The sequence below is a fragment of the Tasmannia lanceolata genome, unplaced genomic scaffold (genome assembly GCF_043159265.1).
Source record: "Tasmannia lanceolata isolate RefF3 unplaced genomic scaffold, GAP_Taslan_0.1 ptg000004l, whole genome shotgun sequence".
Classification (NCBI taxonomy): domain Eukaryota; kingdom Viridiplantae; phylum Streptophyta; class Magnoliopsida; order Canellales; family Winteraceae; genus Tasmannia; species Tasmannia lanceolata.
This window is the reverse complement of record NW_027518681.1, coordinates 7,457,056-7,527,144: the sequence shown is the minus strand read 5'-3', so window position 1 is coordinate 7,527,144 and position 70,089 is coordinate 7,457,056. Positions and strand designations below refer to the sequence as shown.

The window sequence follows — 70,089 nt, the reverse complement described above, 5'->3', positions numbered from 1 at the left end:
GAAGTTCTTACACACTATATTTGTACACTATTTCAAATATTCCTTTCGCAGCGTCTCTGAGGTTCTAGGCAATTTCTAAATGTGATTGTATCAGATTCTGAATGTGCTCATGTTTTGTATTGATCAAGTTGGCTGTGCAGCGTGGTAACTTCCAAGGCACTTGATGCTCTTCCAAACATTTTCTTTATTGTATCAGCTCCATCTTCTGGTGCAGATTCTGAGTTTAGTTCTAGACTCTGATACTAAACTTTGGTTGGTTCTAGACTGATACTAAATTTGTTTAGTTCTGGGGCTTGGTTTTCTTATATTGACGTCTGTCTTTTTTGGGCCAAATCACATCCTTCTATTGCTAGATGTTATTATGTAAAGTTCCTTGGATCTTTTTATTCGAAGTTCATGGTTTGAGACTTTGAGTTAATCTATTTCGTACATTATTTCTCGTAAATCTCCTCTGCTAGAAACCACGTCATCAACAACGTAAAAGGTGATACACATATGGCAATAGATATATTTTTTTTCTCGATAAAAGAACTGTTGGTATTTCCTGGTGTGTTGAATTCAGCTGCAAGGGCATCAATAAGACTTTTGGTGCCCGGCTACTGGTACTGACTATTCAATGAAGGGCATTTTCTACTTGCATAGGGCATCAATATAGCCTCTTGGTGTGTTCATTTTCCTTATAAACCAGAAGTTTATTTGCATATTGATCTCTAACTATTCATGCATGAAACTGTACTATTTTCCAAGGACCATTTAAATCGTGTCACCTAAGCAACCATAGTCTGAGAAATCTTATACTGTAGGCCAATGTCAGATTATATACTCATATTAGATATGATTCCTTAGTTGTTTCTTTTCAAATCAGAACAGTAGGGTCTGATTCGCAAACCAAAAACAGGTCAATCCAAACCAAGGTCAACTAGCCTGAGCTGCTTCAGCTTTGTTAACTTACCAACTTCTCCACAAGCTTAAGCTGTTGGAGAAATGTGTTATTTATCTTTTATACTTTGACACTCCCCCGCACGTGTGGCCCACTTGGCAAACACGTGGCACATGTGGTCCCACTTTGGACCAACCATCGCATGTGGATTTTTACTATCCGGGAGGTTTTGAACTCGAGACCTTTGGCTCTGATACCATGTTAACTTACCAACTTTTCCAAAAGCTTAAGCTGTTGGAGAAAGGTGTTATTTATCTTTTATTCTTTGACGAGCTTCACAACTTTTTTGAGAAATTAATCAATGTTAGTTCTTTTATAATTTAAACAGATGTAACAGTAGGATATCATAATATAAATTTGTTTACCAAATAATTTGTAAAATTATGCCTTACACAGGACAATTCTCACTGATAGATTTCAGTAAACAATTCATCATTATTCAGAACAGTAGTAAAAAGGGCATGTTCTGATCCTTATGCTCACTCCTGTTACTTCAATTTGGTTTCAACACTACCTCTTGTTCACTATCTTAAACCTCTTCTTAAATCTCTAGCATTCTTCTACTTAAATCTCTGTTTTATCCGTTCCTCCATTTTTTTGATAAAACTTTATCACTTCAGAAGGTTGCTCCGCATTTCCAACACCTCAAAGATCGCATTTGATTTGACGATCCCATTATCCATTCTAGATTGATCCAAACCGTCCATTTGATGGAATCTAGAGCAGATCTTGGATTTCACAAAAATCATGCCAATTGGACCTACGATGCATTTTATTGGATGATGTTCGTGTCGACATTTTTGGGCCCTGGATTCTGTTCTCTTTTTTTTTTTAACCAAGTGCCAGAATAAGGTAGAATCGTAATAGGATACCGATTACAACACCTGATTCCAGCTATCCAAAGACACAAATACCTTGAAGAGTAGTGGTGTATGCAAGTCAACAGCGAGGAGACAAGCAGGGGCGGAGCCAGGAATTTGCTTGAGGAGGGGCAGAACATGGGTGAGGCCCATTACTCTTTTACACTAGAGGGTTTCTCCCAAGTAAAAAAGGGGGCTAGTATAACTTTTCCCTTACATTTCATGTAGTGGGGCCAAATTATATTACACATGTTTTGATGGGTTGGGCCCACTATTTAACACTCCTAGCATTGCATGGGTAATTTGTTTTGGGATGGTGAAAGTTCGTGTAGTCTGGTATCATTCAAAAAGTAGTGTACAACTTACCATATGATGATCCAAACCGTTCATTTAATAGGCCACAATGTAAGGCTATGCCAGAAAACTCATTTCAATAGAACGATCCTAGCTCTATGAAAGGTCTCCATAATATGCAATTCCAATACAGATCGTACTACGATCTAGGATCATCCTATTGAAATGTGTTTTTGGGCTATGACCCTAACATCGGAAATACATTGCACCCCAAAAACCATTTTCATTCGGGTGCAATGTATCTACTAGGGCTGCAACTCGAGCCGGGTTTTACCCGACCCGCATCGACCCGACCCGAAAATAGCCTGGGTCGGGTTCAGGTTTCATGGGTTTCGGGTCGAGCCGGGTTCAGCATTCAAAAACCCGCATGAATCTCGGGTCGAGCCGGGTTTGAAGGGGCCCGACCCGACCCGAGTTACATAAGTTATAGTACGTACATTTTTTTCTATTGTTAGTTAAAAGTTAAAGGGATAATTACATTTACACCCCCTCTAGTTTCTGACACATCCACTTCCACCCCTATAGTTTAAAACATGACAAATACACCCTTGTAGTTTCAATTTGTTTAAGGTAGGCCCCCTCAGCTGAAGGTTCGTCCATAGATTGAAGGGTTAGGATGATCTGATGGAGCTGATTTATTGGGCACACCCTATCTATGTCAGGACCCATCAAATGAACGCTTTGGATCATCCAAACAATGTGGGCCCACATTATTTGGATGATTTTTTGGTAGTGTTTGGATTCGGGTAGGGGCCCACATTATTTGGATGATCCAAAGCGTTCATTTGATGGGTCCTGACATAGATATGGTGTGCCCAAAAAATCAGCTCCATCGGATCATCCTAACCCTTCAATCTATGGACGAACCTTTAGCTGAGGGGGCAAACCTTAAACAAATTGAAACTACAGGAGTGTATTTGTCACGTTTTAAACTATAGGGGTGGAAGTGGATGTGTCAGAAACTAGAGGGGGTGTAAATGTAATTATCCCAAAGTTAAAAGTGAAAACCCACGCACCCACTGTTACTGTATGTGAGTGTAATTTCTGCTTCTATGAGTTGAGTTGATTCAAGTGTTTGATTCAGTATTGTTTGATTGTAATTACAACATTGTTTGATTACAGCATTGTTTGATTCAAGTGTGATGTGAGTGTAATTACATCATTGTTTGATTCAAGTGTAATGTGAGTGTAATTTCTGCTTCTATGAGTTGAGTTGCCTTGCCAAACAAGAATTTTCCTTAAAAATTTGCGTCAACGTGAAAAAACCCGACCCGACCCGAAATTTATCATGGGTAGGGCCGGGTTTGGGAATCGTGGGTTTTCCGAAAAAAAACCCGACCCGACCCGAGATATTTCTCGGGTAAGGTTGGGTTCTCCAAAACCCGACCCGCCCGACCCGAGTTGCAGCCCTAGTATTTACGATGTGGCTTAGGATCATCCTATAGAGTTTTTGGGCTATGACCCTAACATCGTAAATACATTGCACCCTAAAAACCATTTTCATTGGGGTGCAGTGTATTTACGATGTGGCCCATCAAATGGACAGCTTGGATCATCCTATGGTAAGTTATACAATAGTTTTTAAAAAATAATTTGAACTATACGAGCTTACACCATATTATAACTGATATATTTTGAGCGTATCAGTGGAGATTTTATATTGTGTGTGTATGCGTGAATTCTAGTTTTCTTCTGGGTCCCACTTCAGAGGATGATCGAACCGTTCATTTGTGGGCCACAAATCCACAATGTCATAGGAGATTTTTAGTGAGTGAGAGAGAGAGAGGTATTAATTGCAAGAGTCAATTTCTGACAATTACAATTTTGGACACAGATTATTCGAAGTTGAAAACAACGCTATGTTCTCATCCCAGAGAGAGAGAGGTATTAATTGCAAGAGTCAATTTCTGACAATTACAATTTTGGACACAGATTATTCGATGTTGAAAAAAACACTATGTTCTCATCCCCTCACTTTGTCCATACCTATATAGATCTTGAGAAATGGAGAATTTTTCAATTTTGAGGGGGAGGGGGGGGGGCAAGTGCCCCCCCTCGCCCCCCTCTGGCTCCGTCCCTGGGGACAAGCATTGGATTTCCCTGGAACTTACCTTGGAGGATAGTGGTAGGGGTGTCATTTCCAATATAGAGAGAAGAGAGAAGGGGAGAGAGAGAGAGAGAGAGAGAGAGAGAGAGAGAGAGAGAGGGGCACTATTTCCAACAAATTCAAGCAAAATTCTACTTTTTTGCAGATTTTGGCTTGAATTTCATAAGGAGTGGACAGGGGTGACACATCAGCATAAATGCAATGATTGACTAGGAGACATCCCTAGAAGTCCCAGAGATGTCAATGCTATATTGGTGTTATGGGTAAAATCTGCAGCTCCAGTAAGAATTGGACAGTGCCTAAATAGGAAATCGAACTTGCCCTTTAGATAATAAGGACAACAAGGATCCTTGATCTCTACGGTTAGCAACACCGAACAAAAAATGAAAGTGCCCTAAGTGTAAGACTGAACCTAGTTTGACAACTTCATAGAAGATGGTGATTTAATATAGAAACCGGTTCCCATGAAAAAACTCGATGCCTATAAGATAAACATGGAAACTAAGTTCACGGGGAAGTCGACCAATTAGTAAAGACTCCTACGAAGGCAAGTATCCTACACTGCCTTGGATTCCACCTCTATAAATAGACCCCCACGCTCAAAGGTACACATATCTTCTGCAACCCCACACAAGTCCTAAGCATTATTATTCTGCTCCTCTACTGTTTGGATTTCTTGCTTGTGTGCCGATTAAAAACTTGAGCATCAGAGTGGTCTCCAGGAGTTCAAACTCCAAGACCCCTAATGCGTGTTCTTTCAGCAGAGGACGAGCAAGGATCAAGCCTCTACTAAAGCCATTACCCGCGAAGCAGATTTTCACACCAACAATTGGCAACCAAACAAGGAATTTTGCTTACATGGCACCTAAAATGCCATGGTTTTTGTGCAGCCAAAAACAAGTTAGGATTAGAGGGAAGAAGAAGACGGGGAAGAAGATAAAGAAAAAGAAGAGGAGAGAAATCATGATCATAGTCAAAACCGAAAGCAAAAAATTAAGGCCCTATTTGTTTTGGATTCACAAGTGGTACTCAAAATTCAAAACAAACAGTGAGGTATCATCATCACCACCGAAAGCAAAAAATTAAGGCCCTACTTGTTTTGGATTCACAGATGGTACTCAAAATTCAAAACAAACAGACCTAAATGTTGTTGATTTTGTAGGTGCATCTAAGATATATATGAAATGGACATGATTCGGATCCAATAGTTGTGCCCAAATCACTTAGGTTGAGATTCTTTGGATCCGTTGGACCATCTGGGTCCATTGACACTATTCTCTCTCTCTCTCTCTGTCAAACTTTTGCAAGTGGAAACCAAATATAATAAGAAAATTGTGAGGAGAATCGACGACTGCTTTTTGATTTTTCATCCACCCTCTTTGAACGGATGGTTGCCAATGCTAGTGACACTCTGCGAGTGCAGATCAGTGTGCAGCAATAGGCAATGAGCCAAAAAGGTTGAAAGGGAGCATCTCGGGGTGCGAGTGTTCTTAGCAAGAAACCCGTGAACTTTCATTTGCTAGCCATCACATTCAATACAACATGAGAAAGGTAAGGTTCTTGTCTCATCCACCAACTAACAAATGCCAAAGTCAAAACATGCTTACTCTACACCCACCGTCACTTGATTAAGAAATGAAGGGGAAGCCTATATGAGATCCCTTTTTTGATATTACCACCCCAAACTTTACCAAACACTGTCCCTTTTTTTACTATTGGCAAGGAAAATACTTTCAAAAGGTAGCTCTGGTTTGTAAATAAAAATGACCAAAATACCCTAACTTAAGGATTACATTATCAGATAAGACAGATGCCGACCAGGGTCTCCTTTGCCTAGTCAATGTGTCATTGGGAATGTTAGGCCGGCTATTGAAAACTTGATCAAGTAGACTGTAGGTAATAACTTCAAAATTATACTAATAGGGGTATTTTAGTCATTTCAACATGTCATACTTGACTCCAACTAGGCAACTATTAAACTTTTTTTTTTTTTCTTGTCATCTTCCACAGGTGTCGCAAAATTGTAAACCGATTTTTTTAAAGCTAATTAGAGAAGTCTATTTCAAGAGAGAAGAATGCAATCATTTTAAAAAGAAGAAAAAGGGAGTGAGAATATCATTTTATTCTACCACTTGGTCCACTAAATCTAGTTTCTAGAAAGAAAGGACTCACTAATCACTATTGTTACGATTTGGATTAGTAGAATAATCAGCTTAATCAACTTCAATAATCACGGCTAAGTTAGGGACCACTAATTATACTCGGGGCCCGTGGATAGAGAGAGACATTTGGCATTGACGAATTGCTCTTGTGCTGGGAGACAAGTTGGAATAGAGTTTCCACGGTCATTGTCCGTTGAATGCATTTAAGGTCAATTTAGTCATTTTCTTGGTTTAAACTTTACTCTTATTTTCTACAGGCCTCGTGGGACCCACATTGAAGTGGGTTTGTATGATCATTTGTGATCCATTGATTAAAATTCCTGATCATATATGATGGGACCCACACCCTCCTTCATTTGGGCAATCAGGGCTAGTGCAGAGTTGTGTTGGGATGAGAGGAATGGCGGACAGCTCCACAAAAACTTATCTTCCCCAGACTGTTCGCTAATTCTAATAGAGGCTTTGAAATTATGTTTCCCATAATTTGCCCACGACGGGAACCACCACAAAATCCCAACTAAGAAGTCAAGGCCATTTTCGTCATTAGGATCCATATTCCCGCCATTTTCTTGGGTTCGGAAGAAGCGCCATTACTAATTTCAAGACGGGGGTATATCCGTAATTTCAATATCGACCGGACAAATGAAACTTCACGGCAACGGGGTCACCGTATCGATATCTGTCTGGTCCGGAAAAAAATGCTTCAAATTCAAGAAGAAAGTTGGGAAATGTTATCAGCACTACGTATTTTGACGAGACCACACCTCACTTTATTAAAAGTACGGTATGGCCCGCACCATAGGATGATCCAAACCGTCCATTAGGTGGCCCATCTAATAGACGGTTTGGATCATCCTATGGTGCAGGCAATACCGTGTGAGCCCTCATCAAAATACAGTAGTGCTGATAACAGTTCCCCTAGTTGATTTTGCAACAGTCATGATTTGGGCCCCACAATGTCCAAGGTAAACGTGATCGGGCCTTTGATCCGAAGGTAGAACATGGGTCCCGCCTAGCTCTTTGGACACATCTTGATCGTATGATCCTAGGCCAGTAATGGGACCGTACACAGTTTTGAAAAACCAAACCGTTGTATTCGACTACTGAAATGTCATAAAAGACCCTACGAATCTCTCCAATTTTCAACAGGATGACACAGCCCGTCCACTTCGTTATACTGGGAAAAGCAAGAATGACAGAGATGTAAATAAGCGACAGAAACATGTGCACAGTTCAAACCTGAAATAAAGAGGGAACAGTTGATGTGGCGCAATTTTCAAACATTCACCGCCCTAACACGCCAACCAAACATGTTGCATGATTCGCATGCCTAACTTCTCTACCAAACCACCCCTCTTATTCTCCAAATTTTCAAAACCAATCCCAATAAGTCAAATCCTCTCCAGGGGCATGTTCGTCACTTCGCATTCAAATATGGATGAATGCAAAAATTAAATAAATCGCCTCCTTTATTTTCCATGTGAACCCCCAAAACTGCAGAATATATCACCATTTGCTCCTTTCCAAGTTCTTCCGTTACAAAATAACCTACTAAACGACAAAATTTCCAAACCTTTTATTTACCAAAAACCCCTTATCTCTCTCCCTTCTTAATTCCCCTCTCCCTTCTTTCTCTCTTTCAAAACCCTCGCCGGAAAAAAAAATGGTTCCGTTCTTCTTCCTCTTTCTCTTCTTTCTCCAACTCCGGCCACTTCCGGCGACTTCTCCGGCACAAGATGCGGAGATCTTACTACAGACAAAGAATACACTTCTTGAAGATCCAACCGGAGAATTGAGTGATTGGATTCCGGCGGGAAAAAACAGTTCTTGTAATTGGACAGGCATTACATGCGATCGTGAGACACAGGCTGTAATTTCAATCGATCTCACCGGAAAACAGATCTCCGGCGGGTTTCCGGCTGGTTTCTGCCGGATCACCACTCTACGAAACCTCTCCCTCGCCGATAACTTTCTTAACGGTAGCATTTCGGCCGAAACGATTTCTCAATGCTCTCATCTCTACTATTTGAGACTATCTACGAACAATTTTGTCGGATCTTTACCGGATTTCGTAACGGATTTCTCTAACCTGCGGGGATTGGATCTATCAGTGAACAACTTTTCCGGCGTCATTCCGGTGAGTTTCGGCAGGTTTCCGGTACTAGAAGATCTGAATCTTGTGGCAAACCTTCTGAATGGCACTATTCCGGCGTTCTTGACGAATCTGACGAAGCTCAGAGGCTTCAATCTTGCTTATAATCCTTTTGCCGCTGGTCCTATCCCGTTCGATATCGGAAACCTAACGAAGCTCGAAAATCTCTGGCTTTCAAGCACGAATCTTGTCGGAGAGATTCCTGAATCGATCGGAAAGCTCGTTGCTCTCAAGAACCTTGATCTGTCAAGAAATCGCCTTTCTGGCAAGATTCCAGAGAGTATTGGAGGTTTGCTAAGCTTAGAACAAATCGAGCTATATAGTAATTTGATCTCCGGTGAATTGCCGGAGGGAATCGGGAATCTAACGTCTCTGGTTCAGATCGATGCTTCACAGAACAATCTCACTGGGAAATTGCCTCAAAAGATTGCAGGATTGCAACTGATTTCTCTTGCACTCAACGATAACCGCCTGGAAGGTGAAATTCCGGAGGCTCTCGCCTCTAATCCTAATCTTGTAGAGCTGAAGCTATTCAATAACAGTTTTTCCGGCAGGATCCCGGTACATCTCGGCCGGAATTCCGATCTAGAAATGTTCGATTTGTCCGGTAACGGATTCGAAGGTAATCTGCCTATTAATCTCTGCGATAGAAAAAACCTCCACTATCTCATCGCTTTCAATAACCGGTTATCCGGTAGCTTGCCGGAGAGCTATGCCAATTGCAGTAGCCTCACTTACGTGAGGATTTTCAACAATCAAATAGGGGGACAAGTACCAGATCGGTTTTGGAGTCTTCCTAGGGTTTACTATCTAGATATGACAGACAACAGATTCGAAGGTTCTATTCCTCCTACAATTGTCGGAGCCAGGAATTTGAGTAGGCTTATTATCGCGGGGAACAATTTTTCCGGCAATATCCCCTCCGAGATCTGCAACTTGCCTGAACTCGCAGTCATGGACGCAAGCAACAATAAACTCTCCGGCGAACTTCCGGAATGCATCTCGCAACTGACACAACTACAAAACCTGGATCTCCAAGAAAACAAGCTCTCCGGCCAGATCCCGGCCAATGTAAGCTCGTGGACGGTTTTAACAGAGCTAAATCTATCCAATAACCGATTTTCCGGTAGCATTCCGAGTCTCCTTGGAACTCTCCCTGTACTAAAGTACCTAGATCTCTCCGGCAACTCACTTTCCGGCGAGATCCCGTCCCAACTAACAAATCTAAAGCTCAACAGCTTCAATCTCTCCGGCAACAACCTAGCCGGAGAAATCCCGCCCGGCTTAGACATGCCGTTCTTCCTCTCCAGCCTTGCCGGAAACCCTAACCTCTGTAGTCCTGATCTAAAACCCTTCTCACCATGTTCCAAACCCAAACAAACCCTAACAAAAACATTCGAAACCGCCTGGTTTTTATCAGCACTTTTCCTAACCCTAACCCTAATATTGTTACTAGTTCTCTTCTGGTTTTACAAAGGGGGGAAAATCCGAACCGGTAAACCGAAAACTCCATGGAAGCTGACCTCATTTCACCGGTTGGGGGAACTGAAAGAAGAAGAGGTCTTTGACTGTTTGAGAGAAGAAAACGTGATCGGAACCGGGAGTTCCGGTAAGGTGTATCGTGTTCGGCTTAAGAGCGGGCAAATCGTGGCCGTTAAAAAGCTATGGTGGGGCAGTGGTGGGCCCGGGAAGACTGAGTCAGAGAACGAGTTCAGGTCCGAGGTGGAGACATTGGGTAGTGTGAGGCATGGGAATATAGTGAAGCTTTTGTTTTGCTGTTCGGGTGAGGATTTTAGGGTTTTGGTGTACGAGTTTATGGAGAAGGGGAGTTTGGGGGAGGTGCTACATGGAGGGAAGGGGGTTTTGGAGTGGGAGAAGAGGCGTAAGATAGCGATAGGGGCAGCACAGGGGCTGGCTTACTTGCACCATGATTGTGTGCCTGCTATCGTGCACCGGGATGTGAAGAGTAACAATATTTTGTTGGACGGGGAGTTCTGTCCTAGGGTGGCGGATTTCGGGCTTGCGAGACTGTTGGGGCGTGGGGAGAGGGACCGGATCATGTCCTGTGTTGCTGGGTCCTATGGCTACATTGCGCCAGGTGAGTACAGTTCGCCCTTTTTTATTTTGGGACGCCACGTGGCTAGCTATTTAGAAAGCCATGTGGCGTCTATGCATGCCATTTATGTGATAGGTGAAGGGTATGCGCACAATTTCACCGTGACCCTTCTTTTGTTGATCTAGACCGTCCATCTGATAAGTCCGATGTTGGATTCTCCACTTTTCGGCAGCGTGGTTCATCCATAATGGGGCGCTGTGGATGAATGGTTTGGATCATCTAACAAGTAGGCCCTTAAAAAAATATGCACAAGAGCCTAGAAGTAAGGGTGGCAATCCAACCGAAACCGACCCACAAATTCGGTTTCGGTTTGGATAAACCAAACCGATTCAAATTTCGGTTTGGGACACCGAAACCGAACCATTGCCACTCGAAGGATCTACTTCTGATCGGATCCACCCATGTCTTGGTCACTGGTCAAGATCCGTTCTGAACCCTTATCATCAGATATTCTTTTTTCAAATTTGATTCAGTATCCATTTGGAAGTTGGTTCACAGTCCATTTTGAATCAGATTGTCCATCCAAGTGCCCTAGCTCTTACTTCAGACCCAGGACATATGTGAATGAAAATATGAAGTATATTTCTGTATATCAGTGCTATCCATTAGGATCTATCGCACACCATCTATGGCTAGGTTTGGGCATGATCAAAATAATTTTGGACCTTAGGATAGAGATCCAATGACACTACCTTCTGGATTTAGCTGTTTTACCCAAATCCTATCTATTAACAACTGGATCCTTTAGATCCATTGGACCGTCTGGATCCATTAACATCTCTACAAACACCTTACTATTGCTCTTAAGATTAAAGTGTATATATATGTAACAAACTGTATGTGTTTTGGACATGTAGAGTATGCGTAGATCCATCGGACCGTCTGGATCCATTAACAACTCTACAAACACCTTACTATTGTGTATATATCTAACGAACTGTATGTGCTTTGGACATGTAGAGTATGCGTACACTCTGAAAGTGAACGAGAAGAGCGATGTGTACAGTTTTGGAGTTGTATTACTTGAGCTGGTGACAGGCAAACGACCCGTCGACCCGTCATTTGGAGAGAACAAGGATATAGTGAAGTGGGTCTCCGATGTGATCGCCTCCAAAGAACATGAAGGGCAGGATGCATGGTTCCGCCAACTTCTTGATCCGAGGATCACTATATCAACTTCTGATTATGAAGAAATGATGAAGGTCTTTAACGTCGGCCTTCTTTGCGCGGCTGCATTCCCCATGAACCGTCCTTCCATGAGAAAGGTCGTTGAATTACTCAATGATCGTCGAGACATCGGTTTTGTGGCAGTGGATTGTTGAAAATGAGTCAATGTGGATGCTGGTTCAAAGGAGAGTTTTCATTCTCTTCTAGCAAGCTTGCTTTGGTTAACAGAAAGTGATATATAGATTGTATCCTCTGTAGTATGCATACAACAGTGGGTATATACTAAAGAGTTGTACTTTGTTTTAGATGTTTAACAGATAGAATTAGCCTTCTGAGAAAATACTCATGTTGGCATGCTGTGTTGTCGGATGTGTTTCCATTGTTTCTCACTTCAACATCATTTCATCGTTACTGATGTGTTAGTCAGTAGCCACGATCCATTCAAATCGGATCTGATTTGGAGTGTTCATCTTATTTGGAGTCCTAATTGGATCTTCGGGTGTCGCATGGGAGTGTGATGGTAGATCCTACTTAAATGTAGTTTAAAATTCTCACAAAGAGGGTAAGGGTGAGTCACAATAGGAATGGTGCACTATGTTTGGAACCTAAGGTCAGTGGTTAGAGAAGGAAGAGAAAGAGGGTCACTGGACTTGAGATAGATGAATGACAAAATAAAGAAAATAGGTCATTCGGAGAAAAAATGTGACTTGTTTTTTTATTAAGATACTGCTAAATTAATACTCACAAGTATTAAAAAAAACTTTGGGGAGCATTTTTGTAAAATAGTATAATATATTTAAGAGTGTCACATGGGCTTTTGTTAGCTGTTTGGATCCGATTGGAAATAATTTTGTTCTATGATACGATAGGGTTCTGAAATGCGTCTATGGATCCTGATAATGTGTCTAGATCATGTCCATTTAAAATCAGATTCGGATGATCCATGGGACCGTTTGGGTCCATTAACATCCCTATTCGTTTGCTAATTCAAAATTAATATAGAACATATGCATTTCTCAATAAGAGTTATGGGCGCCACGTTAGGTTGCGTTTCATCTTCACTCGTCCAAAGTAGGGAACCCCAAATTTCTCAAAATTTGACTTGAGTCACCACTTAGAATTGGCATGGGACAAAAAATTTGAGCATATAGACACCAATCCCCCCAATAGAGGTCGTTGTTACGGACCATACGATCATTGGTCATTTGTTATCCTCAAAATCTCTCTTGAGATTTCCTCGTACTATTAGGGCCCGTTTGGATGCCGAGAAGATTTTGATTTCGATTTCTCACATTTGCAGCCCTTTTTGCATTGTAATTTGGATCGGATCAAATTCTTGGATATCTAATTCAGCAGCTGACAGTGAAAAAAATTAGATTTCTAAGTTTGCTGTGGAAATAAGAAATTGGAGATCCACAGATCTGGGAGTTTCCTTTACCCTCTTTGCTCCTCAACCTCTCCCCTCCACTAGGAAGTACCCCTCTCTGTTTTCCTCTACATGAGCTGCCGGATCTATTCAATTTGTATTCAAAACTCAATTCCAAATCCAAATACAAAATGGGAGGTATCCAAACGGGCCCTTACTGACAAACAAATTAGAAATTTATACGGAATTCTGCTAAACGGTGTACAATTTTTATTTAAAATAAAGAGAAGAAAAAATACATTAATCATCCATTGGGCAGTCAACATTTTGTTGGTTGCAGCATGAATTTCCTTTATTTTGGAGAAGAGATGGCCTAAATATGTAGAAATATAGGTATTCTAAGAAAATTTTGGATGCCTACACACTCTTATCATGAACTGGAAGTTGTTTCGCTTGAGCACTTTACTCGCACTCGCCGTGCTAGCAAGTTGGGGTGCAATTTGTGTCTGCTCGGGTTCAGTTCTTGCAAAAAATGAATTGGAGTTGTTGGTGCAAGAATCGTACACACTATTTATATAAGAGAAATTATCCTCCTATCGAAGGTTTTCAAATACCTGTTCAATTAATAGAGATGCAACTCAAATTCGAGTAATGTACGAACTATGATCAAGCTATTGTTAGTTCGATTGCCTTGTGAAGAAGTTCTTTAACAATTTGCAGTGGATTACGAACTTATGAGGAGTTTTCTTGAAGGCATGCGTGAGCAGGGATCTAAGGGCTAGCTTTATAGAGTTTCTTGATGAGAGAGAACCCCCATCACGTTTTCTTATCCCATTTCTGATGTTTTTCAATATCACAAGGAAACCGATTGTGGCCGTTAATTTGGCCAAGGCCACTTAAGGCCAAGATCCAATCCTAACAGTTATGGTCGTTGAGAGGTAGTTATGCCTCAATCTCCATTTTGAACAGCTACGTGTGTGATGCATTACAATACTAGAATATCACTTTGTGACTTCATGCAACTGATTATGTAACTTAATAATAGCAGACTTCAGGGCGTGCGTCGCTTCATGTTTGCATCATTTAATCCCCTTTCTTTCAAAATTTTAATTTCTTATTATAAACAGGAATCAATCCGAATTTGAGCCAATTTTATGGTAAAAGCTCAAGCCGAATTCCTAAAAATTGATTCGAATTCCAACACTTTTTTTTTTTTTTGAAAGTAGACATATTTTCATTGATATTAGAATTACATTGGGGACCAGGAGTCCCATCCTGTATTACAAAATATAAAAAAACTGGTCCGGGGATATCCTGGACCAGGAAATTGTAAGACAAGAAACAAAAAATAATAACTGGGACATATCTTCCTTTATCATGCCAGTGACGAAATATATGCTTGAGGCCCGAACGGTGCTTCTCTGTATGAAGCTCTTCCATCAATCATTTTTACAAGCTAACCTCCAATTAGTCCTATTAACACCGTTACTAACAAACCCCAGGGTTTCAGCATGTCTATTATAACCATACCTCCAGCAAATAGAAGAGCAAAGCAGAAGGATTATGACAAAAAGCCAGTCTAAGCGAAAGACATAGTCTCTCAAGCCAAAATTGGTTGAAATATAGCCCACCTTAGTACAGACAATAAATAGATACTTTTGCTATCTAGAGGTGGCATCTTTACCCTGGATGATCACAAATGCTACAGACAGCCTCCCAAATCCTTCTCCGATCTTGTAATCAAGCAACCTCCAGATACACTCCTAAGAATTATCTTTCCAACCTTCTGAGGGCAAGAACAACCTCCAGGGAAGGACTACACCCTAAGCGAATATCCTTAAAGTCTCTCAAGCAAAGGGGAATCAACTTCCAAACAAATGCTCCACAGCTTCCATTTAAGTTTAAAGCCTAAGGTGGCCTCAAATATTGAAACATAGTGGAGACCTTCAACGTATTTTTCGCTAACTCGAATTGCATCACTGTCAAGCACTCAAGCATGCTGACTATTTTTTTATAGGGAAATGTTATATTCATCCTTTTTTTCTCGATCACCCCCTTTAGCAGGGGCGGAGCTACATGTACCATGAGGGGGTTGGGCCAAACTCCTTAATAGGCTCAACCCCCTTTAAAATTTGAAGCCAACCCCCTTATGTATAAATCTTGGCTCCGTCACTGCCCTTTAGTGTAGAAAAATGATCATAAATGCAGTGAAGGTGGCTGGCCCAAGGAAGAGAAGAGGGCGAACATATCTTCCATTTTTTTTTTATAATGGAATAGTCACAGATGCGAAATGTGTAGTATAAACATAAGATTTAGGAACAAGAAGCTTACTTCTTTCTTTTGTTATCTTCTTGATTAAGATCTATTCATGGGTTATCAGAGAAATGTCATTTGAAATTTAAGAAGAATCTTGTGTATTTTCAGGCCTTGATCAATGAAAATCTTAATTTTCCGCCAAAATGCGGCCACCATTAGATGTAGCAATTTTCCTCCTCGCCCAATCATTACTGTAACCAATGGAATTGCATCCACGCGCATCCATGAAGGCGCAAAGAATGATTGATTGGGACATAAATCGTGCACCAATTCAAAACATCGATGCTAATGATGCAAGATTTATACAGAAATTGAGGGTTTTGAGAAGGGGAAGTGTTTTGAGAGATGAGAGCAGGATTTTTAGGCTCGGAGATTTTTTGAGTTAATCCATTTCTAACTCAGGCTTTTGACTTCTAATTTCTTCATTTTCACATCTCACATATATTTTTCACCTCCCATGAATTTAGGCATCCGAGTAGGATTTGAATGATTTTCCTATAATCAATGTCATTGTGAGCACATACAAAACTAGCAAATAGAAGTGAATCAAAGTAGACTACTTACAACGAGTTGGGTTCATATAAGTATTGTGAAGCTCAATTTAAACCAAGTGAAGCGATGAACCAGGGAGCATGGATTCATACTAATGTTGCCATGGGAATGATAATGAGGATTATCAAAACGTGCCAAAGAAGATGGAATGAGGTGTTCTCATCCTTCAAATGCATTGCTACCATGGTATGAGAAAAAAACATTCTTTTGGTTTCCTTGCATGTTTCATTTGCACACAAAGTGCTCGATGAAATGCCCTTAAGAATGACACTTTTTTTTAACTCCCCTGTGTTCTCAATTTACACATTCCAAGGTTGTTGAGGCATCTGAACAGACCCTCATGGGTTTGTTTGTATGGATTTTTTTTTCCGCTTATGCAAAAGTGAATGCTTCTTAAATTTACATAATCTGTGTCTATGCATCTTAAATTTACATATTTAATAAATCATTGTATGGCAGAATTAATCCCCCCACTCCCACCTTCTGTCGTAGTTTTGGATGTTCTGAGATGTTCCTGTATTGCATCTCTAAGCAGAAGGAAGCTGTGGTTTTGGGATTGGGTCATGTATTTATCTTCTTCAATACTGCTACTCTCACATTTGCAATCAAGATATCACTTTCTCCTTCAATTTTTTATTTAGTAGAATTTTGCATTCAAAGGCCCGCCACCAATTTGGGTGTTCTGAGAAGTTATCAAAGGCACACCACTAATTTAGTACTTTTGACTATATGGGATGTATGGCTTACTTGCCAGTTGCCGAGGCCACCTTTCTAGCATCCCTAGAGTTCCCTGTTTTGCAAAGTTACACTTTCCTACTTCTAACTATGATTAATATTAATAGTGTAACTTTTAATATTGTTGGTACTAGGATATTTCACTTGATTGGAATTGGTATCTCCCTTTTTTGCAAAAAAAACTGTTCGTTTCCAAATGCAGGCAACCTTTCAATTCCTAGATAATCTCCACTTATTGGCTCCATTTTCCTTGAATTCTGGCATGGGGCTGACAGCATGAAGGGATTCGTGGCAGTGAAGTGGGTTGAGGTTGGCCAGATGGTTCGATGAAGTGGAGTTGGACTCTCCAAGTAACATAAATATATGATGTTGCCGCAGATTATGCTCTATTTGCACAAGTGAGTTGAAGATTATGAATGTCGTTCTTTTAGTTTTTTGGGTCTATCTCCTAACCCTTTTCTTCATTTTTCCATTTCACATTGAATTTATCTCAGCTTCCATATATTCCATTTCAACACACCTGAGAATGGAAGTCATATTCCAATCAAAGAGCTAACAATTAGAATCACATGGAATTAGTTTGGAATCTGAACAGGTTGAAGTTAAATATGAATACATTTTCAAAATGAGTGGAAATGCATGATAAAATGCCACATTTACCTCACAAGAAAGGAAACTGCAAGAAAGGACACAATTGTCTATGAATGATATTTAGAGCATAAAGACATAGAAGCGACAATCATCTCTCTGATGAACTCTTTTTAATTTGGAAAATGCTTCCAAAATGTAACTCCGTTCTGAAAATAAAGAAGAAAAAATGAAAATGACCTATGATTCAGTTGGCATTGTCTAGGGATTCAGTTGCTTCTCTTGAAATCGACTGCTTTTCAAGTCCCTTCTCTTACATCTTGAACTACTATAGAACATGATTCAAAAATGGGTATGGGACCTAAACCATATCAGAATCCTTATTTTTTTTGACAAGCAGTGTTGCACTGCCGGTGTTGCTGGATGCCTCTCAGGATTTGTCTGAAGCAAGTCCTCAGTGAACTCAATAAATGCGAGATGTGAAACTTCAAGGTAATGAGCCAATGAAAATTTCTTTGTGATTATGCACTCCAATTGGTTGGTTTTTATTAGATAAGCCTGGATACCTACCTAAAGAAAAAAAAACTCTACCTGATTTTCTTCTCCATTTTTTTTTTTTTTGCAGAATCATGTGTAATCTCTGGGGAGAAAAATCAAACAGCCGAGAATACAAGGCGCAACTTTTTGTCAGTTTTGTTTAGACTTTAGAGAAGGGTAGTTTCGGTACTTAATGTGTTTTTCTCTACATTACTTTCAATTAAGAGTTTCCTCAATTTTGTAACTCAATTATAGTGGGTTACATTTCTTCAATAAAAGTGCTATTTTTTAGTAAATGTTCTATTTCTTTTCTTTCTTTTTGTGGTAACTGACATCTTTGTTGCTTCATCATTTGCTTATTATTTATGGTATTTTGTATTACCACTATCTCTCTCCCTATGTATATAGTCATAGATTTTCCCTTTATTATAGCTATTTATTCGTTTTTCCTATATTCATTCATCCTTTGGAATGTATCTTCTTCTTCTTTTGAGGAAGTCTAAACTGAAGGGAGCCCTAGCAAAAAAGAGGTGAAAGGACTCTCCCATTGGCTGCACATCACCATCATGCATTAATAGCTGCCGAAAAGTAAAACATGATAGTGATTTGCAGCAGATGGGAGAGCCCTTTCACCTCTTTTTTGCAAGGGCTCCCTTCAGTCTAGAATTCCTCTCTTCTTTTTTTTTAAAAGAAATTTTACTAAGAGCATTTTTTTTCCTCAACCGGTGCGTCGCTCGGGTGTCCCGCTAGTTAAAATTGAGAAAAGAAAATCTCGTTTGTCAAAAGTAGGTTTTTTAATGTTACAAAACTACCCCATATGAACATACATAATTGAATGAATACATAAAGGGTATTTTCGTACATTGACTCTTTCCATAAGGATCTAAGAGGCAATATCAATTCTCAAAACCTTAAACTTTGAGGTTTAGAAACATTTCCAAACCATTGCGGCAAAGGAGAGAATTGGTGCAATTTCAATTTTTGTGGCTAAATATTGGTGACAATCTAAAATAATTTCAAACCTTAGGATATGGATCAAATGGACATGGTTCGAATCCAATTATTGTGCCCAATTCATGTCCTTTAGAGTTTGGATCCATTGGATGGTCAGGCCGGTCCATTCACAACCTATTGGATCCAGTTATCAGGTGCCCACGAATACCAATTACTTGACCAAAAAATAAATGATTTAGCTGTAGGGTGCCCACCATAACAATTATAGAGGAAGGGGCATGTTTGTTATTGGGAGATGATAAATTCGCACCTCCTGTAGGATGATTCACACACTTTTAATGTGAACGGACGTAGAAAAACGTCAAAAAACATAAAAAAGCGGAAGAGTTTAACGCTTTTTGACGTCAATTCACATTGCAGGGGTGTGAATCATCCTATAGGAGGTGCGAATTTATCATCACCCTTATTATTTTATCAATAATAATATCTGTTTAGAAATTAAATCGAAATCGGGAGGCAAAATTAGAAAATAAGTATGCGAATCACAAATTGTTGAACCAAGTTCATATTGATACACGATGGTGAGAAGTGGCTAAAAAATGGGAAAATGTCAATCCTATTTTGAGTTTAGTTTCTTATTTTTTTATTTTTAGCCACTTCTCACCACTTGAGACCATGGTTTTAAATTTTGGTTTTGACTAAAATTTCGGACTTATCTAAAATCGAAATTTCAGCCGAAATCCTGAAAATTCGGGTGAAATTTGTTATTAACGCACGAAACCCCTAATTTTTTGGGACGAAATTTCGATCGAAATTGCCGAAATTTTGGTAATTTCGATCAAAATTCTTTGACAGGATAAAAAATAATATTTTATTATAAATTTCGAATGAAATTTCTGAAATTTCGAACGAAATTTTTGTAAATTTAGGGAATTTCGGTTTCGGTCCTCGCCGAAATCCAAAATTTCGGACAACCTTGCTTGAGACACTAGTTTCTTAATTTTTAGCCACTTCAGACGCTAGTTTCTCATGAAAAATAATTCATGGTAGCCAAAACATGGCCCTAGAGTTTGGGTCACAATCCATTTTGAATCAGACCCATCGAAGTGTCCTAGGTCCTACATACATTGTACACACTCGTAGGGGTGTTCATTATTCGGTTATAAATGAATAACCGAACCAAACTGAATTGGTTTGGTCGGTTCAGTTTTTTTCCTTTTCAGTTCGGTTATTTTTTTTGGGAATTCAGTTATTTGATTTCGGTTTCGTTTATGTCAAAAAAAAAAAAAAATCGGTTAATCGAATAACCAAAATTATGATAAAAACCATTATTTTATTTTTTTTAAAGTGCTATATGGGCACTCCGTAGGATGATCAAAACCGTCCATTTGATTGATCACAACTTAATTAGGTTGTGCTCAAAAAATCATTTCGATAGGATGATCCTAGCCCTCCGATCCAAACCGAGATTTTGCTTTTTCCCTATTTTTCTCTCACTATTCGGTTATAACCGAATAACCGAATTTTTAATCGGTTCGGTTGCGGTTTTGGTTCGGTTTCGATTATCGAAATTTGATAACCGAAATTATTTCGGTTATCAAATTTCGGTATATTCGGTTCGGTTATAACCGAACGAACACCCCTACACACTCGAGGCTTAGGTGTAGGAGGCGGAAAGAGGGAAAATGATAGAGAGAGAACAGTATGAAATAAAAAGTGAAAATAAAATGTTATCTATCGCTTTGTTTTGAGCAAGGTCTAAAATTTCGGTTTCGGTACCGGTTTCGGTCCTTGAAATTTCAAAATTCCGGTCAAAATCTGGTACACAACCCGAAAACAATATTTTATTCCATATCAAATTTCGGTGAAATATTAAATTAATATTAAAAAAACAGATTTTCTGGGTCAAATTTCGGAAAAACAGAAATTTCGGCCGAAATAAATGACCATTTCGGTTTTGTTTGATTTCGGTGTCGGTGTCCACTGAAATTTCGGATTTCGGTCGAAATTTAAAACCATGGTTTTGAGTAGGTTTTTTAAAGTTAAAAAACCAACCCTCATGAACAAACATGAATGCACGAATACATAAAGGGTATTTTCGTACATTGATTTTTTCCATCCGGGTCTAAGAGGGCAACATCAAATTTTGTGGCTACATCTCGATCACAATCAGAAATAATTTCAAACCTTCGGATGTGGATCATATGGACATGATTCGAATCCAATTGTTGTGCCCAAATCTTCTCTTGAAAATGGTGTTCTCTCTTTCTCTCTCTACCCTCTCTCTCCACTCATCATAATATCTTTCTCTAATTAATGCTTGTCCCCTCTTTTGTCTCCTACCTTTACCCACATAAATCCCAGGAAAAAAAAAAAACCCGGCATCCAAACAGAGCATTAGTGATCGGATCCTTCCATCAATCAGGCCGGTCTATTGACACCCCACCTGATAAATTGAAATATAGCTTATGTTTTTTATCAATTATTAGGTGCCCCACCAATAGCAATTATAGACGAAGGGGTATGTTTGTTATTTTATTAATTATTAATAACAGGGATTTGGTAGGAACCATTGCAGAAGGTATTTCACGCAAGGACTGTTGCATTTGAGTGCAGCCAAATAGGCTGGGATTTTGTCTTATTCGTTTTAGTCATCTGAGGTGGCTGCACTCTTGCTATGGTCAATAGCAAAATATCAGTTTAGAAATTAAATCAAAATCGGGCGGCAAAATTAGAAAAGAAGTAACCAGGGGTGGTTAGGGTGGCCAACCAGGGTTCTTGCCTGGCAATTGTCTCATTACACCGGGGTTTAACTAACCCCGGTTAAGATCCAGATCTTCTCTTTCTTTGCCCCTTCACTATATATTCCCTTCCAAATCACTGAAATCGCAGCAGCTCAAGGCGTCTTAATAAACGCCCTATTTCTGTTCTCTCTTCCTCCATTTTTTTTTTTTTTTGCCTTCTTCTTCGTTTTCTTTCTTCCTTTTTCTGCGAAAATGAGAGAGTGCATCTCGATCCACATTGGCCAGGCTGGGATCCAGGTCGGCAATGCCTGCTGGGAACTTTACTGCCTCGAGCACGGTATCCAGGTGAGATTTCCATGATCTGGAGCCTTTTCCTTTTGTTCTCATTTTGTTTCTGTTCGGCTTTGTTAGATCTGCAATGTATTATCATTTTCTCATACGTTCTCGTTATTGTTCTCTAGATCTGGATGTTTTTGCATTTATTTCTTCAGATCTAGGGTTTTTGCTTGTTGCTCTACAGATCTAGGGTTTTGACGTTCCGCATCATTTCGCTTCTGTTTGTTTTTGTTAGATCTGCAATGCTAGATCATTTTATTATGTGTTCTCGTTATTTTTCGCCAGATCTGGATGTTTTTTCGTTTATTTCTATGGATCTAGGTTTTTTGCTTGTTGCTGTTCTACAGACCTAGAATTTGACGTTCCGGATCATTTTGCTTCTGTTTGTTTTCGTTAGATCTGCAATGCTTGATCATTTTATTATGTGTTCTTGTTATTTTTCACTAGATCTGGATGTTTTTGCTTTTATTTCTTCAGATGTAGGGTTTTTGCTTGTTGCTCTACAGATCTAGGGTTTTGACGTTCCGGATCATTTTGCTTCTGTTTGTTTTTGTTAGATATGCAATGGTTGATCATTTATCATGTGTTCTTGTTATTTTTCACCAGATCTGGATTGTTTTTGCTTTCATTTCTTTAGATATAGGGCTTTTGCATGTTGCTCTACAGATCTAGGGTTTAATGTTCTGAAAAATAAGATCTATCCAGACTGCTGGGGTATTTATGTTTCTTCATTCCCTTATCTGTTTTATGTAGGTATTTGGTTCTTGCTTCTGTCTGATCTATTGATGTATCAGGGTTTATGTTCATTATTGTTAAGTTTTGTCTTGATGTAGGTTTCTACTATTTGAAAGTCTCTTGTCATTGAAATGTTGCGTGTCAATGTGTCGTAGATGATTTTATCTGCCATATTCAGGAGTAATTTTTTTCCCTATATCTAGGTTATGTGCCTTTGTTTTCTAGATCTAGGTTACTTGCTTTTGTTTTCTAGCTCCAGGTTATTTGCATTCCTCTTCTCAACAATTTGCCTTTAATTATTCTTTATATCTAGGGTTTTGGCTTGTTCCTCTACAGATATGGGTTTTGACATTCCAAAAAATGGATCTAGCCAAAATGCTATGATTTTTGCGTTTCTTCCTTCCGTTTTCTGTTTTATGTGGGCATTTGGTTCTTGTTTCTGTTTGTTCTATTGATGTTTCAGGGTTTACTTGCATTATTGTTATATTTTCTCCTAAATAAGGTTTCTGCTATTTTAAAATCTCTGATCATTGAAAGATTGCGTGTCATTGCACCTAGATTGTTGCCTTTTGATATTCAGATCGGGTCACTATTTGGGTTTCCCCAGATTTGTAACACATAATGCACAATCATTATATTATGTCTTCTTCTTGTTTTTTGCTAGACCTATAGATGGTTTTGCCTTTATTTCTTCAGATTTAAGGTTTTTGCTTCTTCCTATAGATCTAGGGTTTTTACATTCAGAAGAATTAGATCCAGCTGGAATACTGGGATTTTTGCTTTTATTCCTTTCATTTATTATATACCAGGGCTTTATTTGCATTATAGTTAGATTTTGTCCTGATTTTTATTTCTGCAATTTGAAAATCTCTGATCATTGAAAAATTTTGTTTCACTGTTTTGTTGATTGTTTCATCTGTCACATTTACGAATACTTTCTCTGTTTCCTAGATCTAGGTTATTTGCCTTTTGATATTCAGGTATGGTTACATGATATGAGCTATTTTTGGTTTCCCGACATCTATCACCTCTTTTTTGCTCCTGTTTCAAAATGATCTGTTTTATCTGCTCCTATACTTTTACTAAGTAAGGTTCAAGTTTTTAATATTTTCAAATCTGTATGGATCTGAAGGCTTTCTATCCGATTTGGAAATTTCTTATCTCTTAGCTCAAAACTTTCCTTTGTTTCTGTTTGCTCTCTGTTTCAACTCTGATTTTCATCCATTTCATGGTCTGCATTACCAATTCTCTTCTAATTGAGTGGCATACAGATTATATTTTTTGGATTTCTTATGTTTGTCATATATCCGGCAGATCTTTATATTTGCTTTCCCAGATCTAGCTAGATATATATTTTTTATTTCCACTATCTGTTTCTGCTGCTTAAGTCAGTCTTCTCTTGCAGCCTGATGGCCAAATGCCAAGTGATAAAACTGTTGGGGGAGGTGATGATGCTTTCAACACCTTCTTCAGTGAAACTGGCGCTGGGAAGCATGTTCCTCGTGCTGTTTTTGTAGACCTGGAACCCACTGTCATTGATGAAGTGAGGACTGGAACTTACCGTCAGCTCTTCCACCCTGAGCAGCTCATCAGTGGCAAAGAAGATGCTGCCAATAACTTTGCCCGTGGCCATTACACAAGTAATTCCATGTCCCTTTTTCCCAGTCTCCCTTACCAATTCCTATAAATTGGATTCTTATTCTCTTGTATACATACAATTGCAGTTGGAAAAGAGATTGTTGATCTCTGCTTGGATCGTATCCGAAAGCTGGCTGATAACTGTACTGGTCTCCAGGGCTTCCTTGTCTTCAATGCTGTTGGTGGAGGCACTGGTTCTGGCCTTGGTTCACTCCTTCTGGAGCGTCTCTCTGTTGACTACGGGAAGAAATCCAAGCTTGGATTCACTGTCTATCCCTCTCCTCAGGTTTCAACCTCTGTTGTTGAACCCTACAACAGTGTCCTCTCCACCCACTCCCTCCTTGAACACACTGATGTCGCCGTTCTTCTCGACAATGAGGCCATTTACGACATCTGCAGGCGCTCTCTTGACATTGAGCGTCCCACTTACACCAATCTTAACCGCCTTGTTTCGCAGGTCATTTCCTCCCTGACTGCCTCCCTACGCTTTGATGGTGCCTTGAATGTTGATGTTACTGAGTTCCAGACCAACCTTGTCCCTTACCCAAGGATTCACTTCATGCTTTCATCATATGCCCCTGTCATATCTGCCGAGAAGGCCTACCATGAACAACTCTCCGTGGCAGAGATCACCAACAGTGCCTTTGAGCCATCATCCATGATGGCCAAGTGTGACCCTCGCCATGGAAAGTACATGGCCTGCTGCCTCATGTACCGTGGAGATGTTGTGCCTAAGGATGTTAATGCCGCGGTGGCTACCATCAAGACCAAACGCACTATCCAGTTTGTTGACTGGTGCCCAACTGGGTTCAAGTGTGGTATCAACTACCAGCCACCTACAGTTGTCCCTAGTGGGGATTTGGCCAAGGTGCAGAGGGCTGTGTGCATGATTTCGAACTCTACCAGTGTTGCAGAGGTCTTCTCTCGCATTGATCACAAGTTTGACCTGATGTATTCGAAGCGTGCCTTTGTGCACTGGTATGTTGGTGAGGGCATGGAAGAGGGGGAATTCTCTGAGGCTAGGGAGGATCTTGCTGCGCTTGAGAAGGATTACGAGGAGGTTGGAGCCGAGTCGGCTGAGGGTGAGGACGGCGATGAAGGAGATGAGTACTGAGGATCTTTCTATAATCTTCTTTGCTGGTCAAGTGCCATTGTTATCTGCTCTCCTCTTGTCTCTGTCTGCTATTGGTCTGTTGCGAAGTATGGTCTGGTGATGTTTGGTGTAGTTTTTTGCTTCTCTTTCTATCTTTGATACTCTATTAATGTTTTTGTCTGTTTGGATACATCTATGTTGTTATTGCTTTTCGTCCAGTAACTACTGCCAGTACTACTATAAAAATCTTGTTTTAAGATGCTTGCTGCCGTTGTTTCATTTGAACTTTCCTCAAGATAGAAGGATTGGCCTATTATTGTGTGTTGCCTTTTGGTAGTAAAGTGATGATTTGAAGATGCTTGGGGAGGGGGGGGGGGGGATCCGGGGCGCACACCCTCTGCACCTTGGATGTGATGAGTTAGGCAATCAAGTGGTTTGTTGGCCATATTTTAGGTGTGTGGAGAGTGTTGATCCGATCTGTCTTCCTCCATGCATGGCTACATGTGATGACATGGTGTCGTGTGTGGAGTCAGTGTTTTCACGTTGTGAGGGTTGCCTTTTTGACATTGTCCCCTCACTCATTGAACATTGAGAAGTTTGGAAAAGACTTTTTGCCTGGGGCTTTGTGATACATGTGGAGACATAATAACCTTTGATCCAAAGACCAAATACATGTTTGATAATAAATCTACATGTTGTCAAGTCACCTATGTAATCTACATGTGCAACTCCTTTTAGGCAATTTACTCTGCCCTTGTTATTATTCTTAATAAAGCATTGGATTGCTTCCAAATGAGGGTTCCTTAGATTCTGAATTGGCTTACTTTGAATCCCCAACTGCACGAGCAATTGTTGATTCATGATACCATAATCTACTTTGTGATCAATTCTTAACTTTGTACTCACATCTATAACTGTTGAGATTGGATTGATATCTTTCATCTATAACTTACAAAATAAGTTTGGAGTATACTTATTTTGGCATAGGAAGATCTACCTTTTGAACCAAAGAGAAGCTTGAGCTCCCACAGTTCATTCATCTCAAGTCTCACTCAGCACAAGCCAACCTTCTGTTTCATCTTTAGTAAAAATCAATTTGTCTTGCCGTTCCAAGTTTGGGTGCATTTTTTAGTTTACACAATGCCTTGCACAACTTGGAAAATTAATCTTGCCTCTTATGGCCTACAAACCTGTGTGACTGCTCCATAAATATCACCTTCTAAATTTCATCATATATGAACATATTTTTCAGATCAATCTGCCGGAAATTTATTTCCTTGCTCATTGTGAGAACAAATACCACTTGTACAGAAGTGATCTATGCAACTTAACTGAATGTAATGTTGTAGTCAATTTCATATTGCTGAGAAAATTTGTGTGCTGCCAAATGTGCCTTATAGTGGTCAGTAAGCAGCATCGTGTATTGTAAGCTAAATTACTTGACCATCACCAAAACTGAGATCACATTTAAGTTCTGTTTGTTAGTTTGTGGAGTCACCTAGAGCTTCTCATTGGGAAGCTGTAGTATATGTCATGAGATATCTCAAGAGAGAGCTCCCTGGCCTACTTGTTGCCTAAGGCTAATGGACATTTATAGGCTCACCTTACTCAAAATTGCGTTCAAGTAAGGTTAAATTAACACAATACTCCAAAGGAGAGACCTCTTCTTAAGTGCAATTGCTCCAGACTGGTTAAAACGCCGATAGACTCTGGAATCTCCAGTTGAAAGGGAGGAACCCAACCAGTGCTGACCTTCAAATTCAAACAATTTTAATGAGTCCATAGAAGCTTTCACCTTCTTGGAGTACAAAAGTGAATTTCTGAAAGATTTAATCAGCTTTCCTCATTTGTCCCAACTCAGGGGCATTATCAGTTCTGGGATTTTCCTGAAAGATTCTGAAGACCAGGTCATTTGGAAAGCATCTCCTGATGGGAAGTTCTCCCTCAAATCGGCTTGGGATCAAATTAGAACTCGGTATCTTCGGCCGGCTTGGGTCAAGACTATTTGGGCCAACGGGCACATCCCGCGACATAGTCTCATTGCTTGGCAGGCTCTTCATAATCGGCTCTGCACTAGGAATAGGCTTTGGTTCCTCGGTTCTAATAGGGAGGTCAACTGCTTACTGTGTCATGTTGGAGTGGACTGTGGAGTATGTTGATCATCTCTTTTTCTAATGCTCTTTCTCGGCCTGGATTTGGAAATCTATCCTTTGGAGGTGTGGTCTTAGGAGAAAGCCTCAAAAATCGGTTTTAGATGAAGAAAACTGGATTTGTAACAAAATCAGAGATAATGGTCAGGTGTCGACTATTATAGGAGTTGGATTCTGTTCTGCTATCTATATGATTTGGGAAGAAAGGAATAAACGATTTCATGGGTATCAGCCTCGGCATAACCAACAAATCCTTCTTTCTATCTTCTTCATTATCACTTTGAGGCTCTCTTTTCTCCAGCTTGAAGATCCCAGGACCCAAAGAAATATAAAAGTCGCTGGATTTTTTGGTTTGGGGTGTTTCCAAGCTAGTAAAGATGTTCAGTATTGTTCTTGGGATAAGCTCCCCATTCAGTTTTTCAAGCTGAATATCGATGCGGCCATCCATGGTGATACTGCTGGGTTGGGTCGGATTATTCATGACTTGTTGAGTAAGGATGTTGCTGCTTTTTCTGTCAGGTTACCTGCTAGGTTACCTGCTGAGGCAATACATGTACCGGAAATGAAGGCTTATCCTTCTGGGGGCTAAACTTGCAGCGGAGAAGGGTCTCACTTATATTTTGCTTGACTCTGATTCTCTAACTTCTGTGAATGTTATCAATGAAGTTTGGACCTGTCCCTGGAAAGCCATCCCGGTTCTTGCTGATATTCGGGATGCTCTTTTCTATCTGAATAATTGGAAGTTATCCCATGTGTGGAGGGAAGCTAACGCTGCTGCTTATTTTCTCTCTAAACCCACCTGTTGCATTGAGGGAGTGGATATCCCCGTGGTTGACCTCCCTATAGATTTGCTGGGCATCATTGTCATTGATTTAATGGGACTATATACCCTCGCTTGTAGCTTTTTTCTTGTCTACTTTGCCTATTTTGGGTGTGTGGGTTGTAAGTGGGAGCTTGTTCCCTTTTTGTTGGCTTTTGAGCCCCCCTATATGTAATCTTTTTTCATATCTATATATCTGGTAGGGGTCCTGCCTAACCCCATCTTACCCACCAAAAAAAAGAAGTGAATTTCTGATAAGCCCCCATGATATAAGTTTTATGCTATGTCCAATTCCACAAGCTGAGAAAGCTGTCTTAATGTACTTGGCACTAACCCTTTGAAATGTTTCTGATGAAGATACAACTGCTGCAAAGTTCCCAAATTTCCCAGACATAGGAATCAATCCTTGAAGCAAGTTAATTGAGAGATAAAAAATACTTTGATTTGTAAGCTAACCTACAAACTCAGGCAAATACCCATGTAACTGAGTAGAGAGACAAGTTAGAAAACAATGGAGCATATTGATCACTTCTACCCAGGTCTCCGCTGCTTGGGGGAGGTCAACGTTACTCATGTTAAGTTTTTTTTTTTTGAAGAGGGCAACAAAGAATATATATATATATATATATATATATATATATATATATATATATATATATATATATATATATATATATATATATATAGATGTAGAAGCAGAACCGAGATGGTCCTGAAGGAACAAAGAGAATAGAAAGATAGCAATACAATAAGTCAAGGAGGAAGATAGTCGAAGCACTCAAACTCGGCCCGAAAAACTCCTTGCTTTGCCAGGGAGTCGGCATCCGCGTTAGCTGATCTCCGGACATGGCGATAAACTATGGAGGAGCCCTTAGATCTATCCTCTATCTCCTCGAAGAGAGGCACAATTCGCCATGGAGGAGAAGCGGCGCCCGAAAGCCAGCGAATAACATTTAAGGAATCCCCTTCGACTATGATTCTGTCGCACTCCAGGCGAGGCATGGAGAGAAGCCCACTGTGAACCGCTCTAACCTCAGCCTCATTCGAGTCTGCCAATCCAATAGGCCCCGAGTAGGCCCAGAGGACTTCACCTTTGTGATTTCTACATAACCCCCCCACTCCTGCCGCTCCTGGGTTGTCGATAGAGGAGCCGTCAAAGTTAAGCTTCAGGGACCCCGGCGAAGGAGGAGACCAGGAGGGCCGGGTTTTCACTTTGGTAACCGATTCCATACAGATGATTGACCATCCTTCCCAGTGGTCAAAAGCAGAAACAAACCGAAAAGGAGGAAGTGTACGGGCCCAGGAGATGACCGCAGCTATCACCTGTATATAAATCCTATATGGAGAACTAGCCCTCCCTTTGAAGACACGCGCATTCCTCTCTTTCCACAAGAACCACCATGAGGCTAAGAGACACATCTTCCACAGAATTCTGCCTTTCTTTTTCCAAGGAGCTCATTCCCAACTCTGAATAAATTCAGCCATAGTATTGGACGGGACCCAACTGATTCCAAACCGAGAAAAGATTAGACCCCAAATATATCGAGCAACCTTACAGTGTATAAAGAGGTGGTCTATGGATTCTCCTGCGGATAAACATAGAGGGCAGTGATCCACCAGCTACATTCCTCTCTTCCTCAAGAAATCCATAGTTTGAATTCGGCCCCAGCTTACCGACCACCCAAAGAAAGTGACTCTCGGAGGGCAAGAGTGGCGCCAAGCCGATGAGGACGCATGCTCCGCTACAGGAGGCATCAATTGGTGATAAAAAGATTTGACGGAGAATATCCCCGACGGATTCCAAATCCAAATTCGACGATCGACGCCCGAAGACTTGATGAAGCAAGAGTCCAATAAGGAGAGGAGGGCTCTGTAAGAGCTTAATTCCCTAACAAAGAAGGCTCTGCGAAACTTAGGAGCCCAGGCCACTTTCCCTTGTTCCCGATCAAAACATTCCAATACCCAAGCCTCTTTCTGAGCTGAAACGATAAATAAGTCAGGGAACATAACTCGAAGGGGATCAGCCGAACACCAAGGGTCCTGCCAAAATCAAATCCGATCCCCCCTATATACTCTGAATCGAACTCCAGGAGCAAATAAAGACTTCAACTGCAAGATGTCCCTCCAAACCGTGAGCCCTTTGTTTTTGAGCTTATCAACTGATTCCCAATGCCCATGAGATGAACCATACTTACTAGCAATGACCCGGGCCCACAAAGATGAGTGTTCTTCGCCATATCTCCACAACCACTTGCCCATAAGGGCCTGATTAAAACTCTGAACCCTCCTGATACCCAAGCCACCATTTTTAGTAGGCGAGCAGACCAAACTCCATTTAAGGAGGGAGATCCCCTCGGAAGACCCTGAACCGCCCCACAGAAAACGTCTCTGAATTTGCTCGATGTGCTTAGCCACAGGCGGGGCAGTGAAAAAGGGATAGGAAATAAATCGGCATATTGGAGAGAACGGCCTTTAGAAGCACCAATCTACCTCCTTTGGAAACCAACCGGCGTTTCCAGGTGGCCAACCGACGCTCGATCCTTTGAATAATAGGAGCCCAGAGAGTGTGTTTCGGACGACCCACTCCGAGAGGAAGACCCAAATAGGTTGCTGGAAAGCCATCTAGACCACACCCCATAATTCCGGCGAAAGAGGATGCATCGCTCTCAGAAACATTAATCGCGTACAACCGAGATTTGGCGAAATTGGATCGTTGTCTCGAGACCATCTCATAACAACGAAGCATGGCCTTAAGATTGAGAAGCTGGGATATGACCGGAGAACAGAACAGAAGAGTGTCATCCGCAAATTGAAGAAGCGAGACTTCCACTTTGCTAGCTCCAATAAGGAACCCTTTATAGAGCCCCATAACACTACCTTTTTTCAGCAGACTGCACAGGGATTCGGCCACGATCAGGAAAAGAAAAGGAGATAGAGGGTCTCCCTGCCGCAAGCCTCTAGATGATTTGAAAAATTCTTTTGCGGATCCGTTGATGAGAACAGAAAACCAAGCTGATGATAAGCAATTCCGAATCCACCCTCTCCATCTACCCCCAAAGCCCATACGACCCATGAGAAAATCTACGGCGGCCCAATCCACTCGGTCATATGCTTTCTCCATATCAAGCTTGCATAAGATGCCGCCTTCTCCCTTCCTCCGGTAATAGTCAATGGCTTCATTGGTTGTTAAGGAACAATCAAGAATTTGGCGATTGCTTAGAAAAGCGCTTTGACTTACCGAAATAATAGATGGAAGAACCACTTTGATATGGTCCGCCAGGACCTTTGCGAGTACTTTGTAGAGGCTGCCCACCAAGCTAATCTGGCGAAAATCTGATACTTTTGATGCTCCTTCAATTTTTGGAATGAGGACTAGAAAAGTTGCACCCGTCCCTTTGTCGAGGAGAGCACCCTCAAAAAATTCTTTGAAAAATCGAACAAGGTCCGATTTTACTGTTTCCCAACAAGTCTGAAAGAAAGCCAAGCAGAAACCGTCGGGACCAAGGGCTTTATCTTTTGCAAGAGAGAACAGAGCGGTTCGGATTTCCTCCTCAGAGAAGGGGGCTTCCAATCCGGCAGAGGCTTCCAGGCTTAAACTTGCAAAACAAAGGTCTTGGGGGATCGGGCGCAAAATCCCATCAGCGGAGTATAAAGATCTGTAAAATGCAATAATTTCTTCTATAATCCTCTCCCGGTCAGATACAACCTCCCCCTCCACTTCTAAGGATTCAATTCTGTTCCGACGTCTGCGAGCACTGGCAATGGCATGGAAGAAGGCTGTGTTTTTATGTCCCTCCAACAACCACTTGACTCGAGATCTTTGCCGCCAAGAGATTTTTTCAAGCATCAACAACTCTTTATGTTCTTGTATTAATCTTCCTTGTTGCTCAAAATCCTCCGCCGATGCCATACCACTATCGGCCAATGAATGTATCTCCGACAATCTGTCCTCAAGAATCCGCTTCCTGCCGTGGGCAACTGCTTTCTACTCCTTATCCCACTCTTTTAATTTCCTTTTAATGAACCTCAATTTTTTGCCAATTACGACATCACCGGGACCCTCGAAAACACATTCAGACCACCATCTGACTAACAGAGCCTCCAATAGGGGATTTTCCAGCCAAGCTAACTCAATTCGGAAGGGTGGGGAGCCCCAGGACTCCATTTTAGGAGACAAAAGGATAGGGCAGTGGTCGGAGACAGAATGGGGTAAAGCCTGCTGATAAACTTCGGAGAGAGCTGCCAACCAGTCACCCGATAGAAGAAATCGGTCAAGCCGACTCCGGTTCGAACCTCTTGCCCACGTGAAAGATGAGCCGCCCAAAGGTAAATCTGCTAGCTCATTGATGGCGAGAAAATCAGCAAAAGATCTCATGCCCGCAGTAATTCGCTGGCTCCCGAGGCGATCCCTTGATCCTAGGACTTCGTTGAAATCCCCCCCGATACACCACGGAGCGGAGCATAGGCCGCACATCTGATTTAATTCTTCCCAAAAACAGCACTTCTCGGATGGGGACAAAGGACCATAGACACCTGAGAAGAACCAGACTGAACTATCATGACATTTTCGGAAGGCTACTGAGAGAGAGAGAAGACTCCTCGCCAAACATCCGAACTGGCCCACAAGACTGAATCCCACGCCACCAAGATACCCCCTGAAGCTCCGTTGGATGCTAAGAACGCAAAATTCCAATCAGAGTTGAACCCCATGCTTCTCATATCTATGTTACTGATTTGCTCCATCTTAGTTTCCTGAAGACAAACAACCTCCGGGCGCCGATGTTTAACTAGTGCTTTGATTTGAATTCTTTTCTCCCGAGAGCCCAAGCCATTTATATTCCAGGATAAAATCTTCATCAATAACTGTAGTTCGATAAGTTCCTCCCCTCCCTGAAACCAATCTTTCTTCCTTTTTTCTTTCGTTTGAGACCATTGCTATGCGAGCCAGAGTCATAATTGATATCCGATTGAAGCCGCATCAATTCTCTCTCCGTGCGTTTCAGATTTGCTTCGGATATGGATGCTGGAGATGACACTCCAGCGACCTCCCGCAATTCGGCTGCCTTGATGCTAGCTCTGTATTCCTCAGCGGGACCCGAAAATACTAGGCCCAAATGGGAACTGATATGCACGGTATGATCCACCATCAAATCAATCACCTGGTGGATAGAAACTGGACCAGAGGCATCCCGTGTAGGGACAAAATAGAGTGCTGGGGCACAAGACAGTGACTGGATGTTCGCCTTGCTACACCATCGCAGTGAACTACGATGGGAGAATCTTCCAAGCGAGACCTTAACGAGCGAGCGAAAGGGCCACCCCCTAATTTCACCAGAGAATAAATACTTCATACCTCCCCAGCCACTATAGTCAAAGAGCACCGTCCTTTGCCCCACCTAGCACTGAAGGGGAAAACGGTCCTCTCGAGAGTAAAGGATGCACCGACTGTTGGAGCTTGGCAGACTATGCCCCCTCTCCTCCACAGAGTTAGGATAGGATCGATTGATGCCCACAGTATGGGAGTCGGAAAGGAGACTCAGAGGACTAGAGCTCAATAAAGCGGGGGAAGAGGAAGCGTCTTGAGTGGAATTGGGAGAAAAAAGCTTCAGAATAAAATCAAACGCTGAGAAAGAAGGAGAATGATACGCGGGCCCAACGTCTTTGTCAACCCAACATAGATATTCATACCCCAGACAGTTTTGATGAGGCCCAAAGGCCCATACCCCCTCCGTGGTCCCAAGGCCCACCAGTGGAGAAGCCCAAATATCCGCTGCACCAACTACTCTTTCATCAAATTCCTTTTGACCCGAAGCGGGCACGTGGCTGACACCCACTCGAGGATGGCCCCTGGGATACGGAGAAGTTAAGGCTGAAATAATGTCTGCATAGCTGTTGACCTTAGAGTACGGAGTTTCTGAGGTTGAGGATTCCTGAAGAGGTTGATCGACACTGTGCCACCTGTATGATTGAGTGGGACCCACTGTTTGAAATTCAAAATTTGCGCCAGATGAAATGCTATTAACCGGTCTCGCTTGCTGCACCCGGGAAGCGGAGTGAGAAGGAATCGTCAACTCCACCAACCCAAGGACCCCGATAGGTATCTCCGGCACAGAAGGAAAATATGAGACTTCATTGATGGCATTGAATGTAACCTGGACATCATTTATGGACTCTGAGACTTCATTGATGGCATCCTGGATTGCATTAATGGGATGGTTATCTTCTCCAGCTGCCCATACCCCTCCCTTAGCCTTATTTAAAGGATTACCCAACGCCTCTTCCTCAACCAGCGGCCCATCTGGAGAAAGAGAGGAGAGTTTTGCAGAGTTCTGGTCTCCTTCATCGAGTTCCCGGGAGGCTAGAATCCAGCGAATTGTGCCATCGATAGAGCTCTGGATGGAGAGTTCCCTTCCTGGACGACCTTCAGATATGATCTGCATCCTACCCACTTCATACCCGAAACCCGCGTAACACGACTCATCCACCTTCACCACCTGGCCTATTTTCCTCCCTATACGCCGAAAATTATCAGCACACCATGCTTCAGGCGGAACGCCTTCGATTTTCCACCAGGAAGGCTTCCCCACCTTAGGATATTTTGTATCCCATTTTTGCAGGTCTTCCATCGGAGAATGGGATGGAGAGCACCAGTCTCTGATTAATTGCGATCGATTAGCGCCCGCAGTGATGGAAATTTGAATTTCAAGAAGAGCAATTTTATACACCACTACTTCAGTCCCTTGATTGCCATTTCGGATGAGCCAGGCCTCCAACGCATCCAGATCTCCATCCCACCCCTCCTTCATCTTCCCCCATAATCCTAAGTCTGCATTACTAATAGACTTAAGGGGGACTACTTCAAGGTTGAAAGCTACCCCTTCCGAAGTTGCAGGAAGCGACGGCTCCATTCTAACATTCTCTGCTGGAGGCTCCTTTGATTGAGGAAGAAGCCGACGCCTCACCACCTGTTCCACTCTCTGTTGTTGGTGCCCTGGAAAATTGAAATCCGAACTGGACCAGACTTTGTGACACTTCCAGCAGCTCACCCTCCTTCTAAAATTCCTGAAAGCACATCGGTGGCATCTCCAATCTCTCAATTCTCTACCCTGCCTTTTGTGGAATACACTCTCCAGACGTCTGCCCTTCTTGGTTCGGACTGGTATCCAAGCCGCCTCTTCAGTTCGGTGATTCCACTTGCTCGGCTCATCTGCCGGCTCCGATCGAAACTGCTGTCCTCCGTCGGTAGGAACGCCCGAAAGGGCTGGTTCGGGATTGATCCGCCGGACTCCAAGAGGGGTTAAATTCGCCCCACTGGCCCAACTAGGGCGAAATCCCACCCCACAGCTGACCCCGCCGGATTCCATAAAATTCCCAAAGCCTCCTCCCCGCTGCAAAATGTGTCTCCCACCAAACCGTGTGAATCCCCCGGATTCTGAGTTGGATACCCACGAGGAAACCGAGATGGAGGAGGATACCGAAGCAGAGGGATCTGAAGAAGAAGAGGTAGGCGATACGGTTGAGGAGTCCGATGAGGCCGACGTCTACAACGAAGAGACCTCCGCGTCGGAAACCTCTATATCTGGATCGGAGAGGGATGAGTTTGAGGCGGTAATGGAAAGATACAGATGGGGAGATGGATCGACGGCGGCTACTACAACACCGATGCCTCCAAACTCGGAATCGCTCCGGATCGCGTATCAATCGCCCAAAGATCGCCAAAGGAGAGCTTTACCCCCGGCGAGTCCCGTGTTGTTCATTGATGGAACCTCAGCTCTCTAAAGAAGAGAGCTGAGAAAGCTATTCGAGACTATACACCTTCAAGATTGGCTACCCATCAACAGAAAGTTCGGCACTAGTGTGCCTCTGAAAGTATTCCTACTGAGGTTCAAGTAAGTGAGATGTTGTAAATTAATGCGAGATGGATTAAGCTCACCACACAAACTCCCTTTGGAGCAAAGATTTTTGAGCCTATTCATAGGGTCACTAAGGCCATTCTTAATATAAGGACTATGAAGTCCGCTCCCTCCCTCCTTCCGGCAATGACCATTGAATGTTGAATATTTCAGTCAGGAAAACAATTTCCACCAATAGAAGGGGAAACCTCTTCTATTAGGAAACTGGATAGATTTTCAAAATTCGAAAGGAGGGCTCCAAGGTGTTTTCCAAGGAAAATCAAGGTATTTCTTTTTCCATTAAGAACTTTCTCACATGGGCTTTGTCTCTCATGTGCATGGTTGTAAACTCATTGATCTAGCAATCTTTATGACTTGCATGTTTTTCAAAGACTCAAAACATTATCCAAGCATATTGATAATTTTCCTATTAACTGATTTTTTAAAAGACAAAATGGTCTCTGTATAGTAACCAAGATCAATCCCTGTATCTACTATGCATACATAAAAACAAACAAACCAGCAAAGAAACAAAAACTACATGAAAAAACCATACATATACAATCAACCATGTTGTATAGTAGCCATCAGTACAATTACAAATTACAACTATGCGTATAGGAAAGAGAAAGAACAACCCATCCCAAAAATCTAACTCCCTTTAGTTTCTGCACTTCCCAATGCCATCAATTTTGTCCATGATCTCATCCAGTAGACATAAGCAGGCATCACCCCATGACTTTTTGACTAAGAAAATAATACAGAGAACCAATATCCCACATAAAAACCCAAAACAAAAGCTAGTAGCAATCCAAATATTCTGTGTGTCACCTTCAATAACACCATGGTCGACAATTTTTTTTCCTGGACAAGAAATTGGAAGCGGATATCCACAAAGGAGCGGATTACCACTGTAAATGGAAAGGTCAGTAAGCGTCTGCAACTGATTTCCTGAAGGAATTTTCCCAGAAAGATTGTTATTGGACAGATTCAATGCCGTCAAAAAATTCAAGGCTGTAATGCTTAGTGGTATTTCACCAGAAAGATGATTATTCGAAACATCCAATGATTCCAACATACCCAAATTACCAATGTCTTCTGGTATAATTCCTGTAAAATGGTTCCCTGAGAGGTTTAAGAGTAACAAGCCTGAGAGCTTTGTTAGCGAATTTGGTATCTCCCCTGATAAATTATTGCCTGAAATGTCCATAGCTGTTACAAGTGCAAGAGTACTTCCACAATAAAGAAGGGGCATCCCTTTCATTATCATCAAGAGTGTCTCTTCGTAGTAGGCCAGCTCACCACCGACATCCAAGTGATGTCCGAGGTCTCGATCTGTTTTTTGAACCTCAACCATGGCTGTGAAGTTGCAGAAACTTGGAGGAATGGGTCCTGATAAGCAATTGTTTGCGAGGTCTAGGACTTGAAGAGAAGGTAAATATGCTAGTTGTGGAGGAATTGTTCCATTAAATTCATTTGATCGTAGGCGCAGAATCAGAAGAGATGATAACCTTTCTCCGACCCAGGTCGGGATGTTCCCAGATAATTTATTCTCACCGAGATCAAGCAACATCAGATTAGCACAGTGTAGCAAAGGAGGGAATTCTCCTGATAAGCTGTTGTTGTTCAAGTGGATTGACGTGGGACGGGTTAAACGGCCAATAGACTTTGGAATCTCTCCAGATAAATAGTTGCTTTCTAAATAAAGAGCTTCCATATGACAACAATTACCCAAGCTTTCAGGGATGTTACCCACTAATTGATTTCTCGCAAGGTCTAGAAGTTTCAAATGCTGTAACTTCCCCATAGACACTGGTATGCAACCGTTGAAGCGGTTATCTGAAAGAGATAAAACTTGTAACAATGTCTGTTTCCCTATACTATTTGGAATTGGGCCAGAGAAAAGATTGTTGGAGAGATCCAATAAACGAAAATTATTCAATGACGGGAATGGAAATAGACCCTCCAACAAGTTTGAGCTCAAATCAACCATAGCCCTGTACCTAAATCTCAACGATTTTGGGAGTTGCCCATAAATTCGATTAAGGGGGAGTTTTAGCCTATGAAGACCCGGTGTAATTTCTGCAAACCAGCCAGGTATGGTATCTGAGATGCTTGTATTACCAAGGTCCAAATACTTGAGTCTCTTTTGATGTCTAAGCCAAGCAGGAAAACTAGGCCCCAAGATTGTACTGGCCAGACTAAGGGAATCCAGTTGAAATGGTGGATTCCAATCAGATTCCACCTTCAAAGTAAAGTAATTCTTGTAAGTGTTCAACTTCTTTAACCTTCTTAGATTAGACAAGTGAATTTCAGACAAGTCCCCATGAAAGAAGTTGCTTGCAATGTTAATTTCCACAAGCCGAGAAAGCTGTCCTAAAGAACTTGGCAGCAGCCCATCAAATTGATTCTGATAGAGATAAAGTATCTGCAAATAACTCAAATTTCCTACCGATAAAGGAATCGATCCCCGAAGCAAGTTAATTGAGAGGTCAAGAAAACTCAGATTTCTAAGGTGGCCTATACCCTCAGGCAAATACCCATGAAAGTGATTATCATGAAGCCCGAGGTATCCAAGTCCAGTGGCATTGAACAACCAGTTGGGTATTGGAGAACTGAAGTTATTAATGCTAATGTCAAGGTACACAAGAGATGTCAAATTAAAAGATGGAAGAGAGGAAGGGATTCTGTTGAGGGAGCAATTGACGAGAGACAAGTTGGAAAGAGAGGGGAGCATATTGATCACTTCTACCCAAGTGTCCCCTGCTTGGGAGAGGTCGATGAAACCCAAGTTGAGATGTTCCAAGGAAGAGAGATGAGAAAGCCATTTGAGACTATCCACCTTCAAGACTGGCTTTCCTTCAGGAGATAGTATGGATTGAAGGTTGAGAAAATTCAAGTTTGAGAGGTTTCCAAGCTGCCAAGGGATGGTGCCAATGAATCCAGATCTATCTAAATTGAGGTACCTTAAGCTCTTCATAGAACCTATGAATTCTGGCACATTAGTGCCTCCAAAGTCATTCAAACTGAGGTCCAAGTAGGTGAGATACTGTAAATTAATCAAAGAAGAACTCAGCTTACCACTCAAGAACCCCTTATTGTTGTAGTAAGGATTTCGGAGATAAAGTTCGATAACATGCATCTTCTCGTTACAGTACACCCCACTCCAATTGCAACAATTTCCATCAACCCATGAAGAGAGCCTATTCATAGGGTCTTTAAGGCCATTCTTGAACTCTATAAGAGCTTGTTTCTCTGTTTCTACACAGCCCATGACAGAACCTCCATGGTAGAGATTGAATTTGATAAACAGGATCCCAAACACAACCAGAGATGGAAGGGAGCTTCTATGAATCTCCATATCACATGCAAGACAAACTCATAACCAAATATAGCGGCAGAGATAAATGAAGCTCATTATTAGTAAGTGTAAAACAAATGTGTAGTTGTTTACAAGGAGAACCAAACGAGCATAACTATGCTTTATTGGCGTCTAGATATATAGTGCATATGCCCTTGATTTCAACGAGGGTACTAAGACAAAAGAAAGATATCTACAATGGAGCTTGCATAATAATTTCCTTGAAAGTGTCCAAAATTTTACAGGACTGTTTGATATTTACTGGATATCTTTGTGCTCCACTATGCCTTCCCTTTTCCGGACGTACTACAAATTGTGAGTTACAATCAAACAATTATGATCATCATCAAGTCATAATAGGTTTTGGGACACTGCTGTTTTACGATAGTCCAGATAAAGGGTCCAACATGGATCATGGCTTTGCATTGTTCTGGGAAAAATTCGAACTGGGTACCCTTTTTTTAACAGTTATTAAGGGTTTTTTACCAATAGATTCATAACTTGAAAAGTATAATGCTGCCAGTCACCCAAACTGTAAAAGTTCATCACCACTTTTTGTGTACATACAAGGAATGCAAAAGGATTTTAGACAATTTTTTTTTTTTTTCTCAAAAAGAGTTAGAATGTGATTTACATATTAGGGCTTTTTTCACGTCGATAGAAATCCTTAGATAAGCTGCACTTTGGATTGGCTATCCTGCTTGGATAAGTTTTTCTTGGAATTATTTTGTACACTGCTCATCAACTTTGTTATGGTGATATTTTTATCCAAGAATAAAGGTAGAACGGAAGAGAGAACAGCAAGTCTATCAATTATAAAGTAAATCACATCATAAGCAAATTCCCTTTCCCACAAGATAGATTAAGGGCCTCTTTGGACACCATTAAGTTATTTGCATATGATCCTACGAGGAATGCTAAACTGAAGGGCGCCCATGCAAAAACCAGCCTGCAAGGGCACCCCATTGGATCCATCTCGTCAAGTGTATTTATTATTCCATTGCACCCCTTGCCTGATTTGCATAATACGAAAAAAAACTAGAAGTTGGTTTGCTTATATTGTAAGCCGAATCTTGCCTTGCCTCACCCAAATCCCATTTTCATGATAATCATGGGATCATCTCGTTTTTGCATTGTTGAATTCAGCATCTTATTTTGTGTTTACTTTCACGAACAAAACTTTTTTTGGTTAACCGGGATCGTTTTAGAGTTTGCCCCATCAACAATGGTCGAGTATCCCTCTCCTGCGACTTCACAGTCGAACTCCCTAGCCTGTTTGGTTGTACATTTTCGAGGAATTCACTAGTAGTTTACTTAGTAAAGTTGGGTGTCATGTTAAGTTTGGTTGCAAAAAGAAACCAAAATCTCAGAAGATTACTTACCCACTACTCTACCTATTAGTCCCTTGCCTGTTGAGGTGGCACCCTTCAACTCTACTACTAAAAAGCCTTTTAAAAGGTAGTGTTTTCATAGTGGATTTATGTTTCTTTTCTCACTCTACAAGGAGATTACTAATCTCCCATTGACAACCAAACACACTACCACTACTCCACCAGGACCCCACTACCAGTTGACTACTTACCAACTACTGTACTAGGACAGTCCCACTATCATTTGACTACTTACCAACTACTCTAATAGGACAGTGGTGGTGCATCCAAAAAGGACCCAAAGTTTACCAGAATTTTCAAGGGCTTTTGGGGTGCCACATAAGCGATATCCATTGTTTGGTTGCCATTTCAAAAGAGAAATCCCGGGTAAACTTCAAGGATGTTAGGGGACTGCCAGATGATGTGGCATCCATGCCTCATCCCCGAAACATTCTTCAAAATCGGAGATAACATGCTCGTAAAATGTAGGGATATGTTCTCCCTCTCCAGGCAAGCTTCAATCCTTCACCATTGTTTATCCCCCTTTAATGCCGGGAAAACCAGGCCGAAGGAAGAAGAAGAAAGAAATCAAGAAGGACAAAATAGGATGTAAAGGGTATTTTACATTTTGTTTTTAAGGGGACAAGATACAATTGTCTTTTAACAATTATTTTTTGGGAGTCAATCAATTTGACTTCTTTATCAACAAAGATATTTCAATTGTGAAAAGCTTGTTTTAAGTCGTATGTGAATCCCAACAGCTTGCACACTTTGTGATTATCTTGATTACTAGATTCAAAATCATATGGCTGGATCGTTTGGTTGTCTTCGTGAATGTAACTATTCAAGAACACAGTTTTGACATCCATCTACCAAATCTCGTAATTGTAGTGCCTTATTATTGTTAATAAAATCCTTACGGGCTTGAGCGTGGCTATTGGTAGAAAATACTTTTCACAATCTACATCAGCTTCTTGATTATAGTATTTTCGACACTTGCCTAGCTCCCATTAAGTCTCTACTTTACCAACAAGTCCCATCTTCCTTGTGTAAATTCACCTGCATCATATGAGTTTATTGCCTTAAGATGGATTTAGTAGAGTTCATATACCATCGAATACACAGTCCATATTGAATTTCATAGCTTCAAACTATTTGCTCACAACAATGTCCAACATTGCTTCCTTATAGCTACCAGGATTAGTTTCAGACATCACTAAAACCAAATACCCTGGAAGATCAACTTATCAAAGATCTACTTATCCTACTACTGCTCTCTGTAGGGTTTTCAACTAGTCTTAGATTGCTCTTACAGAACAATCCTATCCCTCTTGCCACTATTTATTATCAAATCCTCTTAGCTAAAAAGTGGCGTTTCTACTAACAAAATACTTTTGCTCACTGGGATGTTAGAAACAATATCCTAACATATTTTCCTTGGGATATCTAATAAGTAATAGAGTTCAATTATCTAAAAAAAGTTTAAATGGATTAGTAAGTGGAAATAAAGTGGGGGTGGATTTTTTAATAGCTATGGGTTAGTGTCTTAAATAGAGATAAACAGAGGTTTTATTTAAGTTTTAGAAAGTTTGGATTGGCTATAGAACAAAATTGCAAGTTGGTCCATGATCATGTTGCAACATTTTAGAGACTACAACCTAGAATGGCCAGAATTGTTTCCAAATTGCAATATCAAAATTGTGAAACCATTGTCTTAAAATATATTCATGAAGTGTGAATCCTTAGTATTCCTCTTTCTACTAGAATTTCTCACATGGGCTTTGTCTCATGTGCGTGGCTGTAAGCTTCGTTCACCTAAACCGCTCACTGATCTAGCAATCTCAATTGCTTATATTTTCAAAGACTCAAAATATTATCCAGGTTCATCAATATTAACCGATTTTTTAAGAGCCAATATGGTCTGTCTCTTTAATTACCATGATCCATGCAATTATCTGTTATGCATATATGAAAACAAAGAAACCACCAAAGAAACAAAAACCACAAGAGAAAACCTTCATATACAATCAACCATGTTGTAGTAGCCATCACTACATTTACAACTATGCTTAAAGGAAGAGAAAGAGCAACCCATCCCAAAAATCAACTCCCTTTAGTTCTATTATTCCCAACGCCCTGAACTCTATCTGAGATTTCATCCAGTAAAGATAAGACGGCATCACCCCAAGGCTTTTTGACAAAGAAAATAATACAGAGAACCAATATCCCAAATAAGAACCCACAACAAAAACTAGTGGCAATCCAAATATTCTCAGTGTCACCTTCATCAACCCCAGGGCCGATAGATATTTTTGCTTCACAGGGCTTTGGAAGCGGATATCCACAAAGGAGTGAATTACCATTGTATATGGAAAGGTCATTAAGCGTTTGCAACTGATTTCCTAAAGGAATACTCCCAGAAAGATTGTTATTGGACAGATTCAATGCAGTCAAAAAATTCAAGGCTGTAATGCTTACAGGTATTTCACCAGAAAGATGATTATTCGAAACATCCAATGATTCCAACATACCCAAATTACCAATATCTTCCGGTATAATTCCCGTTAAATGGTTCCCTGAGAGGTTTAAGAGTAACAAGCCCGAGAGTTTTGTAAGCGAATTTGGTATCTCCCCAGATAAACTATTGCCCGAAATGTCAATGCCTGTAACCAGTGCAAGAGTGCTTCCACAGTAAACAAGGGGCCTCCCTTTCATTACCATCAAGAGTGTCTCTTCATAGTAGGCTTGAGCATCATAGACAACTAAGCGATGTCCAAGGTCTCTATCTATTTTTTGAACCTCAACCATGGCTGTGAAGTTGCTGAAACTTGAAGGAATGGGTCCTGATAAGCTATTATTTGCGAGGTCTAGGACTTGAAGAGAATGTAAATATGATAGCTGTGGAGGCACAATTCCATTAAATTTATTTGATCGCAGGCGCAGAATAAGAAGAGATGATAACCTTTCTCCGACCCAGGTCGGGATGCTTCCAGATAATTTATTCTCACCAATATCAAGCAATGTCAGATTAACACTACTTACCAGAGGAGGGAATTCTCCTGATAAGCTGTTGTTGCTCAAGTGTATTGAGATGAGACGGGTTAAATGGCAAATAGACTTTGGAATCTCTCCAGATAAATAATTGCTTTCCAAATGAAGAGCCACCATATGAGAACAATTACCCAAGCTTTCAGGGATGTTACCCACCAATTGATTCCTCGCAAGGTCTAGAATTTTCAAACGTTTTAATTTCCCTAAAGACATTGGGATGCTACCATTGAAAAGGTTGTCTGAAAGTGACAAAACTTGTAACGACCACATCTCTTCCCCTATTCGATTTGGAATTGGACCAGAGAACCGATTGTTGGAGAGATCCAATAAACCAATATGTTTAGATGACAGGAATGGAAATAGACCTTCGAACAAGTTTGAGCTCAAATCAACCGTAGCCCGATCATTAAATACCAATGAATTAGGGAGTTGCCCATAAATTTGATTACGGGACAGTTCTAGTTTACAAAGAAGAGGTGTAATTTCTGCAAACCATCCAGGTATGGTATCAGAGATGCTTGTATTACCAAGGTCCAAATACTTGAGTTGCTTTTGAGACCTAAGCCAAGCAGGAAAATGAGGACCCAAGATACAATTGGCCAAGCTAAGGGACTCCACTTGAAAGAGAGGATCCCAATCAGATTCCACCTTCAACGTAAAATAATTCTTATAAGTATTTATATGCTTTAACCTTCCTAGATTAGAGAAGTGAATTTCAGACAAGTCTCCATGAAAGAAGTTATATGCAATGTTCATTTCCACAAGCTGAGAAAGCTGCCCTAAAGTACTTGGAACGATCCCGTCAAATTGATTCCGATCAAGATACAGTAGCTGCAAAGATCTCAAATCTCCAATTGATATAGGGATCGATCCCTGAAGCAAGTTGCTTGAGAGGTCAAGAGTACTTAGATTTGTAAGTTGGCCGATAACCTCAGGCAAATATCCATGAAACTGATCATTGTGAAGCCTGAGGTATGCAAGTCCAGTGGCATTGAACAACCAGGTTGGTATTGCAGAACTGAAGTTATTATTGCTAATGTCAAGGTACACAAGAGAATTCAAATTAAAAAATGGAAGAGAGGATGGGATTCTGTTGAGGGAACAACAGACGAGAGACAAGTTGGAAAGAGATGGGAGCATATTGATCACTTCTACCCAAGTGTCCCCTGCTTGGGAGAGGTTGACGAAACCCATGTTGAGATGTTCCAAGGAAGAGAGATGAGAAAGCCATTCAAGACTATCCACCTTCAAGATTGGCTTCCCTTCAGGAGATAGTGTGGATTGAAGGTTGAGAAAATGCAAGTTTGATAGGTTTCCAAGCTGCCAGGGGATAGTGCCAATGAATCCAGATCTATCGAAGTTGAGGTACCTTAATCTCTTCATAGAACCTATGAATTCTGGCACTTGCGTGCCTCCAAAGTCATTCAAACTTAGGTCCAAGTAAGTGAGATTTTGTAAATTAATCAAAGAAGAGCTCAGCTTACCACTCAAGAACCCTTTATGATTGTCGTAGTAAGGATTTCGGAGATTGAGTTCTACGACATTCATCTTCTCGTTACAATACACACCTTCCCATCTGCAACAATTTCCATCCACCCATGAAGAGATTCTATTCATAGGGTCTCTAAGGCCATTCTTGAGCTCTATAAGAGCTTGTTTCTCTGTTTCCATACAGCCCATGACAGAGCCTCCATTGTAGAGATTGAATTTTATGTTCCCAGTGAGAAACAGGATCCCAAACAAAACAAGAGAAGGAATGGAGCTTCTATGAATCTTCATATCACATATCACATGCAAGACAAGCTCAAAAGCAAATAATGGTGATAGAGATAAATGAAGCTTATTAGTATTAAGTATAAAAACAAATGTATTGTTGTTTACAAGGAGAACGAATCGAGTATAACTATGTTTAATTGTCCTCTAGTGTTTGTCCTTGATTTCAGAGGGTCCGAATACAAGAAAGGTACCAACCGTAGAGGCTGCATAATAACTTCCTTTAGAAGTGTTCAAAATTTTACAGGATTGTTTGATTCTTTACTGGATATCTTTGTAGCTTGTAGCATGGGATCTGATCATCCATGCTAGTAGGATCCTCAATCTGAACTAAGTGGGCTCCACTATAAAGATGAGCCATTATGGTAAAACAAAACTACAATCAAATGATATTTTACTATTTTATCCATGCAAAAAAAAAAAAAAAAAAAAAAACAGAAAAATCCTTTTTCTTTTACGGGCGACGAAATTGTGAGTTACTAATCAAACAACTATGATCATCAAATCATAATAGGTTTTGGGACACTGCTGTTTTATGGATAGTCCAGATAAAGGTCCCACATGTTCGAACTGGGTCCCTTTTTATAACAGGTATTAAAGGATTTTCAGCCATAAATTAATAATTTGAAAAGTATAATGCCTACCACCCAAACAGCAAAACTTCTTGAAAAATATTTTTAGGAATGCTTATAAGGATATGAATTATCTGTATTGTTTTGTTTTTAAAAAACAGAGAATGTACTATATCCTTAGATAAGCTGCGCTAGGATTGGGTATCTTGATTGGATAAATTGATCTTGGAATTATCTTGAACCCTGCTCACCAAATTTGTTATGCTAATATTTTATCCAAGAACAAAGGTGGACCTTAATAGGGAATAGAAAGCCCATCCAAAGATAAAATAAATCCCATCTTGTTATCTCTATGATGAATGGCATCATTAGTGATTCATAAGCAAATTTCCTTTCCAAAAGATAGATTAAGGACTTCTTTGAATACCATTAAAAGTCACATGCAGATAATCCTATGAGGAATGCTAAACTGAAGGGCGCCCTTGCAAAAACCAGCCGCAAGGGCGCCCCCATTGGATTCACCTCATCAAAGTGTGTTAATTATTCCATCATATTCCATTACTTTAACATTTTAGCATTCCTTTAATCTTATATGCATGATGTCTTTCTCACATATGATCTTATTCGCAAATAGTGATTATATAAAATAGTTTTATATCTGTCTTAGTTAATGGCTTCAAATGTGGATTCTGATTTAGTGTGCCATTTACAAATAAGATTAACTTCAGAAAATCATATTTGCAAATAAGGGCCAATTTAGGTGGTATCCAAAGTGAGAGATAGATTAGAGAGGGGGAAACTTGAAGAGGGTGGGAGTGAGGGGAGCATGAAATGCTTCTAAAATCAGGAAAACAGAAAGCTAATTTTAGGAGAGGAATTGACTTTTCTACAATGTAAATTTCAAATGACCATAATTATATATTGTATCAAGTAATTCATGCCAGTATCTGTTATGCATGAATAAAAACAAAGAAGCCAGCAAAGAAACAAAAACCACAAGAGAAAACCTTCAAATACAATCAACCATGTTGTAGCAGTCATCACTACAGTTACAACCATGCTTACAGGAAGAGAAAGAACAACCCTCCCAAAATCTAACTCCCTTTAGGACTATTATCCCCAATGCCCTGAACTCTGCTGAAATTTCATCCGGTAAATATAAGCAGGCATCACCCCATGGCTTTTTAATAAAGAAAACAATGCAGAGAACCAATATCCCAAATAAGAACCCAAAAGAAAAGCTAATAACAATCCAAATATTATCAATGTCACCTTCATCAACACCAGGGCTGATAGATATTTTTGTTGCACAGAGCTTTGGAAGCGGATATCCACAAAGGAGTGAATTACCATTGTATATCGAAAGGCCATTAAGTGTCTGGAGTTGATTTCCTACAGGAATCCTCCCAGAAAGATTGTTATTGGACAGATTCAATGCAGTCAAAAAATTCAAGGCTGTAATGCTTACGGGTATTTCACCAGAAAGATGATTATTTGAAACATCTAATGATTCCAACATACCCAAATTACCAATGTCTTCTGGTATAATTCCCGTAAAATGGTTCCCTGAGAGGTTTAAGAGTAACAAACCTAAGAGCTTTGTTAGCGATTTTGGTATATCCCCAGATAAACTATTGCCCGAAATGTCAGTACCTGTCACCAGCGCAAGAATGGTTCCACGATAAACAAGGGCCCTCCCTTTCATTACCAACAAGAGCGACTCATCGTAGTAGGCCAGATCACCATAGACAAGTAAGTGGTGCCCAAGGTCTCGATTTGTTTTTTGAACCTCAACCATGGCTGTGAAGTTGCTGAAACTTCGAATAGGTCCTGATAAGCTATTTTTTGCGAGGTCTAGGACTTGAAGAGAAGGTAAATTTGACAGCTGCTGAAGCACCATTCCATTAAATTTATTTGATCGTAGGCGCAGAATCAGAAGAAAGGGTGAGCTTTCTCCAATCCAGGTCGGGATATTTCCGGCTAATTGATTCTCAACAAGATCAAGCAAAGTCAGATTAACACAATTTTCCAGAGGAGGGAATTCTCCTGATAAGCTGTTGTTATTCAAGTGCATTGACTTGAGACTAGTTAAACGGCCAATTGGAATCTCTCCAGATAGATAATTGCTTTCCAAATGAAGATTCTCCATACAAAAACAATTACCCAAGCTTTCAGGGATGTTATCCACTAATTGATTTCTCGCAAGTTCAAGAATTTTCAAATGCTGTAATTTCCCTATAGACAATGGGATGCTAATGTTGAAAAGGTTATCTGAAGGAGAGAAAACTTCTAACCACCACATCTCTTCCCCTATATTAATTGGAATTGGACCAGAGAAACGATTGTTGGAGAGATCCAGTAAACCGAAATTATTCAATGAAGGGAATGGAAATAGACCCTCCAACAAGTTTGAGGTCAAATCAACCATAGCCCTATTCTTAAATTGCAATGAATTAGGCAGTTGTCCATAAATTTGATTATGAGGGAGTTTTAGTTTATGAAGAAGAGGCGTAATCTCTGGAAACCAGCCAGGTATGATATTGGAAATGCTTGTATTACCAAGGTCCAAATACTTGAGTTTCTTTTGAGATCTAAGCCAAGTAGGAAAACTAGGACCCAGGATACAATTGGCCAAACAAAGGGACTCCAGTTGAAAGGGAGGCCCCAATCAGATACCACCTTCAAAGTAAAATAATTGTTACAAGTGTTTATCTGCCTTAAACTTCTTAGATTTGAGAAATGAATTTGAGACAAGTCCCCATGAAAGAAGTTAAATGCAATGTTCATTTCCACAAGCTGAGAAAGCTGCCCTAAAGTACTTGAAACTATCCTGTCGAATTGATTCCGATCAAGATACAGTAGCTACAAAGAATTCAAATTTCCAACTGTTATAGGGATCGATCCCTGAAGCAAGTTGATTGAGAGGTCAAGAGTACTTAGATTTGTAAGTTGGCCGATAACCTCAGGCAAATACCCATGAAACTGATCATTGTGAAGCCTGAGGTATACAAGTCCAGTGGCATTGAACAACCAGGTTGGTATTGCAGAACTGAAGTTATTATTGCTAATGTCAAGGTACACAAGAGATGTCAAATTAAAAAATGGAAGAGAGGATGGGATTCTGTTGAGGAAACAAGACATGAGAGACAAGTTGGAAAGAGATGGGAGCATATTGATCAGTTCTACCCAAGTGTCACCTGCTTGGGAGAGGTCGACAAAACCCATATTGAGATGTTCCAACGAAGAGAGATGAGAAAGCCAATCAAGGCTATCCACCTTCAAGATTGGCTTCCTTTCAGGAGATAGTGTGGATTCAAGGTCAAGAAAATGCAAGTTTGTGAGGTTTCCAAGCTGCCAAGGGATGGTGCCAATGAATCCAGCTCTATCCAAGTTGAGGTACCTGAATCTCTTCATAGAACCTACGAATTCTGGCACATGAGTGCCTCCAAAGCCATTCAAACTTAGGTCCAAGTAAGTGAGTTGTTGTAAATTAATCAAAGGACTCAGCTTACCACTCAAGAACCCTTTGCCATTGTTGTAGTAAGGATTTCGGAGATTGAGTTTGACGACATGCATCATCTCGTTACAATACACACCATTCCAACTGCAACAATTTCCATCCACCCATGAAGAGATCCTATGAATAGGATCTCTAAGGCCATTCTTGAGCTCTATAAGAGCTTGTTTCTCTGTTTCCATGCAGCCCATGACAGAACCTCGATTGTAGAGATTGAATTGTATGTTCCCAGTGAGAAACAAGATCCCAAACAGAATAAGAGATTGAATAGGGCTTATATGAATCTCCATAACACATGCAAGGCAAGTTCATAAGCAAATAATGGTGGCAGAGTAAATTGAGCATATTAGTCAAGTACAAAACAAATGTGTAGTTGTTTACAAGGACAACAGCCAATAGAGAATACTTATGCTTTTGTGGCATCTAGATATACAAAGGAATGCACTCTTGATTTCAACTAAGAGCAGAATACAAGAAGGATACAAATTTGATTCTCCACCAGATATCTTTGTATCTTGTAACAAGGGATCAGATAATTCGTTCTCTTTTAGGACACTGATGTTTTATTGATAGCACAGATAAAGGGTCCCACATGGATCATTGAGACTACATTGCTGTGGGGAAAATCGAACTGGGTCCCTTTTTATAACAGTTATTAAGGGATTTTTAATCATAAATTCATTACTTGAAAAGTATAATGCAGCTGCTAATCCAAACAGCAAAACATTTTGAAAAATATTTTTAAAAATTATCCATGCATGAAATTATATTTAAAAAGGAACCTTTTAATGGAACTGACCATCCAAATCTTGGTTTTTGTATACAGTTGCAATGTACTTTACATACTAGGGGTGTTTGTGTAAGTTTATCTAGAAATTATCTTGTACGTTGTTCCCCAGCTTTGCTCTAATAATAATTTATCCAAGAACAATGGTCCACGTGAAGAGAGAATAGCAAGTCTATCCAAAGATAGAACTAATCCAGTATACCATCTCTATGACAAACAGTCTCTTTGAACACCATTAAAATTTCTTCGCATATAATCTTTTTTATGCATAAAGTCTCATTTACATTAGTCTTATATGCAAATAATGGTTATACAGAACAGTTTCATGCCTTCAGTTTTAGACTTTCAAAGAGGGTTTAGTGTGCTATTTACAAATAAGATCAATTTATGCCTTTAGTTTTAGACTTCCAAAGAGGGTTTAGTGTGCTATTTGCAAATAAGATCAATTTCAAACACTCTTATTTGCAAATAAGGCCCAATTTTGGGGGTACCCAAAGTGGGGCTAAGGTTGTCAAGAGCTAGACTCTAGTTTAGACTCAATAAACAAGTCCACAAGCTGAATTAGGCCTTCTTTTCAAATAAATGGGCCAAGAGCTCAGAGCCCAACTATCATTCAGCATAATTTATTACTCAGTAATCAGTATAACAGGAAATTAGGACCAGCAAAATTACAATTAGGGACCATTTATTAAATGATCAAAACCAGTCGTTTATAGGGATCACCATGGACAGGCCATGCTCCGAAATTTTCTCCTTTTCAAAAATCCCAAACGTTCGACTGGTGCCCTTGCAATGATTACAAAAGATAAAATTTTGCCAGTCCATGTTTATTAGGGAAATCTCCATTGATAAGAGGACTATTTTAATCTAATCTAATTTGAGAATAGGACAATAAGGCCTCTCTGGAAGCCATTAACTAATCATTTCTAAAACTATTATTATCAGTATTTGAGAATGATCAAATTTAACTTCAAAACCATTTGCATAAGGTATACAAAGAGACCCTAAAGAATGATTATTATCTTAACAATTTTTATCTTTGACATCTTTTTGCATTATTAATTTAATTTTAAATTCTATTAAAAACGAAAAAGTACTTGCAGCCGTGTTACGTAAAGATTGGGCTAAGTGCAAGCCGCAAGCAGGATCATGAATAAGGAGCGAAGACAAGCCAGATCTGGGCCCAAGTCACCTCTCTCTCTCTCTCTCTCTCAAATTTATGTTAATAGAGGATCAAAAGAGAATTAAATAGTGACTTCGGGGATGCGAAATAATACTATTACTTCGACTAATCTCATAATAACATATATGATCAGTGACAATTGTAATATTAACCCTTAGCATAAAATAGTAAGAGACCAACAACTGTTGCTGAATGTCTACCCTTGTTAAGTAACTTAAGTCCTAGTAGTTGAGAACATACACAATCTGCTGTTTTTCTGTCACCATATTAAATAAAACAATGAAGGCAAACAGGAAAAAGACAATTAAAAACACCTGTTTTTTACCACCATGGTAAAATATCAATCTATAAGAATGTTGGACTATGCATTGAATATAAATCAGATTGATGGCTAGTAATTTATTAAAGAAGTTAAACTGACTAACAGTGAGTCTTCAGATAAGCAATACATCACAAGTTCACTCTAAACCAGATAAGCTAAACATCATAAGTTCACTTTAAACTGTATTTTCAATGGCGCCCCAACTCTTGGACAAGTCGGTTTTCAATTTCTACTCTCTTCTTCATAAACATGGTGTACTTTGAAGCATCTCCGGCAGGCATCGAAAGCTTACATGCGAGAGAAGTTTTTTCTAATTTATTCTCATACATGGATGAGATGGGAACAAAACTGCCTTTCTCGTTGCATAACCAGCCATGAGCTGCTCTTAAGGCTGCACCCAGTGAGGCCGAATCTGCAACACAGAGAATTAGTGTTTTCCAGCAGAAAAAATTCCACTCAGCAGGGGAATGAACAAAGACAGGAAAGTTTAGACATGGAAAATATTCCTGTGGTGAAGGAATTTGTTGATGTATTTCCTGAGGAACTACTAGATTTACCCTCGGAGAGAGAAGAAGAATGGTAGAACTTTACCATGTGAAAGCTCTACCCATTTATTATTTTCATGGTAATTCCAGTTTACAAAAAGATTGAATAACATGTACACATGAAAAGAAATGAAAGTAAATGAAAAAACTGTGCCACATCCCACTGTTAAACAGTTACAGACAAATGTTGGTCGTTATAAATTGATCAGTAACACTGATGAAAATCAACCAAGATGTTGGTTACAACATATGATCCCAGTGGTTTGGTTAATAAGGCATTGTGACCAATTGAGAAACAGTTAATAACATTGTGCAACTTGCTACCTAAGGGTTTTTTATTTTTAAAGAATGGAAACTTGCTAGCTAAGTTATAACCTATGCAAGTGAGCAAAGATCTAAAAGTAGGTGTGACAGGAAAATTTATTATGACAATTAAAAATCAGAGAAATCTAAATGGATTTCTCTGATGAATAATAGTATTCACATGACATATATAGTTAATACATGAACTACACTAAAAATAATAGTCAACAGGAAGTAGAATAAAATATTTTCTGAATCAATGAGAGCTTGTACATGTTCAATGAGGACAAAATTAATGTGAGTCAGTTTCAAGTTTAGACGATAAAGTCTGCACAGGAAGGATAAATAAGTTATTCCGGGTTTAGAACACAATATTTGAGTAGAAAGATAAAGAACACATGCAAATGGGCAATCTTTTTTTAAATGTTTTTCTAACAGTAACATACCAGGTTGCTGGACTGTATAGACCGCACAGCCAAATATGGAGGCTATTGCATTAAGAATGCAATTGTTTGCTGATGCCCCACCAGTTGCTATTATCCGTCTAGGAGGACTTGGCATTCCAAACCTCTCAGTGTGGGCTCTCATGGATAGAAGTTGTCCTTCAATTATGGCTCGTACCTTCAATAAAATTTAAGCATTGAGCCTTAATATAATATGCCTTGTGCCGAGTGGGCTAAAACATTAGAATGAAATAAAGGCAGTTCAAGAATAACCCAGGTCTGCCAACCTCTGAACAAGCATCAAACTCCTCGACTTCATGCTCTTTCAGCTCATCTAAAGAGTTTCCAGTGAAGTTGTCAATAACATACCGGTGAAATCCAACTGCACAGAAAACCAAAGTCAGCGGCGAAATCCAACTGCACAGAAATACAAAGTCAATTTAGCATTTACACAGATTTTTCTGTTTATAGCAGTAAATAAAAACTTTATTATCAGAAGATATTGGAATATAGATATAAGTAAAATTTTGAAAAAAAATTCTGTTACCTGGGAGGGGAGGCAGGATTTCATGCTCCTTGTAGTAGAACCCTAGTTTTCCACCTATTGCACAAGACAACATAAGAATGCAGATAGCATATATTGTGAAATGTAATAGATAGAATCTACTTCAACAATAAACATAGATTTTTTTTAAAAAAAAATAGCATGAATGATAATAAATTGATATCCAAGAATCCACATGCAGAGTGGATTGAGTGCATAACTGGATATTTAAAACAACATTCTGGGAGTTAATTAAGGGAAAGAAATTCAAACCATTTAAGGGAGGTGCTTCTTCCAAAAGCTTGTTGAAAACATCCCAAGATTGATCAGCACATCGGTTGCGTACATCTGCCACCACACTAAAATTACATTAATTCCATGACAGGACCAAAAAAAAAAAAATGGTTCATTCAAAGTAGGGGTGTAAACGAGCCGAGCTTGGCCAGGCTCGGCTCGGCTCGTTAGCCAGGCTCGTTAAGCTCAAAAGCTCGGCTCGGCTCGTTAGCCAGGCTCGTTAAGCTCAAAAGCTCGGCTCGGCTTGGCTCGGCTCGGCTCGGGTTCGCACCAGGCTCGGGCTCGGCCGGGCTCGCGAGCCTTACCGAGCTCGGGTTATATTATGTTCACACCCCTCATCTTCCCTGGACAGCCCTACTAGTGTAATTTGACTACTTTTTTTACACTATGGGGGGTGGTCCTAGTAACAATGGGGTTCCAAAAATGAAGTGACATATTTTGCCCCCCGCCTTTCACTCCCTGGACAACCCTTTTAATGTATAAATTAATATATAATATATATATTTAAATATATTAAATTCTTAACGAGCCTTAACGAGCCAAGCCGAGCCGAGCCGAGCCTGGCCTAAATTAGGCTCGGCTCGTTAAGCTTAACAAGCCTGGTGAGCCGGCTCGGCTCGGCTCGTTAAGGATTCGAGCCGAGCTCGAGCGAGCCTCCGAGCCCGAGCCAAAATTGACACCCTTAATTGAAAGCCATAAAACTGAAAACAAAAAAAATTAAGTAATTACCTTCTCGAGTCAGAGAGCCATTTTTATAGCACAACATTACCATATAACAACTTGGATCAACAGGATTAGAAAAAACATGCCCTTCTAGGCTGGGTTGAGGCTCATTGGTAATCCCAAAGATCTGGATTTATCAATATGAACAGCAAAATAGAATAACTAATAGAAGACGAACCTTAACTTAAGATATAAGCAATAATTCTAATGAATATTACACAGTAGAAAGAAACAGAAATATAAAGACAAGATGATTAATATAAGATATATCGTACAGTATCGCTGGTGCCAAGACTAATGGCAAGATCCCCAGGAGTATTTAGTGTCAAACCTGTACCAATTCAAAAAGAATTTTATGTAGTTATCAAATAGCAAGGGCAAGAGGTAAGAAGTTTCTAATTTAACATGGTATCTTAATTCCATAATTTCCATTTGGTAACCCAGTGCAAGTCAAATTCATAGCAAGGGCCACTCCAAAATCTGGTGTTGTAAGGTGTATCAATCAGAAAGAAGTGGAAAACAAAAATTCCTGGAAGGTTTGCATGTTACACCAAATATAAGCATGTCATGTTTCAAAAACATGAATACACATTAAACTGTAACGAACACTTCACACAAGAAGAAATGCCCGTTAACCATTATTATACCATCTCATGCCTACCACAATGCAAGTGTTGGCTGTTTTAAAGCATTTGAAATTAAAGTGACCAACCGAAGTTTTTGAGTTGAACTTAGAAAAGTACCAAAGTCACTTGATAATACCAAACTCCACTAAGAGTCACAAGTCCAAGAAACAATCTTGCACGCACGCATATATATATATATATATATATATATATATGAGGAAAGTGTCTCTAGTCTCTCCCCTAGATAAGCTTATCTACTCTTCCCTTTAAAAAAACACAGTGGGCCCACGCTGTTTGGATGATCCAAAGCATTCATTTGATAGGTCCTAACATAGATAGGGTGTGCCCAAAAAATCAGCACCAAAGGGTCATCCTAGAACTTCGTTTTGTGGTGCCTTGTGGTACCCAGAATGGACACATATAAACGTCCACGTTTATATGCGTCCATTTTGGACACGGTGTGCCCAACAAAATGAAGTTCTAGGATGACCCTTTGGTGCTGATTTTTTGGGCACACCCTATCTATGTTAGGACCTATCAAATGAATGCTTTGGATCATCCAAACAACGTGGGCCCACTGTGTTTTTTTAAAGGGAGGAGTAGATAAGCTTATCTAGGGGAGAGACTAGAGACACTTTCCTCTATATATATATATATATATATATGAGCATGCATTTGCTGCGCTCGAGCGTAGTTAAGCTTAGCTGCGCTTGAGCACAGAAACAAGGTGGGGCCACATTTTGGGTGGGATCCAAAGCATTCATTTGATGGGCCCTTTCATGGGTAGGGTGTCCACCAAAAATCAGCTCCATTGGATCACCTTAGGGTGTCCATTTGTGGGGCCAAAAATGGACAGATTTGTGGACAAACAGTATCTGTCCATTTTTGGCCCCATAAATGGACACCCATTGGTGATCCAATGGAGCTGATTTTTGGTAGGCCCCCCATCTATGATGGGGCCTTCCAAATGAATGCTTAGGATCACCTCCCCAATGGCCCCACCCCCCTGTTTCTATGTTCGAGCGCAGCAACCCTTCTCTCTCTCTCTCTCTCTATATATATATATATATATATATATATATATATATATATATATATATATATATATAAAGGCTTCTTGTGTGACAAAGGCTTAGTTGAGTTGAGTATATATATTTTGTAAAAAAAAGAAACAATCTTGCACAATCAACTTCATTCCTCTTATAGACAATTTGTATGTATGCTGTCACTTGACTCTTTTCTTCTTTTTATACAAAAATTGCAGGGGGTGAAAATTTAATGAAACAAATCCCACAAGAAATACCCATTATTGTAGCATCTCATACCACAATCCAAGTACTGGCTGCTGTATAAAACATTTCATAAATTAAAGTGATCAACCAAAGGTTTTGGGGTAATCTTGACGAAGTAGAGAAGCAATCTGATGATACCAAAATCCACTAAGAATCAGAGGACCAACAATCTTGCACAATAAATACATCCCTGCAAGATAAGTCGATTTGATGGATGAATTCATTGCAAATTTGCAACTGGTCAATTTCAACTGTCTTTCTATAGCTTCTAAATAAAAAATTGTCAGGCCCATGCCTGCTAATAGCATATGTTGACCCTCCTAGCGAAGTCCGCAGGAACTCTAAAGAATCTTCATAGAAAATATGAACCTTCCAGTAATAAATTACTATAATAAACACAAAACGTTTTGGTTACATTCTGACCCAGTAGAAATTGTACAATGTGGTGAATCGAGAAAAGAAACTTAGAAACATTTTAAGAGGTGCAACCGAAGTCGTGTGTGTCAAGATATACACAATGGTTTATAATTTATACTGAGACCCAGCTGTAGTTATTCAATGTTGTGAGCAGGACAAGAAACCTGAAAATGAGCAGGCTGATTGTTTCGGGTTTTACAGTGAACATGGGAAGTCGACTCTGGGGGCGATTTGAAGATTAATATGTAACTTAGGTCTTTTTCTAATATTGGGTTTTAAACCCCTAACATAACTTATTTACAAATAGAATTTAAAAAAAAAAAAAAAAACTGAAAATGAGTGTTAGGAGTGAAGGGATTCATTATAATACCAGTGTTCTCTCTTGAACCACTCATCCCAATACCAATAAATGAATAGTTTTTTTAATTGTGTGGTAATTCTAATCCAAGTATTAGAATCCTAAAAAGGCATTTATCTTCCAAAAATCTGTAATAGATAATTTATTAACTTTCGAATCACAAACAAAGAATTAGTACATGGTGAATCTGCTAGCTTGTCCATTTTCTTTGGGGATCTAATTATCATCATAAAAGAAGATGACAAAAATGATTCTTAAAGGATCAGCCACAGGGAGAAACAATTAATGAGCATTTGAATAAACAATTGCTAATTAACCTGTCAGAAGTACACACGAGACTCATTAACAGGTGCCAAACATCAAACAATTCCATAACGATGCATTTCTAAGTATAGATCAATCGTTAAGGATTGGAAAGAGTAAACCCTTAGAACATGGATTGAAAAGATCCTTTTTATGTAGATGTACAAGCAACCGGAAATCCATGATGTCGGCATTTAAGAAATTTACAGAGAGAATCCATTCACAAAAAATGGCGTGATAAAAACCAATAGCATACAAATGTTGAATGTAGACCAATATGAAAATAATATTCAACTAGAAGTTTCAAATGAGAATATTTATGCACCTGCCAAGCTGTTTGGATTATCACCAGACCACTGAATAACTAGACACCTCTTGTTAAACTGGAACCTGAAAGCAACTCAATACGGTCTTCAGTCATTAGTCTAATTAGCAAAAGGCCTTCGGTAATTATATCTACTGATATATGCATCAAAGCAGCAATAGGGGTAACAACTACTATATCTATAGTTGCAAAGAACTAAAAGATCTAATAGGCAGGTATGGTTGTGTTGTATTATAATGGAGTATTAAGTCATTTCATTCATAGAGATGTGTAATTCTTAATTTCATATTGTTATTAACTTGTGCAGCTGTCTTAAATGTTTTAGTAGAATGGGTATGCCATTATTTTTTTTTATTTTCATGTAAAGATCCATATGTTGCAAAGGCACAATAACATATAATTACTATTACACTTGAAAGTGAACAGTTGCAAGAAATTGAAAACAATGTATCTTGGCACAAAGTCTTTTGTTGAATATAAGTTACGATAGCCCCTATGAGTCTGTTAATCCAATAAATTTTCACATTTAAAGAGAAAACCGAGATAAAATTCCCATAAAAAACCCAGTTACGCCATTCATTGCAAGATTCTTGAATGCTCTGTGGTATATATTATTGCTTTAACATTTATTATTCAACCATGGCCAATTATCTATGCTCACCTCCATAGAATGAGTTACAACTTGATCTCTGCATCCTTAACTTTTAAACTGAAATCAGTTTTTTAAAATTTGAACTCAGGTAAGGTAAAAAGAAGTTGACTAGGCAAGCCAATGATTCTTTTCATTAACGAGCGAATCAAGAGAGCTTTTCAATTGACTTGGTAGGGCAAAAATTCGACTCGGACTAGAACTCAGCCATGCTAAAAGGGGGTTAATTAAGTAAGCCGATCATTCAGGCAGTTTTTTTTTTTTGAAATGTAATTCAGGCGGTTTTTAGACAGAAAGAAATGGATAAAAAGGTCTTGATGGGTTCTAGTTGACATGCGACAGAGCTAATCAATATCAGGAGCTAACTTCCTTTGCCCAAACTATATGAAATGATAATGATAAAAAAAGCATCTGGAAAGCAGTTAAAAAGCATCTAACTTCAAAAGATCCTGGAGACTTAGTATCTGTTCTTCAAAAAGCATCTTTCCCCATGTTCCGTTCCTTCTATTCTTGAGAAGGTGTGGAAATCTTACTGTCCCCCTCGGGTGTGCTTTTTTGGGTGGGCGGCTTGTAGGGACAAGATTCAAACCATTAACTTTCTTCGAAAAAGGGGTATGTTTTTGGTGGATCACTGTCCTCTTTGCTTGGAAGATGGTGAGTCGGCTAATCATCTTTTCTTGCATTGCAAATTTGCTAGGAAGGTTTGGGGTTTTATTCTAAAGAGATTCGGTATCTCTTGGGTGTTCCCTTCTTCTATCTTGGAGGTTTTGTCTTGCTGGGAGTTAGTGCCCTGGAAGAAGAAAGGTAAGATCTTGTGGAATATTTGCCTCTTTACATCCTTCTGGGCGATTTGGAAGGAGAGCAATGCTGGGGTATTTGAGGGGGTACACAAACCAGCCCTAAGAGTTTATATTAATATTATTGCCTTTGTTATAGCTTGGGCCAGGTGTTTGCCCCCGTTCCAGTTTGTTTCTACCTTCGACTTATGGGAAGGTTGGCGAATTTTGTGTTTGGAAGGGGAAATCAGACCCATGGTGGTGCAAAAATGGAGCCCTCCCCCTCCGGGTTGGTTAAAGTTTAACTTTGATGGCACGAGTTTTGGAAATCCCGGCCCGGCGGGTATTGGTGGGCTGTTTCGTAATTCTAGTGAGGAGACTCTATGGTCATTCTTTGGTCCGCTGAGGGTATGTGATTCCAGTGAAGGTATTAAAAAAATTGCTAGTGAGGTATTGGATACTACTATTGTGGAAGGTGATTCTTTGAATGTGGTTAGATGGCTTCGGGGGTCCGCGGTGCCACCTTGGAGATTCTGGTCTTTCTTTGATGAGATCCATGACATTGTTGAGGGCTCATCCATTGCTTTTGCTCATGTTCGTAGATCGGCTAATGGCGAGGCGGATTCATTAGCTAGAGATGGTGTTGTCAGAGCGGGTTTGGAGTTTTTTTATTATATGCCCCCTTGAGGCTCTTGTATTTTTGTGTTTTTAGTTTTCGCTTGTTGTTCTCCTCTGGGTGACCTTCTTGATCTTCCCTTTTCTTTTTATATTTTTATTGATTACCTTTTCAAAAAAAAAAGGATGATCCTGGAGACTGCATTAGAATATCTAAGACAAGGAAGAGTAACAACGTCAGAAATATGGCTATAAGTAATGTAGGACTTACCTCTCAACAAAATAGGGAGCCATCAATCCAGCAACTGCATGGGAGGGTGCTAGCTTTCCAAGTTTTTCCTCTAACCCTGGTGCCGTAGCCTGACAATAAGGCAATAACTATCAAGAGAAGAAATTTCAAAGTAAAAAAAAGAAGAAGCATTCGATTGAATTTTCAATAGACCTCCAAAGCCATCTTGGACCAAATGCGTTGTTTAATATCCATCAAGTTCATTCCCGATGCATCAGCTTCATCAATACTGGCATAACCTCCAATTAAAAGAGATGCCATGAAGGAGCTGACAAGGGAGATCCTCTCAGTATCATGATACACATCTGTCTGAGTCTCAAATATCTTCCTGATTTGTGGACCCGTGAACCTCTCATACGCACGGGACCCAGTAATTTGGGATAATTCTAATGCACCTCCAACGGCTCTCTCTATTTCTCTGCATTGCACAGTGGTGCTACTGTCCATCCATATTGGTGATTCCTTTGTGGCGAAGGCATCGCTGAGTTGGGGTAGCAATGGCCTTTTAGGATTCAAAGATGCCAATGTCGCCGAACTTCCTTTCTTCCAGTAGACACTACCATGTTGCTGTCCACTACCAGAAACCGCTATTATCCTTCCAAAATCCACTTTTGCTTTCACCAACTTTCCGAGTAAGAGGTCCAAAGCCTCCACCCACATCAAAGTTGGAGAGACAATTCTACCATTTCCAGATGGGTCTCTGTAGACTGCATCCTTAGTACTGTAATGTGGCAGTTCAGAATCAAAATGAACTATCTCGGAAGCAACAGTGTTGAGGTTGGCATCTAAAACAGTTGCCTTTAAGGACCTGTGAAAGAAGTTTTGGAATTCAATGATCCGGCTAATCTATTCTACGGCGAGAAATGAATTCAACAAATATATATCCAAATCAATAGAAAATGTCATGTTCACAATCCAGTACAAAATGAAGCTACAAGTTGATTCGAAAATCTAAATCCATATAGGACTACTACTAAATTAACTAATGTATAATTATAAGAGTAAAGCTATGGATACCGAGAGTACCACCAAGCAGGGGACCGAACAAATGGGTTCTCCCAAAAAAATCACAAGTCACATTAGCAATCCCTTAAATTTAGGAAAAGAAAAAAGGGAAATGATTTCTGCGCTCCAATTTTTGTCGTGTAGTATTTAAAGGGCTGTCAGTGGAATATTACGGTTCTAAAAGGCTCTTAAAGCCCTTTAAATACTACACGACAAACATGTGGAGCGCATGTCTATCAAAACATTGGAGCGCTGAAATCATTTCCCTAAAAAAAATGGAATTTTTTTTTGCACACATGACGCATTTTCATTGTAAGTCCCCTGCTCGGTGGTACTCTCGGTCTCCATATTATTTTCCTAATTATAAAGGATAGAAGCAAAGCAAGTTCAATATCCAGCATTGCATTTGGTCACCCTACATAGTCTGAAAATATTGGGAAAACAACCCATCCAATTAATTAAAAAGCACATAAAAATAATAATACAATGTGGAAACTACAAATCAAATTCAACCCCATTATGCAAATAAATCATTGCTCAAGCCAACATTTTGAGAATAAAAAATCCAATAATCCTCATTCTTTTTTTTTTCTTTTTTTTTTTGGAATGGCAAGTCCAATAATCCTCTTAAACTTCATGAAGTCATACATATATTAAGATGAAAAAACAAGCGAAAAACATAATAAATCCATTATTAGTTATATGGGATTCAATAGTTATACATCAGATATCACACAGCTGCATAAGTTGAAACAAAATTACAGACATTGACAAAATCACAGAAATCCTGAAAAACCCAAGAAAATCAAGTTTACAACCAAATCAATAACAGATTAACAGGGTCACGTTTGATTAAAAGCCCTGATCCCACCATCTACATTTGATTAAAGGAGGCTAATACTGATACTGATTTTACCACGAAAATTGAAAAGGTAAAGAACCCAATATCCCCACCAAAGTTGCATAGGACTTACTGGGTAGAACTGTCGAATCCGAGGGAAAGAGCATCATCTGGCAGAGAGTATTCCATGATTGAGCCAAATTGATTTAGTTATGTTCTTCCTTTTATTTTATAGGAAGATGGGAAAAAATAAATTTTAGATAAGATGAAAATGGGGAGGATCTTATCTTGAAATGGATAATCATCAGTTTTGAATTTGATACACCTAAAATTTCGGAAAATCTGCCAAAAAAAAAAAATCAGCCCCCTTGACTGCAAATACACGCACGTATGTGTGTAAAAATAAGAATGCAAGAGTCAGATTAATCGGACGATCATTCTTAGGATTTCTTGATATGGGAAATGATATTTTACCCCCTCTCACGCATAAAACCCCCCCTTTAACGTTATCCGTTGAGTTTTAAAGGCAAAGAAAAAAGTTCCAGGGGGTGAATTTATCCTCATGCTTTGAACCATTCTCACAGAAACCGTTCAAAGGGGGATTTTATCCGTTTAGGGGAATATCATTTCCCTTCTTGCTAACCTATCAAACGGACGGTTTGGATCATCCTCCGGTGAAAAATACTGGACCATACGTGCTTACACCATATAAAAACTTCCTATTACATTTCGGATGGAAATCTCGTTGCTTGATTCACCCACTGAGTCCTAGGGGTGCAACTGGAGTTGGGTTCAACCCGAAAAAAGTTGGGTTGGGCTGGGTGTCTTTTGGGTCGGGTTCGGATTTGGGATGGGTTTTCCTAACCCGGGTTGAGTTCGGGTTAGGTTCAGGTTGAAGGCTTGGGCTGGTTGATGGCTTGGACAACACGACCCAAGAGAAATCTGACATTTTTTATCATTTTTTTAAGTTTTTAGTAAGCTTAAAAACTTGGGTTGGGTCAGACTCAGGTCGGGTCGGATTCAAGTTGAGTAAATGGTCCTTGGGTTGGGTTTGGGTTGACCTCAACCCGACCCATCCAGAGTTGCACCCCTGCGACACCATATTCAACAGAGTTCTTGAATAAAAGCTAACAATGGAAAAAGTGACATGGACTTGTTACAATTCGTGATGGAAGTTTTTTTTTTTTTTTGTTGTTGTTGTTGTTGGTTGGTTTCCTGCAATTCAAAGGGTTCTTGAAATTTTCAAATTATTATATAATGAAATATATTTCAACACGGGTCATCCCACTAGTAATGGTGGGCCACTTTGGTCCCAAAAGGAGGAATCTGAGCCATCCAATTAGTAAAATTTTTATGCCCGATTAGTTTGCTATGTTATATATTCTCCTCTTTATTACTTCGGACAGCCCCCTCTAGTGTGAAAGAGTAGTTAGTGATAAAGGTCCACATAAATCAGCTACTTTATCTCTTGCAAATGTTGATAAAGCTCATCACCCAAAATCCCAAAAACCTGTTGATATCACTTGAGATGTTGATAAGGACTTGATGTAATCTGTTGTAATCTCATAAGGAGATAAGACTTGATGTAATCTGTTGTAATCTCCTAAGGAGATCAAACTCTTGTGCTATTATTATAAATACATGCTTGCACCCCCTAGAGGGTTACTTCCATACCAAGGAAAAAATGTAGTGGACCCAAGTCTTTCATGTCGAAATGCGAGAAGAGGAAGCAAATGAGATGGTTGATGCCGATAGAATCGCTCCCAGTAATTAATATGTCGTCCACATAAAGAAGAAGAAAGATACATCCACGATGTGTGTGATGTAAGAATAATGATGGATCCGAATGGCTTGATGAAAAACCGTGCTCAGGTAGTGCTGAACTAAAGCGATAAAACCAGGCCCTCGGGGGTTGCTTCAACCCATATAAGGCTTTCTTAAGTCAACAAACATAGTCTGGGTGAGCTCGGTCGATGAAGGCTTGAGGTTGAACCATATAGACCTCTTCTTGTAAATTGCCATGTAGAAAAGCATTACGCACATCTAATTGATGTAAGGGCCACTTTTGGAACACGCAATAGCAAGGATGAGGCAAATAGTTGGAGCCTTGACAACAGTACTGAAAGTTTCTTCAAAATCCAATCCCCGTCTTTGGTGGAACCCTTTGGCCGCAAGAGGGGCTTTGTGACGTTCAATTGAGCCATCTGAACGTTGTTTTGTCTTGTAAACCCATTTACAACCAACCAAAGTACAATTCGGAGGAGGAGGAACAAGAACCCATGTGTGGTTTTGAAGTAAGGCACTGAATTCATCTTACATTGCTAGGCGCCAGTGTGTGTCTTTAACATCCGTTGAGAAGCATGTGGGATCTTTAGAATTAGAGAGGAAAGAGGTAAAGCAAGTTGGGATTGGGTGTTTAGTAGCCAGAAGAAGTTTGGGTTTGCGAATACTATCTTTGAGACTGTTACCATAGAATGGGTAGAGGGCTTTGTGGAATCCGTCGACTGTAGAGGCAGTCGTGGTCTTTTAGTTCTTGGAACTTGAGTACGAGATGGGATCATGACGGCAGATGGGATGGTGTTTGGTGCAGGGGTGTCATGACCTGGAATAGATCGGGAACAAGAGGGTGGGGATGTACATGGGGTAGTGGATGAATCACTAGGTGCGGAGGCTCAACAGATAGCATTGATGTGTTTGAAGGTGCAGTTGCAAGTCCAACAGGTAGTTGCCAGTGTAGAATTGTAGATGGAATGGTAGATGGTGCAACAGTGGTGGCTGTTGGGCAACTTGATCCTGCACAAGGAAAAATAGTTTCATCAAAAACTACATGACGGGAAATGTTAGTGCGGCCAGTGGAAGGGTCGAGGCACTTATATCCTTTATGTTGTACACTATAACCCACAAAAATGCATTGACGAGTTTTAAATTCTAACTTTTTTGTTGTTGTACGGAACAAGATGTGGATAGCACGCACAACCAAAAGCCCTCAAATGATCGTAAGATGGTGGAAGCCCAAACAATTTCTCATATGGTGAAGATCCTCCAAGAACAGGACTAGGCAGTCGGTTAACTAAGTAAACACTTGTTTGGAGAGCTTCAACCCAAAAAGATTTTGGTAGATTAGCTTGAGCAAGAAGCGTTAATCCTTTCTCAACAAGATGTCGATGTTTGTGTTCTGCCACCCATTTTGTTGTGGTGTATATGGGCAAGACATACGATGAGAGATCCCACTTGATGCAAGTAAGGATCGAAATATCTTGCTCGTGTACTCACCACCTCCATCTGATTGGAACGTACTCAATGCTTGGTGCCAAACCCGTCACCACACCCATGGCTTCAGGCGCCAAACTCTCTGGTTACAAGGGAAAACCACTACCTGATACCACTTCCTATCGCAGCATTGTTGGGGCCCAACAATATCTCACCATGACGCGTCCTAACTTGTCTTAGGCCATCAACCAATTTTGCCACTTTATGCATCAACCGACCGTGGCTCACTTGGATGCAGTCAAACGTATTCTTCACTATTTGAAAGGAACCATTGGACATGTACTTCTATTCCGGGCATCATCTTCCATTGATCTTCTTGCATACTCTGATGCTGAATATCCAGGCTCTCCAGACGATCGCCGATGTGTCTACCTAGGCCCGAATCTCATTCTATGGTGTTCTCGCAAACAACCGACAGTTTCACGTTCCTCTTCCGAAGCCGAGTATCGAGCTCTTGCTGTTACCGCTGCTGATTTGTGTTGGCTCCAATCTCTTCTCCTCGATATCAGCCTCTTTCTTCACCAACCTCCAACTATGCTATGTGATAATATCAGTGCTACCTATCTCGTTGCAAACCCTGTTCTTCACGCACGAACAAAACACATTGAAGTTGATTATCACTTCGTCCGTGAACGTCATGCTCGAGGTGCTCTTCGAGTTCTCTTCATGAATAGTGCAGAACAACTCGCTGACGGCTTTACTATCAAGCGTTTTCAATGGCTACGTGACAAACTGAACGTTGTCTCCACCACGTTCAGTTTGAGGGAAGGTGATAAAGATCCACGTAAACCAGCTACCTTTTCTCTTGCAACTGTTGATAAAGCTCATCACCCAAAATCTCAAAAACCTGTAACTGTTGATATCACTTGAGATGTTGATAAGGACTTGATGTAATCTGTTGTAATCTCATAAGGAGATAGGACTTGATGTAATATGTTGTAATCTCCTAAGTAGATCAAACTCTTGTACTATTACTATAAATACATGCTTGCACCCCCTGGAGGGTATGCACTCTTTGACGGAAACTCTTCATAGATTTCATTCTATTTTCAGTTACCAATACACTAGAGGGGGGTGTCCAAAAAAGAGGTCGAATGTATCACTTCCCCACTCATTTTGTATTCAGATAGTTCAATTGTGAGTAACAATCTTGGCCATGCTATGTAGGGGTGTGAGAATGGCAGGCGAGGGGCAAAAAATAGTTGTTATACAATGATTAATAAACTATTATAAAGTAAACAAATTAAATTCACACAAATTTTAATTCAAATTAGTTTCAATTTAAAAATCATTAAGATTTATTTTTTTAACCTGGAGACAATTTACTCAATTCTATTTGGCGATTTTTCATGTTTTGATTTATCATGATTAAGAAAATTAGATTTGTGAATAATTTGATAAGATGTATTGCTTTTGGAACATGTTTTCTAATCGTACCCTCTTAAGTCTCTCTGCACAAACATTCCATGAAATAATTTTTCATAGTAGCCAAACATGGCCTAAATGGTTCTTCCACCTCCTTTTCCAGCCTTTCTGCCCATTTCGCTCACTAAAATTGGTTTTTTTAAATGACTACATTTCCCCCCTTATGTTTGTCTTTCCTTGATAACAGAGTTAGTTTAGGAAAAGACAAACAGAATGGTGGAAATTCAGGGAAAGGGGTAGAAGAGAAATTATGTGATAGCCCGTATTTTTCAAAATGTACGGAACACTCCATAGGATGATCCAAACCGTCCATTTTGTTGGGCCATTATGTAAATAGGTTGTGCCCTAAAAATAATTTCCATAGGGCTTCCAAAAATAGGTTGTGCCCTAAATAGGTGGATCCAAACCATCCATTTTGTTGGGCCATTACTTTCAGTTTGGGCTTTCAAAAATTGGACCTATCCAAACCCCAAGCGTAGAAAAATTTTAAGCAAAAATCGAGGGGGCCCCGGCAACAAGTTTTGTGATTCATTCGTTTGGAGGAACATGTGTTTATATAAAGCACTTAAAGATAAACATAGAAAGATTAAGAAAGATCTTATGATAATAATAGAAATAGCTAAATACCTAATCTAAATTAGTATTCTAATCCATCCTAACTACTAAGAATAGCAGACCTAAGTGGGCTCCGTCATTGTGGATGGCCAATGTCTCCTAGGTTGTCACCTAGTCAGAGCAATAGGTACACATTGCCCATCATATAATCAATGAATGAGTGTTTATTAAGAATATTTTGTTGATATAAAATCCTTAACCAAAACTATTTTCTTTAATTTTAATCTCTCTCTTACCTCTAAGCTCTCCTCTTCTTCCCCTTCCCCTTCCCCTAACTCGTTAGGTATTAAATTATATGCTAGATGTTGTATGACATTCAAATTAATTTCTTTGTTTACATGCATCGTTTTACTTATTTAAAAGTTAAAAGATTGATTTGACTGGGTAGAATTAGCAGTCCATTGGACAGTCCGATTCAAAGGATCTGGCACCCATGTCTTCTTCCTTACATTATTCAAAAAACAAAAGTGGTGTGAATATGCAAAAGGGTGCTGATAACTTAAATAATGAACGCTATTTTATAGAATGTGTAAATTGCTTATTTACAATTGCAAGAATAGTTGATCGAAGGTTCAAAGGAAATAAAAAAGAGTACAGAAATTAAACAATAATACATAGATCGTGAACACGAGATTTATATAGTTCACCACGTCTTGTGACTATTTTTATGTTCAAAGGTGATTGAGATTTTTGAGATTTTTTGCTATATATATATATATATATATATATATATAGGGGAAACGTTTTCTGCGCGATACCTCAGATAAGTTATATGAGCAAGACGTCAAAAAATCATGTGGGCCCACATTGTTTGGATGATCCAAAGCATTCATTTGATAGGCCCTTACATAGATAGGGTGTGCCCAAAAAATCAGCTCCATAGAATCATCCTTACCCTTCGATTTTTGGAGGTTAAAAATGGACAGATTTGTGGAGGTTTATACCCATCCACTTTAACCTCCACAAATCGAAGGGTTAGGATAATCCTGAGGAGTAGATTTTTTTGTGCACACTCTATCTATCTTTGGACTATCCAAATGAATGCTTTGGATCATCCAAACAATGTGGGCCCACCTGATTTTTTGAGCTCTTGCTCTGATAACTTATCTGAGGTATCGCTTAGAAAACGTTTTCCCATATATATATATATATATATATATATGAGAAAACGGTTCCTACACATATGTGTAGAGAGTTCTCTACACACTAGCTTAAAATACAGTGGGGCCCACATTGTTTGGGTGATCCAAGCCATCCATTTTAAAGGCCCTCACATAGATATGCTATCTACAAAAAATCAGATCCATAGGATCATCCCAACCCTACGATTTGTGGAGGTAAAATGGATGTCTTTAAACCTTCACAAATTAGTCCATTTTTTGTCTCCACAGTTCGAATGGTTAGGATGATCCTACGGATCTGATTTTTTGTGGACACCCTATCTATGTGAGGGCCTTAAAAATGAATGGCTTGGATCACCCAAACAATGTGGGCCCCCACTGTATTTTAAGCTAGTGTGTAGAGAACTCTCTACACATGTGTGTAGGAACCGTTTTCTCATATATAGAAAACGGTTCCTACACATATGTGTAGGGAGTTCTCTACAAACTAGCTTAAAATACAGTGGGGGCCCACATTGTTTGGGTGATCCAAGCCATCCATTTTAAAGGCCCTCACATAGATAGGGTGTCTACAAAAAATCAAATCCATAGGATCATCTGATAAGGACGAAGATACTAGATTTTAGGGTTTTTCAGAGAGGAGAAAGGAAGAAGAAGAAGAAGAAGATCAGAAAGGAATATTTCATTCATGATTCTTCTCCTGATGCCACTAACATTTATAAAAACAAATCCTAACGGTCTATCGTATCTGTCAGACCTTGCACCCCACTACTGTATTCTATTCCCTTTATACCCTCTAAAGGAATACAGCCCAATACATCGATTATAACTCTACCTTATACTAACAAAAGTACTGTTATGGTTGACATCACAATTACCAGTTAAGACCCACTTATTAACAAGCTAATCCTAAGCGTAATCGTCCATCCATACGGGCTTACACCTTACTCTGTTTCCCTTGTTCTGATTAATGCATTCCGGCGGATTCACTTCGAGCTCTTCCTCAACATTGATCTCTGTAATCAAGTCATCTTCCTGGTTCCTCTGAGTGTCTGAGTTG

General features: G+C 39.9%; 8 protein-coding genes across 9 annotated transcripts; 2 read left to right on the top strand and 6 right to left on the bottom strand.

Annotated features, from left to right (window-relative positions):
- Positions 1-7,909: 7,909 nt before the first annotated feature.
- On the top strand, positions 7,910-12,352 carry HSL2 (HAESA-like 2). Its single transcript, XM_077377877.1, has 2 exons — positions 7,910-10,673; positions 11,652-12,352. Exons 1-2 carry the CDS (start codon positions 8,087-8,089, stop codon positions 12,011-12,013), a joined length of 2,949 nt encoding a protein of 982 aa, XP_077233992.1. The 5' UTR covers positions 7,910-8,086; the 3' UTR covers positions 12,014-12,352.
- Positions 12,353-21,785: 9,433 nt separating this feature from the next.
- On the top strand, positions 21,786-25,711 carry LOC143876183 (tubulin alpha-3 chain-like). 2 transcript variants are annotated; one of them, XM_077377876.1, is made up of 4 exons: positions 21,786-21,995; positions 24,127-24,361; positions 24,446-25,275; positions 25,361-25,711. In XM_077377876.1, the coding sequence occupies exons 1-4, from the start codon at positions 21,903-21,905 to the stop codon at positions 25,571-25,573; spliced, it is 1,371 nt and encodes a 456-aa protein (XP_077233991.1). In that variant the 5' UTR covers positions 21,786-21,902; the 3' UTR covers positions 25,574-25,711. The 2 variants fall into 2 exon arrangements, with proteins under 2 accessions (XP_077233991.1, XP_077233990.1); XM_077377875.1 differs by having other exon boundaries at positions 21,787-21,995; positions 24,446-25,711.
- A 3,464-nt stretch (positions 25,712-29,175) lies between these two features.
- LOC143875615 (uncharacterized) lies at positions 29,176-32,332 on the bottom strand. Its single transcript, XM_077377227.1, has 4 exons — positions 30,913-32,332; positions 30,496-30,785; positions 30,097-30,396; positions 29,176-29,745 (listed from the first exon to the last, which is right to left on the bottom strand). Exons 1-4 carry the CDS (start codon positions 32,330-32,332, stop codon positions 29,176-29,178), a joined length of 2,580 nt encoding a protein of 859 aa, XP_077233342.1.
- Positions 32,333-32,407: 75 nt separating this feature from the next.
- LOC143875614 (uncharacterized) lies at positions 32,408-33,165 on the bottom strand. The gene is made up of 2 exons (XM_077377226.1): positions 33,075-33,165; positions 32,408-32,955 (listed from the first exon to the last, which is right to left on the bottom strand). Exons 1-2 carry the CDS (start codon positions 33,163-33,165, stop codon positions 32,408-32,410), a joined length of 639 nt encoding a protein of 212 aa, XP_077233341.1.
- A 3,810-nt stretch (positions 33,166-36,975) lies between these two features.
- LOC143875973 (receptor-like protein EIX1) lies at positions 36,976-39,675 on the bottom strand. The gene has a single exon (XM_077377549.1). It carries the CDS (start codon positions 39,673-39,675, stop codon positions 36,976-36,978), a length of 2,700 nt encoding a protein of 899 aa, XP_077233664.1.
- Positions 39,676-43,148: 3,473 nt separating this feature from the next.
- On the bottom strand, positions 43,149-45,875 carry LOC143875972 (receptor-like protein EIX2). The gene is made up of 2 exons (XM_077377548.1): positions 43,874-45,875; positions 43,149-43,708 (listed from the first exon to the last, which is right to left on the bottom strand). Exons 1-2 carry the CDS (start codon positions 45,873-45,875, stop codon positions 43,149-43,151), a joined length of 2,562 nt encoding a protein of 853 aa, XP_077233663.1.
- A 1,575-nt stretch (positions 45,876-47,450) lies between these two features.
- LOC143875970 (receptor-like protein 54) lies at positions 47,451-50,248 on the bottom strand. Its single transcript, XM_077377546.1, has 2 exons — positions 49,308-50,248; positions 47,451-49,032 (listed from the first exon to the last, which is right to left on the bottom strand). The coding sequence occupies exons 1-2, from the start codon at positions 50,246-50,248 to the stop codon at positions 47,451-47,453; spliced, it is 2,523 nt and encodes an 840-aa protein (XP_077233661.1).
- A 2,048-nt stretch (positions 50,249-52,296) lies between these two features.
- Positions 52,297-63,103, bottom strand: XK-2 (xylulose kinase-2). Its single transcript, XM_077377874.1, has 11 exons — positions 62,732-63,103; positions 60,906-61,560; positions 60,735-60,823; positions 58,424-58,488; positions 55,378-55,433; positions 55,109-55,229; positions 54,359-54,433; positions 54,089-54,142; positions 53,829-53,923; positions 53,545-53,719; positions 52,297-52,662 (listed from the first exon to the last, which is right to left on the bottom strand). Exons 1-11 carry the CDS (start codon positions 62,785-62,787, stop codon positions 52,439-52,441), a joined length of 1,665 nt encoding a protein of 554 aa, XP_077233989.1. The 5' UTR covers positions 62,788-63,103; the 3' UTR covers positions 52,297-52,438.
- Between the last annotated feature and the right edge of the window lie 6,986 nt (positions 63,104-70,089).

What these genes read in the sequence shown, in the direction of transcription:
- LOC143875614 (XM_077377226.1), bottom strand. Translation starts at nt 33,165, where the DNA reads ATGGAGCAAATCAGTAACATAGATATGAGAAGCATGGGGTTCAACTCT. An exon ending in ATCCAACGGAGCTTCAGGGG is followed by an intron (nt 32,956 to 33,074) that starts GTATCTTGGTGG and finishes GGTTCTTCTCAG; the next exon opens with GTGTCTATGGTCCTTTGTCC.
- LOC143875970 (XM_077377546.1), bottom strand. Translation starts at nt 50,248, where the DNA reads ATGGAGATTCATATAAGCCCTATTCAATCTCTTATTCTGTTTGGGATC. An exon ending in GTTGGAAATTTGAATTCTTT is followed by an intron (nt 49,033 to 49,307) that starts GTAGCTACTGTA and finishes TACTTGGCTTAG; the next exon opens with ATCTCAAAAGAAACTCAAGT.
- HSL2 (XM_077377877.1), top strand. Translation starts at nt 8,087, where the DNA reads ATGGTTCCGTTCTTCTTCCTCTTTCTCTTCTTTCTCCAACTCCGGCCA. An exon ending in CTATGGCTACATTGCGCCAG is followed by an intron (nt 10,674 to 11,651) that starts GTGAGTACAGTT and finishes TTGGACATGTAG; the next exon opens with AGTATGCGTACACTCTGAAA.
- XK-2 (XM_077377874.1), bottom strand. Translation starts at nt 62,787, where the DNA reads ATGGAATACTCTCTGCCAGATGATGCTCTTTCCCTCGGATTCGACAGT. An exon ending in GGTCCAAGATGGCTTTGGAG is followed by an intron (nt 60,824 to 60,905) that starts GTCTATTGAAAA and finishes CCTTATTGTCAG; the next exon opens with GCTACGGCACCAGGGTTAGA. An exon ending in AGAAGCACCTCCCTTAAATG is followed by an intron (nt 54,143 to 54,358) that starts GTTTGAATTTCT and finishes CTTGTGCAATAG; the next exon opens with GTGGAAAACTAGGGTTCTAC.
- LOC143875973 (XM_077377549.1), bottom strand. Translation starts at nt 39,675, where the DNA reads ATGGAGATTCATAGAAGCTCCCTTCCATCTCTGGTTGTGTTTGGGATC.
- LOC143875615 (XM_077377227.1), bottom strand. Translation starts at nt 32,332, where the DNA reads ATGGCATCGGCGGAGGATTTTGAGCAACAAGGAAGATTAATACAAGAA. An exon ending in CCGGTTGGTTTCCAAAGGAG is followed by an intron (nt 30,786 to 30,912) that starts GTAGATTGGTGC and finishes GGGGCGGTTCAG; the next exon opens with GGTCTTCCGAGGGGATCTCC. An exon ending in CTCCTGGAGTTCGATTCAGA is followed by an intron (nt 30,397 to 30,495) that starts GTATATAGGGGG and finishes GTTTCAGCTCAG; the next exon opens with AAAGAGGCTTGGGTATTGGA.
- LOC143876183 (XM_077377876.1), top strand. Translation starts at nt 21,903, where the DNA reads ATGAGAGAGTGCATCTCGATCCACATTGGCCAGGCTGGGATCCAGGTC. An exon ending in GCCTCGAGCACGGTATCCAG is followed by an intron (nt 21,996 to 24,126) that starts GTGAGATTTCCA and finishes CTTCTCTTGCAG; the next exon opens with CCTGATGGCCAAATGCCAAG. An exon ending in ACTCTACCAGTGTTGCAGAG is followed by an intron (nt 25,276 to 25,360) that starts GTCTTCTCTCGC and finishes AGGGCATGGAAG; the next exon opens with AGGGGGAATTCTCTGAGGCT.
- LOC143875972 (XM_077377548.1), bottom strand. Translation starts at nt 45,875, where the DNA reads ATGAAGATTCATAGAAGCTCCATTCCTTCTCTTGTTTTGTTTGGGATC. An exon ending in ATCAGGACCCATTCCTTCAA is followed by an intron (nt 43,709 to 43,873) that starts GTTTCAGCAACT and finishes CACTGGTTACAG; the next exon opens with GCATTGACATTTCGGGCAAT.